This window comes from Neltuma alba, unplaced genomic scaffold (assembly GCF_004799145.2).
Source record: "Neltuma alba isolate B1F8T4 unplaced genomic scaffold, ASM479914v2 tig00011011_pilon, whole genome shotgun sequence".
NCBI classification, from domain to species: domain Eukaryota; kingdom Viridiplantae; phylum Streptophyta; class Magnoliopsida; order Fabales; family Fabaceae; genus Neltuma; species Neltuma alba.
In genome coordinates this window covers 201,073-262,305 of record NW_021635764.1, presented here as the reverse complement: position 1 = coordinate 262,305, position 61,233 = coordinate 201,073, and the positions used below count along the sequence as shown (strand labels likewise).

At 33.0% G+C, this 61,233-nt stretch overlaps 5 protein-coding genes, 1 long non-coding RNA gene and 1 pseudogene across 11 annotated transcripts; 4 read left to right on the top strand and 3 right to left on the bottom strand.

The window, feature by feature from the left end:
- The first annotated feature begins 391 nt into the window (after positions 1–391).
- LOC114760691 (sucrose transport protein-like) lies at positions 392–3,515 on the top strand (annotated as a pseudogene).
- Positions 3,516–10,250: 6,735 nt separating this feature from the next.
- Positions 10,251–11,586, bottom strand: LOC114760674 (uncharacterized). Its single transcript, XM_028949959.1, has one exon. The coding sequence runs from the start codon at positions 10,987–10,989 to the stop codon at positions 10,498–10,500; it is 492 nt and encodes a 163-aa protein (XP_028805792.1). The 5' UTR covers positions 10,990–11,586; the 3' UTR covers positions 10,251–10,497.
- A 4,451-nt stretch (positions 11,587–16,037) lies between these two features.
- On the top strand, positions 16,038–21,354 carry LOC114760673 (5'-3' exonuclease). Of its 3 annotated transcripts, none has more exons than XR_003742071.1 (7): positions 16,038–16,511; positions 16,608–16,778; positions 17,805–18,039; positions 18,543–18,765; positions 18,959–19,114; positions 19,913–20,073; positions 20,949–21,026. XR_003742071.1 is itself a non-coding variant. In XM_028949957.1 (6 exons), exons 1-6 carry the CDS (start codon positions 16,119–16,121, stop codon positions 21,049–21,051), a joined length of 1,281 nt encoding a protein of 426 aa, XP_028805790.1. In that variant the 5' UTR covers positions 16,038–16,118; the 3' UTR covers positions 21,052–21,354. The 3 variants fall into 3 exon arrangements, 1 of the variants encoding a protein (XP_028805790.1); XR_003742072.1 differs by lacking the exon at positions 20,949–21,026 and adding an exon at positions 20,792–20,860; XM_028949957.1 differs by lacking the exon at positions 19,913–20,073 and having other exon boundaries at positions 20,949–21,354.
- A 20,395-nt stretch (positions 21,355–41,749) lies between these two features.
- LOC114760671 (protein SENSITIVE TO PROTON RHIZOTOXICITY 1) lies at positions 41,750–44,532 on the top strand. Of its 2 annotated transcripts, none has more exons than XM_028949955.1 (2): positions 41,750–42,013; positions 42,737–44,532. In XM_028949955.1, exon 2 carries the CDS (start codon positions 42,838–42,840, stop codon positions 44,359–44,361), a length of 1,524 nt encoding a protein of 507 aa, XP_028805788.1. In that variant the 5' UTR covers positions 41,750–42,013; positions 42,737–42,837; the 3' UTR covers positions 44,362–44,532. The 2 variants fall into 2 exon arrangements, with proteins under 2 accessions (XP_028805788.1, XP_028805789.1); XM_028949956.1 differs by having other exon boundaries at positions 41,940–42,013; positions 42,723–44,532.
- Positions 44,533–44,969: 437 nt separating this feature from the next.
- LOC114760662 (FHA domain-containing protein PS1) lies at positions 44,970–50,270 on the bottom strand. Of its 3 annotated transcripts, XM_028949944.1 has the most exons (7): positions 49,711–50,270; positions 49,361–49,599; positions 48,175–48,736; positions 46,637–48,069; positions 46,429–46,552; positions 45,983–46,347; positions 44,970–45,553 (listed from the first exon to the last, which is right to left on the bottom strand). In XM_028949944.1, the coding sequence occupies exons 1-7, from the start codon at positions 49,997–49,999 to the stop codon at positions 45,311–45,313; spliced, it is 3,255 nt and encodes a 1,084-aa protein (XP_028805777.1). In that variant the 5' UTR covers positions 50,000–50,270; the 3' UTR covers positions 44,970–45,310. The 3 variants fall into 3 exon arrangements, with proteins under 3 accessions (XP_028805777.1, XP_028805776.1, XP_028805778.1); XM_028949943.1 differs by having other exon boundaries at positions 46,637–48,736; XM_028949945.1 differs by lacking the exon at positions 49,711–50,270 and having other exon boundaries at positions 46,637–48,736; positions 49,324–49,394.
- Positions 50,271–50,377: 107 nt separating this feature from the next.
- On the top strand, positions 50,378–53,272 carry LOC114760668 (uncharacterized). Its single transcript, XM_028949951.1, has 5 exons — positions 50,378–50,534; positions 50,665–50,707; positions 50,791–50,854; positions 51,072–51,442; positions 51,832–53,272. The coding sequence occupies exons 1-5, from the start codon at positions 50,378–50,380 to the stop codon at positions 53,270–53,272; spliced, it is 2,076 nt and encodes a 691-aa protein (XP_028805784.1).
- A 1,811-nt stretch (positions 53,273–55,083) lies between these two features.
- Positions 55,084–55,480, bottom strand: LOC114760664 (uncharacterized). The gene is made up of 3 exons (XR_003742070.1): positions 55,396–55,480; positions 55,235–55,307; positions 55,084–55,157 (listed from the first exon to the last, which is right to left on the bottom strand). It is a non-coding gene; the product is annotated as an uncharacterized LOC114760664 (long non-coding RNA).
- Positions 55,481–61,233: the final 5,753 nt, after the last annotated feature.

Below are 61,233 nucleotides of genomic sequence, written 5' to 3'. Positions count from 1 at the left end.
GGAGAGTTTTTAACATTAAAAAAAAAAAAGTAAAGTCAAATGTTAGGACAAGGTATATAATTATCATTAATATTTTTTCAAGAGAATCTATATATTAAAAAAACTAAAAAATAATATAAAATATGAAAACTCTAGTTTACTTTAGTAAATAGTGTCAGCAAATGTAATGAATTAATTATATGTTAATTTCTCATGTGAATTTAATTGTCAGTATCTCCTTAGTTTGTGCCTTTCAGATAAGGAAGGAACTTATCGACTTTCCTACCTCGCCCACCGGTCCCCACTTTCTTCAGATTCTGGTTCTCGGTACAGTTGCATGCAGACTCATTCCTTCTTCCTCGTTATAAATTAAGCGGCTCTCTCCCTCTGGCTTCAATAAACCCATAGCCACGCTCAAATCAGTTATTTTGTTTCTTTGAGCTATCATGGCTACTAAGCAAAACAACACCAAACCTCCTTCTGTTCAATTTGAAGCAGCTGCCTCTCCTCCAGAAGCTAGCCCTCTCCGGAAAATAATCGTCGTCGCTTCCATTGCCGCCGGAATTAATTTCGGATGGGCACTTCAGCTTTCCTTGCTAACTCCTTACGTCCAACTCCTCGGGACGCCCCACTTTTGGGCTTCCTTCATTTGGCTCTGTGGTCCGATCTCCGGCTTGCTGGTTCAACCAGTTGTTGGTTACCACAGCGACCGCTGCACCTCCCGATTCGGCCGCCGGCGCCCTTTCATCGCCGTTGGTACACTAGCGGTGGCTGTCGCCGTTTCTTGATCGGTTATTCCGCTGATCTCGGCCATACGATGGGCGATTCTCTCGACAAAAAAACGCGACCGCGATCCATCGGGATCTTCGTCTTCGGATTCTGGATCCTCGATGTGGCCAACAACATGCTCCAAGGCCCGTGCCGAGCACTGTTAGCCGACCTTGCCGCCGGGGACAGCCGAAAGACGCGATCGGCAAACGGTTTCTTCTCGTTCTTCATGGCCGTCGGAAACGTTCTCGGCTACGCCGCCGGAGCCGACGGCAAGCTTTACAAGAGCTTCTCCTTCACCAAAACCGACGCCTGCAACGAATACTGCGCCAACCTAAAGAGCTGCTTCTTCATATCCATCGCTCTTCTCGTCTTTCCACAGCCATCGCTCTGTTTTACGTGAAGGAGAAGCCGTTCCAACCGCAAAAAGGCGGGACCGAGGGTGATGATTCAGTGGAGGAGGGATCAGGAAGCTTACCGTGTTTCGGACAGATGCTGGGGGCATTCCGTGAGCTCAAGAGGCCGATGTGGCTTCTACTCCTGGTGACGTGTCTCAACTGGATTGCTTGGTTCCCCTTCTTGATGTTCGACACAGACTGGATGGCGAAGGAGGTGTACGGGGGAAAGGTTGGGGAAGGAAAGGCGTACGATAAGGGGGTGCACGCCGGATCGTTGGGGCTTATGTTGAACTCGGTGGTGTTGGGTGTGGTGTCGTTGGGCGTGGAGGTGTTGGCGCGTGCGGTTGGGGGCGTGAAAGACTGTGGGGAATTGTGAACATCCTGCTCGCCGCCTGCTTGGCCTCCACCGTGTTGATCACTAAGTTGGCCGAGAACTCACGGCGGTTCGGCCCCGGCTCTGATGATCCTCTCCCGCCTTCTGCCGGAGTTAACGGCGCCGCGTTGTCTCTCTTTGCCTTGCTCGGGATTCCCCTGGCGGTGAGTCGCTCATGAATCTTTTTTTTTTTTTTTTAATAACTACTTTATAAAAAATAAATAAATAAAATCTGATTTGGCAAGTTTGACTGGGGTTGACTGATGCCAAAAGTGATGTGTTTGACATCATTCCCAGGAAAGTAATTTCTGTTCTGCAGTCATAAAAACCACGAAATTCTAATTATACTGTAATCACTAAATCTTTTTTTTTTTTTTGCCCTTTTAATTTTTTGCAGATCACTTACAGTATTCCCTTTGCCCTTGCATCCATTTTCTCCAACTCCTCAGGCGCAGGCCAAGGTATATGATTAAGCAAGCATTTTATAAAGCCAAGACCCACTGAATGTTAAGATTAGACTTTAATTGATTCGTGTATCTCACTTTAATTATTTGAACTGAAATTTATACATGTTTTATTTATTCTTTTATTTACCTAAATTTTCAGGGCTATCTCTAGCCGTTCTCACCTTGCAATTGTCGTGCCACAGGTGATTATTAATTCATAACTTATTCTCTTCAGAAATCTTACTTCCACTTATTAATATATAAGCGCTACTTAACTAATCTGAGTAAATTAAAAAATTTATTAAGTTAATTATTTGTAATAAACAAAGGGTTATTTTTCCTAAATACTTATACAGTCATATATGATATGTCTTAACTAGAATTATACCATTTAATGGAAACATTTAACATATACAACTATTACATGTTAATTTTGAAAATTAAATAAATAAATATGAGACAAAGTATATTAGAATCTTATATTTAATATTAAATTAAATATCAAACTAACTCTTATACTACCTCCGGTCCTAATTATAAGACCCAGTTGACTTATTTGGAGAGATTAAGGAGTAAGTTAATTAGTTATTTGTAATAAATAAGTGTTGTCATTCCTAAATATCCTTGCTAATTAAGTGTATGGGCTAAACTATGATTATTAGAGGTTATCTTGGAAAAGAATGCACAATATAAGAGACAAAAGGATTGGGGTCTTATAATTAGGACCAAACAAAAATCAAACGGGATCTTATAATAAGGACCGAGGTAGTATTAAGTACCGTGTAGTAAATACATTTCCCCCCAGTTTTTAATATTTCATATTGCTAATCCCTCTAACTTCTTTAAATACAGATGTTTGTATCGGTTGTTAACGGACCATGGGATGCACTCTTCGGTGGTGGTAACTTGCCGGCGTTTGTTGCGGGTGCCGTGGCGGCCGCCGCTAGTGGCATATTATCGATGATCTTGCTGCCATCACCACCACCGGACTTCAAGCCATCCGCCGGAGCGGGATTTCATTGAATGAAAATAATGAGCAAATTTTTCTTTTAAAGTGGGGTCTCAGCTTTTTAATATATATATATATATATATATATGCATCACTGTCTGTAAATTTAAGGCTCATGTTCTTTCCAAAACCCTATAAAAACTGCCATTTTTGTGGTGGTTTAGCTAGCAAAATGAAAATGAGCCTTTCTTTAAGAAGGGTCATTTTTTTTTATGTAAATTTTTGGTGATGGTCATGGATATTATGTGTAATTAGGAGGACCCCAAAAGGCCAAACAAAAAAATTTCAATGCAAAAAAAAAAAAGGTTCCATTTTGGGTGCCTTGAAATGTTTTCAAGTTTAGTGATGATAGAGAGAGTGATGAGCCACTGGGCTTAGATGAAGGGTCGTCATAAAATAACGTGTAAGGGTGGGGAGGTAGCTGTGGCTTATATGAACCGAACCGGTCCTCACTTTGGACCTGGTTCTCCCCCACTTTTCCCTCCTGCCTTTTCATTTTTACTGTTGCTACCAATAAAACAGTTCTCCTTTTTTCTCTCGCATGCCCAGATCTCGTGAATTCTATCTTCAATCTTTTTACCCTAGCTGGGTGTGTGTGTTCTTACTGCAATTATAATTCAAATATTATTTTATAATTTTTTTGGTCAAAGCAACATACTAGTTCTCGTTTTTAATATAAGAACTAGTTGAAAATTAGATTTAATTTAATTTTAAATATAAAATCTCAATCTACCTTGTCTCTTGAAATTATAATATTTTTCTAAAAGGACAAAACTTACATCAAGTTACTTAAGGGTGTGTTTGGGTGACACCCCAAACCATGGTTTTGGAAAAAGCAAATTTTTTTTGCTTTTGGAGAAAAAAGGGAGAGTGTGAGAGCCTATATGATATGTATCTTGTTATTTTTTTATAAACATATTTTTTGATAAACATATTTAATCTTATATTTTATAAATATATATACACATTAATTATTTATTAATTATATTATCTTATGTATTATTAATTATGTTGGTAAAAAATATATTATTAACAATTTTATTCCTTCAAATTAAAATATATCATAAAATCTATTTTTCTGTAATTATCATATTAACTTATGTCTTTTTTTTAGTAATTTGTATATATAAAAAGTGCTTCTGATAACAACTATCCAAACACTTCACTTCTCAGAATCACTTTTTTACAGAATCTATTCTCCCCAGAATCTATTCTCCAGAATCACTTTTCCAAACTACGGTTTGGTTTCATCCAAACACACCCTAAGTCAAACACGTCAAGTTAGCCAATCAAATTATGCCAGCTAAATTAATTTTACACACCGTTATTTAACCCCAAAATAACTCTTGAACATTGTTAAAATAAGACTGAAAAAATATCTTTTTTTTTGGTTCAGTGACAAAAAATATATTTTCTTCTAAACGCCATCAAATTTCTTACTGATTCATACACACTTTATTTCTCTTTATTAGAAAATGCAACAAGGGAATGGTGCTTCCTCCTTTTAAAAAAAATAAATTCTATTTCAACTGCATAAGAAGATTCACAGTGAAGATTTATGACTGATTGAATCAATATATGAAATCAAACTAAAATACAGTTCAAAACTGTTTGGAGAAGGTGGGTAAGGGAATCTGACTATGATGGATAAATTCTCCAAGTCAAAGAGCAATTCGTAGCCCATAGGCTAGATTGTGCATCCTCTCCTTCATTGATTACGTTGTTGTCAGTTCGAGTCACTGACAATTCTACTCATGAGCTTGTGTATTAATGGCCGCTGCAACTTCTTACTTTGTCGTCCTTGGCCGTCATATGCTCTCTTTCACGATTGCGGCCTTTCTTCACAGTCGCCCTAAGCTTAACACTATGTTTGGCTCGGTAAAAGGGGGGGAAGGGATTTCAATAGAGCGAAGAGGAGGACAGAAAAAGGGAGGAGAGATATAAAGGGGAGGGGAAGAAAGGGCAGAGAGGAGAGGAATTTTAATAATCTTTTGTTTAGATTGATCGGGGGAAGAAAAAAGAGACATTTTAATGATACCTTATTTGACATAAGAGGGGGAGGGATGAGAGCTATTCAAAAAATAACTAGTTTACTCTTATAAAATCTAAATAAATTTTTTTTATTTTTTTATTTTATCAATATGTATGAGGCAATTTATTAACTTTAAAAAAAACAGTAGGTTGTGCTTTTGCCACAAGCACAACTCATTGAGGAAAAAAAAACAAAAAAATTGAAATCAAATTTCTTTTCATAATGTTATTCATGGATTCTATTGGGTTCAAAAGAAAAATTACATTTTTACTATTTTTTATTCCTGATTTTTTTAATTTTTAACTAATTAAAAGATTAAAAGATGCTTATTATCTAGCTTAAGTTAATATTACTCTATATTGAATTTTTCAAAAATATTATAAGTCTCCATCGTTTCTTTTTTTGTCCCAATGAATTTTATCATTTCATTTTTTTTAAGCAAAATTTTAAGTAGTTTGATTTTTCTAGTTGAATTTTTGAATATAAGAGGAGAATGAAGTTGAGTTGATTAGAGTTATTAAAATTGTAAGATTGAAAGAGAAGTGTAAAATAAAAAGGCCAAAGAGAGGATAAAAGAGAAATTATATTACTTTACTAAACTGATTATGAAATTAAATATTTTATCTCTCATCTCCTCTTCAAAAAATTTCACTTTTGGAGGGGAGACCAAGAAGGGGAAAGGAGGGGCTGAATGTGAGTCCCTCCCCCTTTAAAATTTTTTCCAGCCAAACAAAGAGAGGGGAGTAGCTCCCTTCTCTCTATTAAAAAATGTTTCGGTCAAATGAGGGGAGGGGAGCCACTTCTCTCTCCTCCGGTCTGAAAACTTCATACCAAACACAGTGTAAAGGTCTATCTTTTATTTTAAAAGAAAAAAAATATTTTTTCCATACTTGTTTTAATGGTGTTTAAGAGTTGTTTTGAGGTTAAATGATGATGTGCAAAATTCATACTGCTAGCATAATTTGATTGGCTAACTTGACATACTTGACCTAAGTAACTTGATATAAGTTTTATCTTTCTAAAATATTTTTATTGATTGTAAGCAGATCTCAAGATAGTTTCAATGCACATAATTAAGAAAGATAATTTAAAGAAGTCAATACACATTTATTACAATTAACAAATTAAAATAATTTACTTAATCTCCTGAAATTAGTTATCTAACTCTTATATTAAGAATTGGAAATAGTATTATACAATGACTAGTCTCGTGATAAAGCTCACAACTCCATAGCTTGTACAAATTCTTTGCTTACATTTCTAGTTTCACAAGTTAACCAAGATTATTGTTGTTATTTGCTAATGCTATAATAGATAGTTTTTCTATCCCAAATATAAGAATTGGATAACTCATTTGTTTGTAGGGATTAAAAAAATAAGTTAAATAAGTTATTATTGATAAATCTATATACATTGAAAATTACCCTTTAAGAAAAATCCTATTAGAAATAATTTGATAAAAAAATTATAAATTTAAAAGGTAAAATAGATAGATGAGATCTCTCGTATTTAATTACGACAAATTTTTTTTTTTATATTTAGAATTAGAGGAGTACACTCTAGAACAACATATATTTATTGGTTTTTTTTTTTTGGCTTCACTAGGTATGATTCATGGGAGATACACAAATATTAAGGAATAATATCATCTAGAAAATAAAAGAAGAATTCTTCAAGGTTCTTCAAACACAACTAAGGTAATTTGCTGGCAGGCACGATAACTTCAGAAAGATACCAGCTACTTCGTCAATAATATAACAATCACCTTTTCTTGGAAAAACACAAATGTTTCCATTTATCTATTATTTTATTACTACCTCCGATCCTTAATATAAGATCCTGTTTGATTTTTATTTTGGTCCTAAATATAAGACCCCAATCCACTTTGTCTCTCATATTTGTGTATTTTTTTCAAGATAATCCTTCTAATAATTGTAGTTCTAGCCAATATAGCTGATTAGTAAGGATATTTTAGGAAAGACAACACTTATTTATTACAAATGACTAACTTAACTTCTTTCCTTAATCTCCTCAAATTAGTCAACTGGGTCTTATAATTAGGACCGGAAGTAGTATTAGTTTTTCGATTATACCCTTTATCCCTTTACTAATTTTCCTATGGATTAAGAGATGCAATTTCGTACATGAAGAAAATAGATGATGAAATAAATTAACGACATATTAGATTTTTTTTTTCTAAAAAAGTACAACATACTGGCCATATTTCTTAATATATATTTTTTTTCATAAAAGAACCATATTTCTTAATATATGTGCAAGAATATTTGATGACAGATAAAAAGAAATAGAGAAAAAGTGGGGGTGCATGCATAAACTTTGTTATGGCCAATTATAATGGGGGTGCATGCATGAACATTTTTCAGGTATGGGAATAAATAGTAAGAGTTAGGCATTAATTTATGATTGCCATAAAGTTCAAAGCACATGGTTTCAACTGGATAAATAAATAAACAAGCACACAGCAAGTTGTTGTGAGATTAAGGTAGGTTTGGATTTTGTGCACAAATTGCTAACTAACTGATGAATAGTTTTTCAGGAAATTGGTTACTTGTAGGTTCATGGCCCAAAAAAGGTTAACTTTTTCGATCTTGTTGGCGTGTATTGTTGTTTAATAATTGCAAGGGAAGGTCAAAAGTGAACATATGGAGGTTACAAAATAATTGCTTATATAGGTATGTGTTTATTTATTATTTTTGATCTGCTTCAAATTTTAAGCGTAGTTGACTGGAATTCAACTTGTCACAATATTTGCAACCTATTGGTGATGATTCTACCTTCCACAACCTTTGGTGTTTAACTTCTTAGTTGTTAGCAATTATCACTTCAATATTTCTCTGTTATTATCTCAGTCTTCCACTAGTTTTATTTATTTATTCGCACCTATTAGATGCAATCTAGTTTGAGATATTATCGGATATTTAATGTGAGTAGAAATTTGAATATTGATTCGTTATGTTGTAAGAGACTAACATCTTCTACTAAACTCAACTCCCATCGGTCTATTATATTTAGATTTGGAATAAAAACCTGGTCACTGCCTTTTTTGTGATTTAAAAGAAAAAGAATAAGAAGGTCGAGAAGGGTTTTTAAAAAAAAAAATCTAAAACAAAGGTATCATTTTATTAGAAGCAATCCTATTCGAGACACTGTTAAACACTAAATGTGAATACTTCTTCTAACAAAAATTTAAATCTTAGTTTGTTATGTTGTGAGGTTAATATCTTCTGTTAGACCCAACTCCTGTTGATAAAGTCAAGAAAGGTTAGTATTGTTGTAAAGTTGGATTCGTGGATTGCCATGTTTATGAGAACCCAAGAGGCCACAAATCTGTTTTGAAAAGGTTGGGTCTATTTTTCAGGCCCATAAAGTTTTTGGGTAAATGTGGGCCCAGAATCAATTATGCGCCAACATGTTCATGAAGCTGCAAGGAAGGCTATGTGAAGCTCCAATTAGCTTTTTTTCAAAAAAAAAAAAATCTCTCTCATTTTAAATTTACGAAGAAGTTAAGGGATTTATTTTAATCCTAAATATCTTAATCTATTTTATTTTTAAAATTTATATTTTTCCTAAATTATCCATGATAATTACATATGATGAGAAGATTTGCATCAGGAGAGTTCGAGTACAATAAGTAAATATGATATTTTAGAAAAAAAATAACACGTATTTAATAAATAATTAATTTAACTAATTTTATTAATTTCTGTAAATTAGTTATTTAACTCTTATAGTCTTTTGATCCTTGATATAATATTTATTTAACTAATTTGATTTGATTAAGAAAATTGGGTAAATTAGTTAATTATGAGAAATATGACATGTTTTTCCTAAAACACTATAATCATCTTTCTTAATATCCTTCCTCCCTCACTTACTTGATTATGGTTGAGAAAGTATCCCATTTAGATAATTTAGAAAAAACTGATAAATATAAAAAATTTTATTTAGGACCAAAATTAACTTAATAATTATATATAGGATGTGAGGTTATAACACACAAATCCTCATTTCTTAAACCTACTCCCTCGTTTCAGAATGGAAAGAATTAAAATTATGGAAAGATCAAAAACTAAGTTTTAAATGAAAAGTACAGAGACTAAGTTACATCAAGTCATGCTTGAGGGGTTGAAGCTACAAAGATTGATTAGATTAATTTTCTTTAAGCATTATCACAAAACAATTTGGGCTATGATGAGATTGGGTTTATTGGCTCCGCTCACTAGTCATTTGGGCTCGTCGAAAATGAGCTCACACTAATATTAGTCTCATTCTACACAATCTCATCTATTTGGGATATATGGCAACTCATTTTGGGCTACCATACTATTGGGCCTATGCATCTCGCACTAGGGGACAACTGTTTTTCTTTTGGTTAATATGAAGTTCGAGCATCAGCGTATGCAGAAACCCCCGTTAGAAGACTCACCCACCACAGCCAGGTACGTAATGCGGGTCGGCTCCAGATGTAGTCGGAGCAAAACTCCGGTGAACTAGGTGGGCAACCAAAAAAAGAAATATGAAGTTTGATCTCTTAAATTTGCTTTCAATTTAATTTTAGTATCTCAAATGTTAAACTATAGATTTTAATCCCTTAAATTTCTTTTCATTTAAAACATTAGTTCCTGTAACCTTATAAAACTTGAACCATTTTACCCCTAAAGGAACCAAAACCTATGTTTTGAAATTTGAGAGACTAAAATTAAAATAAAAACAAATTTGAGAGACTAAAAATTATATTAACTTTTTTTTTAGAAAAATATATTTTGTCGGTGAACTCAATGACTTTGTAGACTAAAATTAAATTACATTTCGTGAATCCAAAGTTCCAAACTATCTTTTTGGTCCGCGGGAAGTCAATATTGAAAACTTAAAAGCTAAAAAAGTATATATTCCGTGTTTTAACGTTTCAGTTTCGTCTTTTAATATTAAAAATTTTATTTTTTCAGTCATTTAACCTGACTGTTACAAAAAAAATACCATTTAAAGTTAACGATTTTAGGATTATATTCCTAAAAATATGTCTTTTAAAGTTATAAAAAATCAGATTTTGTATAAAGTTAAAGAATTAAATATGTATTTTAACTTGAAAAAGAAAATCTAAATCTCAATCTACGGTTCATTAGACCCCACTGCACGGATGAAACAGTATTTCATCAATTGGCCTGAAACTGAAGAAAACTGAAAAATCTGAGAACATAGATGTTTCATCAAAAGAACACACAAATTTGGTAACCAAAAAGGGAAAAGAAAACAAAGTATAATTTCTGCATAATTATATTTACTATTTCACATATACACATTAGAATGGCAGACTCATCCTTCAAATCTCAACTCTTCAATTCCTGCATCAAAACCAAAAGCCTCTCTATCCCTCTGATCAAATTATATCAAGCAACATGAGCAAAAAAGAAAAGGAAAGAAAATTTCATTAACACCACAAATCCCATTTCCCAAATAATTACAAAACTAGGCTATGTAACTCGCTTTCTGGGTTTGCCCAGAGAATTATTAACAGAGAACAGTTTCTTCAGAACCTTCACAAGCACCACCATGCCAGGCTTGTTGTTATTGCTACCCTTGTTTCTGCCATTCTTGGAAGGAACTATCAGAGAATCAGAGTCATAACTATTCCTTCTCTTTGATACTGTTCTGAACTCAGCCTGCTCTCTTGAAGAAGAAGATGATGATCCATTGGCTCTTGAAGAAGACAATTCCTCATTGAAATCTTCCCACAACAAATCCATCTTCTGCTTCTCTTCATCTTCTTGTTCTTCTTCGTTTCTCACCGGCCTGCCAATCTCTATACATGAGAAGCTCTTTCTCTGGCTTTCTCTGATGAGACCTCCATAAGGGTTAGGGGAGGTTGCAGGAGATAGATTCCAAAGAGGAGGAGAATCAATGGAGAAAGAATAAGAGTCATTAATGGTGGGGAAGCTGAAATCTTGATCTGTAGCAGCAGCCATATGAAGAAAGAGGGCAATAATTAATAATTAATTAATAACAAGCCTGCGAAATAAGGCAGAGAGAAACTGATAGACTGATCGATGAGGGAAAAATGATGAATGATGGGTTTGTGTTAGGTTTGGTGGGGGACCTATAGTGGTTGTGTTCGTGAAGAAAGGTTTAGTTCAACTGCTGCAGAAAAACCTTAACTTTCTTGCCTCTGCAGAAAAACAAAAGGAAAAATGGTTTTTGAATTTATAACTTCAAAATCCCCATCCTTCTTCTGAACTTAGATTTCCAAGGAAGATCTTGATTTGCCTTTCATGGGCAGGACCAAAATCTTTCATGAATACAAGAAAAAGGCAAAACCGACATACCCAATAATCAAGCTCTCATTTTTCCTTCATTATTCCTCATCACCAACCAATAGTACATCTCAAAAGGACAAGAAAAAGTCCTGCCCATACCCCAGGACAGTGATCAAGCTTCTAAAACCATCTCTCTATGTACTGTTATATATATGTATGAATAAGGAAAACTGTATCTGAGGACAGAGATTTTGCAGAATGTCAATTTAAGTTGAAGATCTTAAAACATATACAGCGGTAATAGTAAGCTAGATATGTAGGACAATGAAATGAGATGCTTATCATCGGCGGATTGAGAGGAAGAAGTGATGTGAAAGATAGTTAATTTTCCATTAGGATGGTTGACTCAGGGACTCATATGAAAGCGATATATAGTTGCACAGCTAAATAGAGCCTCCCCATTTAATTACTCTCTTTTGCCATTCCAAGCTGACACGTTCCTGCTTGATAGTGATCTTTTGGGACACGACTTACACCAAAAATATTAGAGATTTTGGGATTTTCTTTTTCTTGGTGGAGACAAGAAGCAATTAAGAGGGTTCATTCAAGTCAATGTAGAGTTTAGAACAAGTAATCCCATATGTATATTTACGTGTTTGGTTTGGTGCCAACTGGATTTTGCTAAGTAAGTATTAGTGTGTCTCACCCTAATAGAATGAAGACAAATTAGTGAGTGGGGTTTGGCTTATTTTTTACGTTTCAAAAGGAATGGTCAGAATTTGGGGTTGGATTGCTGATCTGGCTTGTGCAAGCTATTGAAGGGAGCAAAAGGCAAAGCTCACACTTTGCTGGATTTGGACAACTTTGTGTAGATCAATCTAGTTTTCACTTTCCACCTACCCAAAATATATATGGGACCTTTTTGTTTTTTGTTTTTTGTTTTTTGTTTTAATAGTAAGACAAGATGGTAAAACAAAAGTGAAATGAGAGTTCTAAGTAGAGGGGGGAGGGAGTGAAAATAACTCAATAAGCTAAAAGAATAGGGAAATGTGTGCTCAAAATGTTCAGCCAGACAATATTTTTGGTAGCAGCTTTGAGGTAGTCAGATTTAAGAACTCAAACTTGCTTGTGTGGTTTTTTATTAATTAATCAGTAATTAAGTAATTTGTTGTGCGTGAATACTTGGTGCTGGGGTTAAAAACGATGTCGTTTTAACGTTGAATCTGGGCTTCTAATGAAACGATGTGTTTTGAGGGCTTTTGTTTGGCAGCCGATCTAAGCCGTTGGGCTGTATGCGGTTACTATCAGGGGTGTCCATTTCCATGTCAAATATTGCACCGTTTTGCCCCGTTTGTTGCTGCAGCGGTTGTTTGTCGGTAACGTACCAGGCATTACCAGGCTGGCTGCTGCTGACGATTATTATTGTTGTTGTTATTATTATTATTATTATTATTATTAGGGAGAATGATAAATAAAAGCAGCGAAAATTACAAAATTTCAAATCATGATTTATTACAACACTTTAACAGGTTTTAACAATTAATTGATTTACAAATAACAACTCATTTTTATGAAAATATCTGATTTGATATTTTGCGATTTTTACACTATTTTTTGTCATTTTTCCTTAATATTGTTAGATCATATTCGAATGTTATCAATCTTAATTAAGTAGCTCTTTCACTGTGATTTTTTTGTTTTCATCCGTTAGATTCAAATTCTCAAGGAAACAAAGTCTTTAAGCCACCCATCTACCGTTAGTGACTAGATATTAATGTCAAGCACAGAGACATAAATGCTACTCCCTCTGTTCCTTATCATAAGAGACGTTTGATGCTCATAACATGTTCCTATATATAAGAGACACTTAAAAGTTGTCTCTATTTTTTTGTGTTGATTTCCTATTTTACCCATATTTATTTTATCTCCAATTCACACTCTCTCTCCCTCCCACTTCTTTTTCTTTTAATAATTTAATTGTTCTCTCTCATACTCTCTCCTTATTAATGAGGGCATTTTTGGGAAAAAATTATACTTTTTACATATTAATTGTTCTTAACTAATTTTAACTACTTTTTTTATCAACGTAATTTGGTTATTTGTCTCTTATAATAAGGAACGGAGGGAGTATTGCAAAGAGATTTGATTTGAGTTGTCCAAATATCTTACTACTTTTCAGTCCTAATTACAAGAGTTAGTTGACTAATTTAAGGAGATTAAAGAAAGAAATTAAGTTAGTTATTTGTCATAAATAAGTGTTATTTTTCTCAAAATATCTTTGCTAATCAAGTGTATTGGCTAAAACTATCATTGTTAGAACTTAGAAGGACTATCTTGGAAAAAATGCATAAATATTAGAGACAAAGTGGATTGGAGTCTTATATTTAGGATTAAAATAAAAGTCAAACAAAATCCTATATTAAGGATCAGAAGTAGTATATATGTAAACTACTTATTTCGAAGTTTTTAATGTTGATTATTTTATGATCAGTCAAAACGACACCGTGTTGTGGATGATGATGAGAGTTAATGTTGAGTGTTTGGTAGTAAGGAATCCCAACGAGTAAGAAAATGGGGTTGAGAGGAAATTCCATACAAATTGAATCATGCTTAGTGAAAGAAAGCAAGATTGCTATTTTTTTTTTATGTGTGATTTAAAAGCACGCTTGATTTAATCTAATATTTCATCTAAACATAGTAGGCAATATTACCCCTAATGAAGTTGATAAGACTTGTATTCCTTAAATTTAAGCGTGCAAATGAGATCATTGAGGGAATGTGAAGCTTTGGTACATTTCTATCTTCACCCAATACATGTTTTGTTATTAAAATTGTAAAATATTCTCAATATATTAAAAATGGGTTTGATAGTTTTGTAGATAACTTTAATGATGAATTCACAATTAAAAAAAAGAAATAAATAACAAGCATAGTATTGAGTTACATCTAAGTCAGAATCATAAGGATATAATTATACTTGTACTGAGTTAAAATATAAGATTAAGTTATAATTGAGTTAAAAATATAAAAGGCAAAGCATTAATTTTCTTTGCCATTAATTATGTATAAATGTCTTTAAAATGATAGTCCTTTGCACATAGTTAAAAATATATGTTGCATGAATAATTGTACTCCTTAAAAATAAGTAGCACCTACTCAAATTTAATCCCCTTTTTAATGCTTTTAGTTTAAAAAAACTTTTCAAAAAAGTATTTTTCACTAATTTTCTCAAATTATATAAGAATCAAATCAAACAATCTATAGTCCTTTATGATTAAAGACAGATGTGGGAATACGGGTTGGCCTTGCAGGGTTGGCAGGCTTAAAAGAACCGACCCTACAAGGCCAAAATTTCAAAAATACCCTTATTTGTTAGGTTCGGCCCTTAAGCTAACGGGTTCAAGGCTAGCCCGCGAGCTTTCGGCTTGTTTAAGGGAAAAAAAACTATTTTTCATATTCTTCACATTTTTATATAAAAAAAAAGAAAATAAACCAATGAAATTATTAATAAAAGACATAAATATGAATAAAATTAAATCACAAATACAAAATATCATCATATATAAATATCCATCAACATCTAAGAATATCTAAAACATTCATTAACAAGATAACAACATTCAAAAGTTTCATCTGTAATGTAAATGTGTAATAAACAAACACTATCATTAATCTTTTAAAAATTTATCATCACTATAATCAATTACTCTTCTTCATAAGTATCCTTTTCTTTCGTAACAAAAATATTAAGCTTTTCTTCTTTATAGAAATTTCACTTTTAAATTTTGCAATCCAACTATTATTTTATTTTAATTTGAGAAACATTGTTGTTAAAACTCATAAATTTCTCATTCAACTTATAGAATCACAAGTTATATAAATATAAAAATAATCTCTTATCAAATATATATAGTTTAAAAATATTAACATATATAATATAAATCAAATCATTATTAAAGTCCAAATTAACCCATTTTTTAAAAATTTAATTAAACAAATTAACTAAAACCAAATAAGTCAAATAATTCTGTAAAATTTAATTTTAAAATAATAATAACAACTAAATATTTGAAATATTATTAATAATATAAAAAATTAATAATATTAGAATTATACAAAAAAATTTTGAAACAAACAAAAAATACTCCCTCCGTTCCTTATTATAAGAGACATTTGATGCTTATGGCATGTTCCTATATATAGAGACACTTACAAGTTGTCTCTACTTTTTTGTGTTGATTTACTATTTTACCCATATTTATTATCTCCAACTCACACTCTCTCTCTCCTCCCACTTCTCTTTCTTTTAATAATTTAATTGTTCTCTCTCATGCTCTCTCCTTATTAATGAAGGCATTTTTGAAAAAAATTATACTTTTTACACATTAATTGTTCTTAACTAATTTTAACTGTTTTTTTGATCAACGTACTTCGATTATTTGTCTCTTATAATAAGGAACGGAGGGAGTATAAAATAGTCTAAATGAATCAGTCCTTGTAAACCCTCAACCCGACAAGACTAAATCTTATAAGGCCTGTTTTTTATTTTAAAAGAAAATTTTTAAACCTCACTTTTATAATTTTCGAGCCTAAACAGGTTTAATCTGTTTTTTCGACTCTACATAAAAGTAATAAAAAAATAAAGCAGCGTTACAAACAGACTCTTACCGGGAGCTTTGACAGAAGGCTACTCTGGGCCATACTAGCGCTCTAGCAGTAGCAGGCCAGGGCTAGCAGATACTTTGTCTCAGACTCGCCCTGCCTCGATCCATATTGCTTGAGGAGCCTGCAGGTACATTAACCGTTAAAGGATTCATTGTCAAACTGCAACACTGCCTCGTATGCCTATTTTCACCATGAAAACACTAGCTCTAGCTTTGTCCCCTGCCCCTTATACTCAGTCTTGTTTCCCTTGCAATTTTTCCTTTTCTCTGCCATCAACAGCTCAGAAATCTGCAGCACAAGCCACCATTAAGAAAACTGAAGCTCGGAAGGTCCATACCGGAGTTGTAGCTGATGAGTCGTCTTCTTTCACTTGGTCTTTTCGTCAAACACGTGGTGAGCAATCACTGCCAGGAAGTGAATGTCACGATAAGAGAGCTAGCAAGAAAAGGGTCTTCTTTTTAGATGTTAATCCTCTATGCTATGAAGGAAACACACCCAGCTTGTACTCCTTTGGTCGATGGGTCTCTCTTTTTCTCTCTCAAGTCAGTCGCAGCGACCCTGTTATCGCTGTAATCTACCTCTGCCTCTCTTGGTTTCTATCCATCTGTCATCTTATCTTTATTTATTTTCTGGGCTTCTATTTATTTATTATTAGAATGAAACAGGTTTTTGATGGAGAAAAGGGTAGTGAGCATCGTAGACAGCTACTGCCGTCATACAAAGCCCATAGGAAAAAATTCTTGCGGCACTCATCATCTGCGCAAAGATTTTCTAGAGGTCATGTTGGGAGGTCCCATCAAGTGATCACTGATGTTCTCAGAAAATGCAATGTGCCAGTGAGTGGTTCTTTTACATCACTGTCATTCTATTTCTTTTGTACAGTCTATTTCTTTTTTGTACATTTTAGACATGCTTCTACATGATTTTTAGAGGTTGTTTGATGAAACTAAATTATAGTTTTAAAAGTGTTTTACGGTATATGAAATAAATATGTGGAGACAAAGTAAATATGTGGAGGAGTTTGCTTGTTTTGCAGAAAAGTGCTTTTTCAAGAGCACTTTTCTATCTTGTCTAATAATATGCCATGGTACTCATTCATTGTCTTATCTGAAGCTTACCCTTAGGTTAGATATTCTTAGCATAGTTCTCATTCAAAGGTTAGACGTAAAATATTTTATTGCTTAAGCACGTTTATTGCAGAACTCTGCTTATTATTCATCATTCCTGTTGGCACGCTCTACATTTTTTATGATATTGGAGGGGACTTTATTCATCATGCGTAGATTTTTGTTCTGCATGTCTGTTGGAACATAATCAGTCTCGAACTAGAAATTCAGTAAATTATGGATGTTTTATTAACTCATAATAGAATTCCTTTTTCTGACTGTTTGGATAATTTTTTTGATTGTGCTTCTGAGTATTTATAATGGTAAAGTTTCTGACGGATAATGGTTTGATGTAGATAAAGGGATCAATGTAGAATTCCATTATCTCCCTTTAGTCCACCTCTCATCTGGAGATAGGGTTGGGTTTGTTTGGCAAGAAAACTTGTTGGAGAAATGATAACAATGCTTAATCATTGGTCTTACTTGAAACACTTGTCAATGCATTTATCGCCAGCCATCAATATACAGTTTCTTCCCTGATTTCGGTTGTCTTAATTCATTAGTTTGTTCCATATGAGGATGATAAGATTTTAGATGTGGATTAGTATTCATTCAGTATGTGAATTAGCTGATACTATTTACTTCTCTAAGATTTTCAAAAGAAGAACATGAAAATTATTGTTGTAAAATATTGATTTGATATCCTTATTAGCTTTACTACATTAGTTACATTAGTGAGTTGATTAAATTGTTCAGGTCATAAAAGTTGATGGCCATGAAGCTGATGATGTTGTTGCCACACTTGTTGGACAAGTTCTCAACAGAGGTTTTCGTGTTGTGATTGCCTCTCCCGATAAGGATTTTAAACAGCTCATATCTGAAGATGTGCAAATTGTTATGCCCTTGCCAGAGTTAGAAAGGTGGTCCTTCTACACCTTGAGGCACTACAGAGCTCAATATAATTGTGACCCTCAATCTGATCTGAGCCTTAGTGAGTATTACTAATTTATCTTGTATGATAATGATGCTACTCACATCTTATTTGAGACATATCAATCAACAATGTAAAACGCTATAAATTCTGTATTTTAAAATTATTTGAACTCTTTATTCTCAGCAACATTATAATGGCCCTGTTTGGCAGAGCGTTAAAAATCACTTAGGAGCATGTTTCACATAACAATACTCATCTCACATATTTTTCTCGTATTCCATAAATCATGATTGAAAAGTTACTTATAAGCTATTCCAAATGGGCCCAATTTAATTGAATTAGATGCCTTTGGGCTTTTAATTAGTGAGAATTTCTACAAGTGCACTAATCTGATTCAACCCTCATGGCTTGAGGGACAAGTGTATAGTTGCAGACATATAACTGAAAATGAGGGAGATTTACATCCAACGTTTTGTTATTAAATACCTGCTAATTTCTTCTACCTTTGTGAACACTATATATTTCTGTTAATTTTTTCAGCTACTGCCTTGATTATGTAGGATGCATTGTAGGTGATGAAGTTGATGGCGTTCCGGGTATCCAACATGTGGTCCCTGATTTTGGTCGGAAGACTGCTTTAAAACTTATTAAAAAGCATGGTACATTGGAGACTTTGTTAAATGCAGCTGCAGTGCGGACTGTGGGAAGGCCATATGCCCAGGAAGCCCTTACAAAATATGCTGATTACCTTCGAAGAAACTATGAAGTTCTGGCCTTGAAAAGGTAACGGTGTTTCTTCTTTCTGCAATTCCCTCCTCATCTTTGCTTAATGTGCTTCACTTTCTTTTTAGCTTCTCATTGAAAATGCCTCTTTGCAAATTTGTCCGTGTTGCCTTTACCCAAGATTTCTTTTTGTGTTTGGCCATGCCTTTACTCAAATCTTGAAGTATTATTTCTTCATCACAATTTTTGACAGGGATGTAGATATCCAACTTCATGAGGATTGGTTAGTTGAGAGAGACGCGCATAATGATACAACTGCCCTCTCTAACTTCTTCAAATATTTGGAACAGATGAGGGAACTCAACAATAATTATAGACCTCACACTTCTAATGGATTGAACCCTGACAGGTAAATGCTCTCTCTAACTCAAAAATTTTGGCTACTGACAAGAACTAGGACCCTTGATGATCCAAATGCCATTCTTCTAAAGCATAGACTATGACAGTGGGGTGCTTACTTTTTGTTTCAAGCAAGCAAAATATTTATTAAACAGTATGTTGCGGGGAAGCAAGTTCTTATTTTCTAGCTATTGCTTGAGGGAGAAAGAAGGAACGATCTAGTGGGAGGAGGTGGGGATGAAAAAACCTGTACATGACCTTCTGTTGGTGAAAATGGTTTGCTGGTACTATATTGACTGTGATAATGGGTGAAGAGGGAATGATTCTTCTCTATGCACTAGAAAGTTGAGAAGTTAGATGGAAAAACAAAATGAGATGGCAAACAGCTAAAATTGGCGTTAGGTGTTACGATATTTGTTCTTCTTCCAAGACAATGTGGATTAGATAAGGTGTGAGAAAAAGGCTTTTTTGTGGTTCGTGCAATGGAAAGTGACAAGGCTTCCATGGAGGGTTTACTCTAGCGGTCTTGAAGAAAATAGATGTGTACAAAAAAAAAACATCTTTATGGCGCTTTCTGCAAAAAATTGTGTTTAGATATTTCCCTCTTGTTTGCCAAGTGACAACCTGAGGGTCATTCATACAAATTTAAACCATCCGAAATTAAGAAAGAAAGAATGATAGATTTGGTTGTTTTTTCTCTGCTTTCCAAATACCCTCCTTTTTAATTTTTAGTTTACTTTCTTACGCTTAATTGCTTTATATGCATGATTCTTTGCTATAAAGTAAGTCCGTATTTATTCTGGTATAGGAAATGAAGACATGTAAAAGTTGACTACTCGAGGAACATACTAATCAAAATTATGCAAGTATTTCTGCTTGCTTCGCATCTTGCCGATTCATCTTTTGTGACTACACAAAGGAAGCTTGCTTTTGCTGGCTGATCCGCATTTATTCAATACTACTATGCAGGTATAGACTCGCTTGCCACTATCATAACTCTCAGCTAAGTACTCTGCATTCTGCAAATGAATTAGCATGCTTAATAATAAAATCAGGCATTTTGGGGAATACCAACTAATGATGATGAAGACAAAGGCTGTCTCTAGCTGTGGGTTGTTTGTAGTTGAAGTTGTGATTAGTAGGCTGTATAAATGTAAGATTCTATGGTCGGATTATTACGTGAACTGGATACTGATGGAGCCTAACACAGCGTAGCCACAAGTAGTTGTTATTACACTTATTGGCATGTCCTCTCTATCAACAAGCTAAGTCTTAGCTAATGTCCTTGTAGACTAGTGGCATAATGCTCCCTTAAAAATGGGAGGTTGTGGGTTACGCTTATACTCTCAGCCATTAGTACCTGTGATTAGTAGGCTGTATAAATGTAAGATCTATGGTCGGATTATTACGTGAACTGGATACTGATGGAGCCTAACACAGCGTAGCCACAAGTAGTTGTTATTACCTTATTGGCATGTCCTCTCTATCAACAAGCTAAGTCTTAGCTAATGTCCTTGTAGACTAGTGGCATAAATGCTCCCTTAAAAATGGGAGTTGTGGGTTACGCTTATAATCTCAGGCCATTAGTACCTGCCCCTCTAATTCCCAAAAAAAAAAAAAAAGTTGTCTCAAGGGCAGGTTCGTCATGCTCTGCTTATGTGAGTATAATAGTTAAACTTTTATGCAGTTGTTAGTGGGTCTTTTCTATCAAGCTCTACAATAAAAGCAGAGGAAAGAAAACTTTCTGGATTCCATTAAAATACTCTGCCATTCATTGTCTGCTTTAGACATGTCACAATGTCTACTGTTAATCACTTTGTTACTGGGAATGATTTGTTGTGCAGTTGTAAGAAGATAAGCATTAAAGCACATAGTACGTACTTGGTGGCACTTCCCAATGGGGCCAAACACCATTCTCTAATTGAAGGCATTGCAAGCTATGTCTGAGTAAGGCTTCAGCGTCTTTGAGATCAAGATTCAGTGACATGATGATTTATGTTCCTTGTACCTTTTTGTAACATGTAAGAGGAAGTTGTTGTAACATAGATTAAATTAAAAAGAATAAAGGGGGGGGGGGACAGAGTAGGTATAATATTTGAGAACAGGGTCAGTGAATTTCCATGGATTTTATTTGTCATTTTGTTTATCCCATGGCGTCTTTGCTTCGAGTATGAATTACAGAAGACAATTTAAGATGCTCGTCCAGTGCTTAACATAAAAGTTGGTAAAGGGATTTGTTTTAATGTTAAATGCCAGACTCAACCTCTTTTATCTTCTAAATTTATAATTTATTATCCAAGTTATCTTTATTTGTCATACTTATTAAGAGGGTTTTTTATCAGGGCAGTTTTCAGTGCAAATGATTAGAAAAATATTTTAAGAGACCAACATGTATTTCTTATAAATAATTAACTTAACTTTTTAATCTCAGCAAATTAGTGATCTAGTTCTTATATTTATGATTAGATGAGTATGTTGATTTGTACCAAAGTTATCAATTATGTTTGAGAAAATGTGTATTTATGTAGACGAAAAAAAAAAAAGGTGAACTTGTTCTTTTGTCTTGTTTTAATCAGTCAATATATATATATAAAACATAAGGCATAAACAGTGTAATATATTCTTATACAGTGTAGATAATACTCCTCTCGTGTCCATGGCTATTGCTATTTTACCGGTTTGTCTCTTCCCAATAATTAATTCTCACTGACCACACCTTGTAGGGATAATCAATGGCAATAAGTTTTGTTTGAAGAATTTCATATACAGAACATCTTAATATAATATCGAAAGCGAGAGATTCAATTAACTGAGATTTGAAAGCTGAAATTTCTCCTGGACTATTAATATGTTTAGCCAAATCATTTATAACACAACCCAGACAACAAGCCTTACTTATTAGTATCTAAGCAATTCTTCTAGTTGTTTTTACTGAACTTCTCTCTTGTATCATCAAAAACACTACAAAATAGGTTATATATTTAGGATCCAAAAACACTACAAAATAGGTTATATATTTAGGATCGGAAAGAGTAACATCAATAACACGTTAATTTTATCTATAAGTCATAAAACATTGTGTGATCTGACAATATTACCATTTGGCATAGGTTGAATCTTCATATTCCAGTTTTATTGGACCAACTGGACATGTACAGTACATGACAGCTAATTGCCAAAGCATAAGCGTCCATTATTACTGTTATTATGAATGTCCTTTCAGTTCATCTCTGATGCAAACCTTCATAAAACTAGTGGTTCCTGTTAGTTTCCATGATCACCTTTTCCTAATCCACATCCTTTTAGTTTCCATGAATCAATATTTTGATTAGTTAATTTATTCATATTTATTTCCACCAAATAGTATTATCTGATTTGATGCTTCACTTTGTAATCTGACAAACAAAAAATCAAGCACTTACTCTTATCTGTAGGTGTCCCTAATTGTCTCTGTCTCATTTCTCACCTTATGTTCCATATCACCCACCCCATACCTCACCAATTGATGACCTGTCAATTTATGGATTTTATCTTTGAATTGTTCTGAGCTGTCTATGGTATTGCATTATCCCGTCTTGTGCATACAAGGGCCAAGTGGGATATTTGATATTGATGTTCATATATTTTGCAGCTTATATTAATCACTTGATTTTTTTTTTAATTATTGACTTTACCTTGTAAAATTCGCAGTTGAACTTCCGCTGGCTGTCCTGAAAAAACCTTGAAAACAACTGTCTCCGGTCGTAATTATAAGACCTAGTTGACTAATTTGAGGATATTAAAAAAAGAAGTTAAGTTAGTTATTTGTAATAAATATGTGTTGTCTTTTCTAAAATATCCTTGCTAATCAAATGTATTGGTTAAAACTACCATTGTTAGAAGGACTATTTTAGAAAAAAATGTATAAATACGGGAGACAAAATGGATTGAGGTTTTATATTTAGGATCAAAATAAAAGTCAAACAATGTCTTATATTAAGGACCGGAGGTAGTACTACTTCTAGTCTTTAATATAAGAGTTAATTGACTAATTTGAATGAATTAAGAAAATTTGTTAAGTTAATTATTTGTAATAAATAGATGTTATCTTCCTTGTAATACTCTTACTAATCATGTGTATTAGCTAAAAAATAAAATATTTAACATGTACAACTACTATAAGGATTATTTTAAAAAAAATGACAAATATTAAAAACAAAGTAGATTGAAATATTATATTTAAGACTAAATTAAAAGTCAAAATAGTTCTTATACTCCTTCGGTCCTAATTATAAGACCCAATTGACTTATTTGAGGAGATTAAGGAAGTAAGTTAAATTGGTTATTTATAATAAATAAGTGTTGTTATTCCTAAAATATCCTTGCTAATTAAGTGTATTGGCTAAAACTATCATTATTAGAAGGATTATCTTAGAAAAAAATGCATAAATATAAGAGAGAAAATGGATTGGGTCTTATAATTAGGACCAAATAAAAAGTCAAATTGGATCTTATAATAAGGACCGGAGGAGTATTAACTATTAGAGTTATCAAATGCTGGGATTAGTTTTCCATATTGATACCTGAGTCAAGCAAACAATATGCAACTCGGGTTTTGAATTGTTGGCATCAGTTATTGTTGTGATCAAACCATGTTGTTGGAATAGCAAAGGGCTGTAGTTTTATTTGTGGAAGGCATCACGAAGATGATAAATTATGTGAGGAGAAGGAAACCTGTGCTGAAGTTGCGCGGTGATTCTTGAGTTGTTGTAGCTTGTGGACACGTATACTCTTACTGATATAACGTAAAATCATTGCATATTTTATACTCAAAGAGTATTTGGATAGAAACAAAATCATAGTTTTAAAAGTGTTTTTACGATATACGAAATATACGAAGTAAATATGTAGAGGAGTTTATCTTAATTTATAAAAAAAATTTTTGAAAAGTGCTTTTAGGTTATCCAAACATTTTTTTAGACTAATGATTTCCTAATTGTGCTGGACGCTGGTACTTGTTCCCATGGCTTTGAGCAGAAAGGAATCTCAGGGATTCCTATCCCTATTAATATTTGGCTCCAACTTGTCAGGGACATATCATCTATATGTGTACACAAGCCGTGCCACAGCGTGCGCGCGTGCACGATTGATAATATTTAAAAAACAAATAGCAGTATATTTTTGTAGTTATTTTTAGTTTGGGATTTTGAAATTTTAGTGGTATATTTTTGAGATTTTTTCTTAAAAAAATTAGTTAAGATTGATTATTTGTCACAAATATATGTATTAATTTTTTTAAACTATTCTCTTTCCGATGAGGCATGTTGGATGGCTGAAGTTATCCTTTAATAAGAATTTTTTATAATTAATGGGGATATCTATTGAAGAAAGATATGAAATAGGATGAATTAATATTTTATATCTAGAATCAAATTCAATCTCTGATTAGCACTTATATTAATAAGCAGAGCTAATATTTAAATTTCATTTAATATTAATTGGTCTTTTATACTCATCCGGTCCTTAATATAGGACCTAATTATTGAGTTGATTTGGATCCTAAATATAAGATCTATTTCTGATATTTATCAAATTTTTCTAAATTACCCATATGGATACTCCTCAACCATAATCAAGTAGAAGAGGGAGGGAAAATGATTATGATGTTTTAAGAAAAACATGTCATATTTCTTATAATTAGCTAACTTACTTAACTTTATTAATCTAATCAAATTAGTTAAATAGGTCTTATAATAAGAATCAGAGGAGTATTTACAGATCAAGTTAGTACTAGTGTTCAAATCAAATTTCATATTTAAAAGTCTAATTAGATTATTTATGAGTTAAATTTGTGAGTACTAAATCTCTTAAAAGTATATTTTTGGTCTTTTCATTTTATATAATATTTTAATTTAGTTTCTTAATTTAAAAAATATATTTTTAGTTCTTTAATTTAAAATTGTTAGTATTAAATGATTTTTTAATAAAAATCATGACTATATTAAAAATTAAATTTAATATGTTAGCATTTAAAAATCTCAATATCATTATTTTTTGTTAATGATTTTAAGGCTAAATAACTAAAAATATAATTTTAAAGAGATCAAATTGAAACCTTGTATAAAGTTAAAGGAACACAAGCACACTTTAATCCTACTAATATTAAATAAAATTCACAAATTTATTAATATATGTATAGATATAATACAATAATTCTAATAAATTGCATTGTTCTTGAGAAATAAGTATTTCTCCCATCAGTCTTAATATAAATGTTAATTAATTTGGGTATACTAAGAAGTTAGATAAATTAATAGATTATACTATCTTCGGTTCTACATATAAGAACTAGTTAACTAAATTTTAACTGTTAAGAAAATTAGTCAATTAGTTTTTTTTTAAATATCCATATTATTTGTGTTGGAAACTAAATACTTCTTAATAATATGTGTAAGAAGAGTTTGAAAAAGAATTCAAAATTTAGGAAATAAAATTAAATGGGGTCTTATATTAGGAGGGAAAAAACCCTCTATTTATTAATTCTTGTTATGAAATTAGCCAACAAAGAAAGTATATTGGAGAAGAGATGTAGATAAGAAAATGAGATAATGATATTGTATTCCTTTACTTACTTCACTTCCATCACAATATAATGGCATGCCCTATTTATAGGCATAGTCTTACATATAAGTTACACTTGTACTTAAATGATAGATAATGAATAATAAACCACATGAATGTGAAGTGGGGATGAGTTATAAGATTAAAGACATAATGAAGAAGTAATGGAGTAGTGGAAGATTAATGCTTAGTGGAAGTAGTGGGAGTTGATAAAGTTGAAGAGGAAGAGAAGATAGACATCTATACTTGATCATATTCATTACACTCCCCCTTGGATATCCATTGCATAAAAATGTGGCTCATTAAAAAACTTCAACTAGAAAAATTTATGTGGGACAAAAGCCTAGCAGAAGAAAAAGACTACACATTCATTGATACACAATTTGATGCCGCCTCATTAAAAATCTTGTTAGGAAAACCCAGCGGGAAAAACCATAAACAAGAAAAAAGAGTACAGCGTGTATTAACTCTCCCTCTTGATAGCATCAATTAATATCCTTGAGTCTGTGACATCTGATATCATGAACAAGCTTTTGAAACATTGTACTAGGAAGTGACTTGGTAAACAAATCTCTTAGATTTTTATTTGAACGGATTTGCTGGATATATCTATTTCACCATCTTTTGAGTATTATGAGATACTCTATCTAGAATTACCAATATGCGGATCAGAAAAGAATCTGTAATCTTTATTTTAGTGTCTTTGTGTTGGTGAAAAATTATATCTTACTAGTAAGTTAACAACAAATGATATATCAAGTTATATATGACCAGTAAGATATATAAGTACACTAATTGTACTAAGATATAGTACTTTTAGACCAAATAGTTCTTCATCACCTTCTCCAAATCTAAAAGGATCTTATTCAGCTTCACAAATATCACAATCACCGAAGTACATAATGGATGTGATTAATCCATCTAAAAACACTTTAAGACCTTTTTTGTATCAATTATTTGATACACAAAAATCTTTATTTCTCAAGTATTCAATTTGCAATCTGAGATAAAACTTTGTTCTTCCTAAATCCTTCATTTCAAATTCTTTCTTGTAAACAATTTATAACTTTTATGAGCTATTCAAGAGTTCTGATGATATTTATGTTATCAACACAAACAAAAATTATAACAAACTTATTTTAAAAAGTTTGTTATAGAAATACATGGGCGAATTAGATTATTTTTATATCATTTCTTCAACCGATATTTAATTAGTCGGTTATACCACATACGCTTTGATTGTTTCTGACAACTTATTTAATTTAATTAAGTATTGTTCTCAAGAACTTGAATTGTATGCTTCTGGCAAGTGAAATCCTTTAGGAAATTTCATATATTTTGATCCAGAACTATAAAATGGATCATACATAACTGAAATTATTTTAATTTTCATAATATTTCATATATTGAAAGATTTTTTTTATATATATTCCTGGCATATTTTTTTATCTTTCAAGGATTATAATGTACATTTTACTATTTAATAATTCTCATCCATGGGTTATAATAATATCTAAGAGGCGTATTCCATAACTACCAGACTATTTAAATGTGTAAAATTATATCCATTATAAAGTAATATGTCTCATCATAATCATTTGCGAAAATCTTTATTTTCACATAAACCTCTATATATTCTATAGAAATTTTATACTTCAAGTGTTCGGACTGCAGGTCCATTTTCACATATCGAAATAATATTTTCATCACGTCCTTTCCCTTTTATTTTTTTCTTGGCCAAATTTATGTCTACTTTATATGATAGATTTATGTGTCATATCCTCTTTTTATCACGTGATATTCTTATGAAAATCATTGTCGACAACTTTACCTTTTCGGTTCCATTTTTCCTTTTGTGATATAACTTGTTGAGATCTCTTTCTTCCTTTTCAGGTACCTGAACCTCTTTCAGAGTTTACAATTAGTTATGTCTTAACACTCTTCTAGAGTATATGCCTCCTCAATACAACTTCTAAGTTATATGCTCCTTTTTATTCAATATATTTATATTGGAACCGATTACCTCTCATGCTTCAGGCATGTCTCATTTTTATTTATACTAATTAGAGCATTTTCAGCTAGAATAAGAGATTTAAAAATTTTCATTCAGGTCAGTAAAATATTTTCTAGTATTTCATGAATGCAATTTTGATGAACTTCTGGTCCATATTGATATATTTGAGGATCTATATTTGATAGTAATAATGCATTCCATGCGTTTTCTTTTCCAACTACTCAATTTCTCCCTCTCATGTTAAGAAACTTTATTGAATAACAGTCAACTAATTATGTAGTATAAGTCTCCTAAATTCATTTGCTTCTTTTACGAATATAATTTTGTTCCATTTAGCGACAATCAAGAAGAAGGAGATTCTTACCCAACATATGTCTCAACTTTTTTTAAAAAAAAATATCCATCTATGTGCAACGTGGTGGATTAACAAGAATAAATATTGCACATTTCAAATTTTAGATAGAAAATATCTAGCCCCTGATCAAAAGCTAATTTTATTGGGAGAATTGTGCTGCCTTGATGTGTATAAGTGCTGCAATATATTAAATTAAACATGCCAATACTAAACTAAAAAACCTTGTTCTTGTAAATATTGATCCAGCTATTTACGGAGGCATTAACAAATGATTTTGCTAGATCAATTTGTTAAGCAGGCTTTTCAATATCAAAAGCTTGATATATAAATTCACTAGTATTTTTAAAATCAAGTTTTTAGGACCACATAGTCCAGAAATATTTATTTAAACAATCTTGCAAACTTTAGATTGTAAACTAATGTCAATCACACATATTACCATTTTATATAGATGCATCTATCAGATATTGAATACTTGTATGATTTATGTGCTTCTAAATGGACCCATATATATGAGTATATTTCCAAAAATCTAGTGACCCATTCTAAAACAAAACATAACTAGTAATATTTTATAATCAGTTTTCTTTGAAAACAAACTGCAGATACGAATTCTTAAAAATGTTGCCTATTCAGAAGAATCTTCTGATTCTTCAATGGATATCATACATAATCTTCAATAATTTATTATATCATATAGTTCAAGATGATCAAACAAGTCATGCCAATAATAAATCTAATTATATTAGTAAACTTCTTGTTTACTCTATTATGTTTCGTTACCAACAATAAACTTTTCAATATAAAATATGATTGACAATATCCATTTATGAAATTGATATGAAAAATATATCTAATATCAACTCATACTTGTATTCCAACAGTCTCTCCCTCAAGATTGAGTCATTCAAATATGATTTCTTTATTCATATATTTTATAAACAGTTGCTAGTATATAATAGGTTAAAGCCAATAACCTATCTTTTGCTTGGAAGCCCAAGTACTTCCTAGTTCATATATAGTTACGGATTTCAATCCAATTGTACTATAACATTTACACTCTTTAGAGAACCAAAGCTGTGATGTAGATCTATGAGTCATATTTTTCACTATCAATACTTTATCTGCTCATAAAGAAAAATCAGTATTAGTTCTTCAGGAACTATATTAATACTATTACATATAATTCTTCAAGAAGTTCTTCCGAAACTACATTAATACTATTATATATAGTTCTCCAGGAACTATGTAATTTAAGAGGAATATGAAAGACAACTATATTTCAATATATCATTAACATAATAATAAATAATTATGAGTATCTCATATTCAACTTGCAATATACATAGAGAAAACACAAAAATGTAGAAGAACATTTAAAATGAACTTTTGAAAATAAGTCACAAATCAAAATTAATGTTCAAAACTTCTCAATATTGATCAAGGAACTATATACATTTAAAACTAATATTGAATCAGATCATATTAATAAGATATAAATAAAATATAACTAATAACTTTTGAGTTTATTTAATTTTATATCACACATTTATCAATATCACAATATTAAATTCTTATAACAATTTGTTTCTCACAAATCACAATAAATTTAAAGACTGATAAAAATTATGTATATGGCTTTCTATGCATATGGTTGTATCCCTTCTATTTCTATAAATATTTTGGATATCTTTCTCAATAACTTATTGCCTTCAAGCATTAGAATTACTTTTGATATTTTTATAATATCATGTGGTCTTTTTGGCTTCACAACCATTTTTTTTAAAACATTTACTTTCAATGAATTGATATTTATCTATATGGCTTCTGGTCATATTATAATATTTGTTCATAATTTTATCATATTGATCATAGGGATATTACTAATTCTTTTGTTATGATTCAATAGTCAAGTCCCAAGATTATTGCTTTTTTAGTTATCAGTTCTATTGATACAATGTGATCATACTTTTTATCACTCTTATGGATATATTCCTTCCTTTCAATGGCACATCATTAATTTTCTCAAATATTAGTCTTCTGGACCATAACAAAATTTTCAGAACTATAAAATTCTTTTGTATCGTTTAATTTTTAAACTATTCAATTTTCAGGATTTTGATATAGATTATCAAATTGTGACAATCTTGCCATGCCATCTATTACAACCACAAGATGGTCTTTCATCAAAGAATCATTAAAACATGATATGGTTTCTGGCCATCTAATCACAAAATCAAGAGTATAATGACTATTAGTCATTCATTTATATGTTTAACATTTTACTTTCAAAGACAACAATTAAATTATATCAGAGATGATAACCATATATAGTAATGTTATAGATGAAAACAAACCCCGTATCAAATCAAGAAGTATGGATAATAGAATTAAAGAAATATAATAAAAGTAAGAAATAAAAATAAAAAATTTCATATCTCAATACGATGAATAAAATATTCGGTTGCTAATGAAGCAATAAGATTAATATGTAAAACCATCATTTTTTTCTAGATAAATTGGAAAAATCTTACCAAACTACTCGGATCCAACTATCTTCACTCAACAAACAAAATATCAATTTGAATCAACAAAAAGTCATGAATTCGGATGGTAGAGTCTTATGCTGATAATGTGTTATGAAATTAGCCAACTAAGAAAGTATATTGGAGAAGAGATGTAGACAAGAAAATGAGAAAATGATATTGTATTCCTTTACTTCACTTCCATCACAATACAATGACATGTCATATTTATAGACACAATCTTACATATAAGTTATACTTGTATTTAAATGATAGATAGTGGATAATAAATCACATGAATGTGAAGTGGGGGTGAGTTACAAGATTAAAGGCATAGTAGAGAAGTAATGGGAGTTGATGAAATTGAAGAGGAAGAGAAGATAGACATCCATACTTGATCATATTCATAACAATTGTTATATTTAAAACAGGAGGTAATAATAAATATAACTTAATCTTCCAAACATACCTTTGCATAATATTATACTCTTTTAGTCCTATTTATAAGGTGCTTTTAGTATATTTTACACAAACCAAAAAAACTTTAAAATGCATTAACTCTCTATTAAAATATAATAATTTTTTAACTCTATCTATATTTAATATATACACGTTTTAAAAGAAATAACTACCAACACAGCTACGCTATAATAAATAAAGGACAAAATAGTATATTCATACTGAAATTTAATAAAATGACTTATAAATAGGACAAAAAAAACCTTTCCTCTCTGGTTATATATTAATTTCTTATTTACGCAACATAGTTTGAAAATAAATAATAATTACGAGACAAATGGAGATTCTATATACTAGCTCACGTTATGAGCGGAGAGAAGGAGCACATGGTACGTAGTTTCTTAAACCTTTCATTTAATTTGATTTTTTTTTTTAAGAAAATGACAAATAAAGGCCTCTCAAGATGTGAAATTACTATTTGAGATCCTTAATTTAGAAAATGGTTTCAGAACACCCGGTTCCATATTACAAATATGAAATATGAAATATTATTGAAATATCTAAAATCAAAACTCAGGTATGCCAAATGACAAGTTGACTATGGACAATGAAAAGTTAACTTGATTTAGGGGTATTTCAGACATTTCATCAAATTTTATATTTTCAATATGGGACCAAATCTCCTGAGGCCATTTTTCAAATTGAGGGTCTCAAATAGTAATTTCACATATTGAGAGTCTTTATTTGCTTTTTTTTTTCTTTCTTTTTACCAAATTCATTTAATTTGATTTGAAGAATTAGCTTTATGAACTTGTTGGCGTGTTAATGCGTTACTAGATCCAGTAAGCTAGAAACATGTTCATCTTTCGAGGACCAGAGCACGGCATTTAAGATCTCCGTGTACCCTTTTTTATTTTTCCAGTTTTATGTATTTTAATTTGGACAATTTAGATGTTGTTATTATTATTATATTATAAAAAACCACCTGCGCTACACGTATACGCTTGCTAAACCTTACGAGCTATGCACGTGTCGTCATGTCGGCACATAACATGGCGCGTCACGGCCCCCAAAAAAAACTCCACACAGTGCGGAGATTATGCTGCTACTTTCTGCTGCTCGAGTTTATCCTGATTTCATTTCTCAAATTTTAAATTATATGCTTTAACCTATCAAATTTTTTTCATTTAAAATATTAATTCTTATAATTTAATAAAAATTTAAGCCATTTTAAACATGCAAATACCAAAACTTATGGTTTGAAACTTGAAATATCAAAATTAAAATAAGGGCAAACTTGATAGAACAAAGATTATATTAACTCAGTTTAAATCAAACCTGTGGGGATTAAATGTAGCGGAAGGGGTCAGTCTATCACAACATAGCAACCCCACGTTCAAGTTCCTGTTGGGGAGGTACTCACTTGTAGCTTCTGACAATGCCTCGAACATAATTGCTTTTATTAGAAGGATACCCATGCTTAACAAATCAAATTAAGACTTTGATTTAACCAATAGGAGTCTAGTTTAGCAGAACGGATAGTCCTTTATAATGTAGTCAACCAATGTGTGAATTCTTTTCGGAAAAGATACTCATATTTAATACCCAACAATATCTGAAACAGTTAAAATTTGATTTAATGTCACCTTTTATTTATTCAAAATCATCACTTTCCTATTATTCATCTCAGTACTTAAAATTAATAATTTTGATTTCTTTTATCAAATTGTTAACAACTTTCATACAAAATAACCAAATTACAATCACATTGGAAAACTGAAAAATAGATAAGGTAAGATTACATCAAGTTTAATAAATTATGGGTAAAATTGCACCATTAAAAAGATTAAAATTTTAAGTGCACTTGGGAAAATCAGATTAGGCTACTGGATACGCTTTTATCTTAAAATTAATTCAATATTTTGCTCTTACCCCTGTTAGACAACCACTCTTTTCGAAAGTATTATCACTCTTTTTACAATTTCAAAGGGTTAAAGATAAAAAATATCTAACTATCAAAAAGTTAATAAATAAAAGTTCTAAAATATTTCCAAAATAAGAATTCTAAAAGACTTCTTATTTTTTTAAAAAAAGGATGGTAAGATAAATATGACTCAAGCGAAAAGGCATCAAAGAGTGGCCAACACAATGGTGGCATGGTTGTTAGATTGGAGTAATTGGTCAATGACTGGCACTTTATCAGAGTTGACTCATTTAATTGAATAAAGCAGAACACAAGTTGTTGGCAAAAGAAAAAAAAAAAATTAGAACAACAAGTTGAGATATTTTTCTTCCTTCCCACTAGTATTTTTAGGGGAGATTTTAATTTTAATTTAATTCATAGACTAATATTTTTAGAAAAAAGATAATAAAATATCTTAAAAATTACTAAATGACAAATCAATACGTGCGAATTTCAAAATCTCAAACCTCTTATACTATTTTGAAATTTTCAACTCTTAAGAAATTACACAAATGCCTTCACAATTTTTTTTCATTTTTTATTTTTTAATATTGTCACCTCAGAGTCCTTAACTGGTTTCCGACTGCCAGAGTTCCAACTTGGGCGACCTTACCTGTGTCCGGCTGCCTGAACCTCAGTGACTACTCTATCTTATGTTGACTACTTTTTTTTAAGCTATTAACTACATTTGTATTTAAAACTCTGATGACTACTCTTGTTTTGCTACTAATTATTTTAATATTGCGATTAACTACTTTTATTTTCACAAATTTGGTGTTAGCTATTGACTACTTTAATTTTGCTATTAACCACTTCTGTTTTAAGAATTTAAAAATTGCATTAAGTATTGTTAGAGATCTAGTAATTATTTTTTGTTTAGTTATTTATTATTGTTGTGCCATCACTAGCTATATAAAAGTAATCATTCGAACTTTAAAACAAAAGTAGTCAAATGAAATTAGAGTAGTCAATAACTATATAAAAGTAGTTACTAGGAGTAAAGACAATGTTATCATTTCACAGTATTTTTAAAATTTCAAAATAGTATAAGGAGTTTGATTTGAGATTTTGAAATTCACCGCCCTAATCTGTTTTTTATATTTTTAAAGATATTTTAATTTTTTTTCTCAGTTTTTGATCCAGTAGTGTTATTTATGATGATAACTTTTTTTAGAAAGGGAAAATTCTAAAAGCTTCTTAAAAAAAGGAGAAAAGGGGAAGTGAAGACGCATCAAAAGAAAGAGTGGCCAACATAATGGCGGCATTATTGTTGACTTGTTATCTTTAACACCTAATTGACTCATTCGGAGAAATTAAAAAAATTAATTAAATTAATTATTTGTTATAAATAGGTATTATTTTTTTAAAATATCCTTACTAATTTAGAATTATTGTTTGATGAAACCTTTAACATGTGCAACTATTATAAGGATTACTTTAGAAAAAAGAATAAATATAAATGACAAAATGGATTGAAATCTTATATTTAAGATCAAATTAAAAGTCAAACAAGTTCTTATAATAAAGAACAGAAATAGTATTAATTTTTTGATCTTATTTAGAGAAAAGTTTTTTGGGTCTTGTTTATAAGTTATATGATTAAATTTTTATACGATCATACTATTTTATCATTTATTTATTATAGTATAGTTTTTTGAAAAAAATATATATATTAAATAAAAATAAATTTAGAAAGTTGTTATATTTAAAAAAAAAGTAAATACAATTTAAGATTTTTTTATTTATATAAAATATGTTAAAAATACCTTATAAATACTACTATATGTTTGAGTTGTGATTGAATATTGACGGATATATATATATATATATATATATGAGAAAAAAGTGAATTTGGCCACTTTGGGGTCCCTTTCATGCGAGCGTTCCCTTCATTTTCTTCGTCTTTCGTCACTGCTTACCACATCCGTTTTTTTCTTTTTTGGGGTTGTTGATGAAATCCGTTTTTTTTTATTCTAACCCCAAATCCCTCATTAATTATAATATTCAACTTTACTTTTCTAGCCATTTATATGTCCCAACAGTATGATTTCAATGCATCTGCTTAGGATAATCAACGTTACAAAATATAATTTCCTTTATACTTTTTCAATTCTTAATATAAAACCTATTTAACTAATTTAATTAGATTAAAAAAATTAAGTAAATTAGTTAATTATAAGAAATATGATATGTTTTTCTAAAATGCTATAATCATTTTTTTGAATATCTTCCTTCCCTTTTCTACTTGATTATGGTTGAGGGAGTATCTATAAGGATAATTTTAGAAAAATTGATAAATATAAGAAATAGGTCTTATATTTAGAATCAAAATCAACTCAACAATTAGATCCTATATTAAGGATCAGAGGAGTATCATATAAGCCCAACCAAATATCTAAATTAAGGCCGAAAAACCAAATGTCTAAATTACTTTTTACATTAGTATTATATATAATTCCCTTCAATGTAATCAAACCAATTGAAATTAAGAGAATATAGTTAAATTATCAAGATAACCTAAAAGGAAATAAGTTTTGATATTTATCCTTTGTTTAAAAGCATGTATTGAAAAAATCTAAAAATTTATAAATGAGAGTATTGTAGACTCTATCTTGTTATGTAAAGTAACTAATATATTAAACGGTAAAATTGCCATAAAAAGCAGCTAATATATAAGATAAAAGATAATATTTTATCTATTTTACCGTCAAATAATCCCTATAATCATTATATATGTTAAGAAGTTATTATCGATGATTAATTCAAACACACATAATTAATAAGAGCATTTTAAAAAAGATAACATTTATTTACTACAAATAATAACTTAATTAACTTCTTTAATTTATTTAAATTAGTTAACTAAGTCTTATATTAAAAATTACTCTTCTGGTCCTATTTATAAATTACTTCTAGCATGTTTTATATAGATTAAGAAAAACTTAAACTTCATTAACTCTAATTTAAAATTCAATAACTTTCCAACTTTATTCCTATTTAATATATATTATACCTCATATAAATAAAATTAACACAATAATAAATGAAGGGTAAAATTATATATATATAAAAATTTATTTCAATTTTCTATAAATAGGATCAAAAAATATTTTTTTTATTGTTTTATAAATAGGATCAGAGGACTAAAGTAGCAGTTACTTGCGCATCATCATGGGGCAAATTTTGTAAACAAGGGTCTGCTCTTGTCTTTTTCGTCAAAAGAGATTAGTCTCAAATAATATTGGTAAAATATACTTCTTGTCAATAAAAGCAAATAATCATTAATTTTGTTTTCACTTTCAGTTTCGGGTCCCCACTTCACTCTTTTAAGTTTTACCACTATAAAACACCCATTCTTTTAAGTTTTACCGCTACAACCCACTTCACTCTTTTAAGTTTTACCACTACAAAACACTCATTCTTGGAAGTTTTACAGCTACAAACCGCGCATTCATTACCACCGCAAAACTGATTTTATTTTATTTTTAAATTTGAGCCATAAATTCATGTTTGCAATTGACAATGATACTACTTTAATTCTTAATATAAGACCTAATTAGTTAATCTAGATATAAATTAGGTGAATTAATAGGAAGAAAAATAATAAATATAAATACTTTAAAATAATTTTTTTAATTTTTTAATATCTCTAAATTAATTAACTAGATTTTATATTAAGAATTGGAACATGAAGGTGGTATTTATTTATTATACACCCTCCAATAGGCACGCACGCTACATAAATATCCAATTTATATGTAACAATGTAAATCAAGAAGTCATTTAAAATTAATTAAAAATATAAATATATAAAACTATTCTATTTTTTTTTAAATATACTCTTGTTTATGAAGAGGGGGAGAAAGAATAAGTAACAAAAATATTTAAAAGAGAATTTACCAAAAGAGAGAGAATAAAATATATATTTTTTAAGGCGTCATAATTAGTGTAAAGACATATAATCAATAACAGGTAAGGAGACATTTAGATGGAATCAAATTATAGTTCAGAAAATAGATTTTGAAAAAATAAATGTTGTGAATGGATTTTGAAAGAATGAATTTTGGAAAAAAATGATTTTGATGAAGTAAGAATGTTTGCATGTTTGTTATCAGAATCTTTTTTTTATACGCAAATTACTAAAAAGAACATAATATGATAATTATATAAAAAATAGATTTTAATTTATATTTTTGTTTGAAATAATAAATTTATAAATAATAAATGATAATATGAAAAATATAATTAATTTATATTATCTTATGTCCTTGGTATAAGAACTAATTGGGTATTCAATTTGATTTTGAATATAAGACATCAATTTACCTTGTCTCACTCGTTTATCCTTTTTTTTAAAGTAGTTATCATGTTAATTTGTAACGTTAAATGTTCCATCAAATAGTAGTCCAAATGTATATCATTAACAAATATTTTAGACAATACAACACCAATTTATTATAAATGAATAATTTAACTAATTTTTTTAATATTGATAAATTAGGTATCTAACTTTTTTATTAAGAATCAAAGTAGTAATTGATATCTGTATATATTTTTATATCCCAAATCATGATTTTATACCTTCAAAAGCAAACAAAATTCACCTTATAAAAAACCATGGTTTCACATATAAAACCATGGTTTCAAATTAAAAGTGATTTTGTAAAAAATTATGGTGTTTGGTTACTTTTATTCAAGCCATGATTTCAAATTCAAAAGTGATTTTGAGAAAACATAGTGTTTGGACAGTTTTTTTTCTCCAAACCATGATTTGAAGAAGTATCCAAACACCTCTTAAGACTAAGGAAGTGAATTAATTTTTTTGACAAATAAAAAGTATAATTTATAAAAAAATCAATTTTATTTTAAAAATTATAATTTATATATAGGATCAGAGAAAGTGAGGTTATGCAAGAAACAAACCAAACTAGATCAAAGCCTGACTCAAAGTTTAGTCTATTTTTTGGAATGAGTTGAGCTTGGCAACAAATGATCCGGTTTGGTCGAGTGGGAACATGAGGCCAAATTGGACTAAATTTGGACCATCGTAATGCTTGGATTAATCGAGGTAGTCTAAAATCTCAATTTTTTTTCTATGAGAAGTAAGATTTTAACCTGATAAACATAATTAAAATAATAAAAATACCTATAATCATGTAAAGCTCATCCAAAAACATTAAAACATAATTATAAATCCATAAGAATCCCTATCAACAATAAAAAGCAATATCCAAATTACAAAATATTTTTAAAAAATTCATTGAGGTCTTAGACTACCTGGACTAGTCTAAGCAGTACGGTGGCCATCCGAAAACATTAAAACTTAATTATAAATTCATAAAAATCTCTAACAACAATAAAAATCAACATCTAAATTACAAAAAATTTTAAAAACCACACTTGAACTAGATCAAACCAAACCAAGTGATCATCACTTGGTCTTGAACCCGGTTAAGGTTGACCAGCCAGTTTGGTCCGATCTAGTATGATTTTATTGTATGACTTATTTGAATTGGACCGACTGAACCAGATCACTGAGTTTTTATACATTTAGGAGAAAGTATTTCGTTAGGATAAGAATTTTACTGGACATCAACAAAACAAATTTGAAAAATTCCTTCGGTTTAATTTCATCGTTTTCTTGTTAATGTCGTCAATAGCTTGCCATGTATAACTTCTGTGGTGTGTTCTTTATCATATCAATACGGAATTAAGGATAAAGAAAGGCAGTTTTGTCCAAAGAAAAAATTCACAATGTTTAAGCCTCAATATACACGTATTTGCTTGAAATTGCCGACACAAAAATGATATAAAAGCTGAAAATTAATTGAGTTAATTAGCATATAAGTCACAAAGTTTTAAATGAAGAAGCTGTTAGTTTTTTTTTTTAAATTTAATCACTTAAAAGAATTTCATTATAGGAAAAAAGAAATAGGCCACTGATCAAAATGAAGTTTATGGTTTGTATGCTGCTTAAATGACTACACCATATAATGCCTACTAATTTCACCATAGTTATTTTTAAGTTTTCAATATCTTTATTAGTATTATCTAATTGTTACCCATTTTAGGTTCTTTAAAATTTATGTTTTTCCTCGAAACTAAATCTTGATTCAGCCCTTTGTTTTAGCTCTTAATATGATTCTTTTCTATTCACAGTATTTTATGTGTATATATGCAACTTTGTTTTATATACTTCCTCTTATCTTTTTTAGTTAAAGGTTGGATATAATTGGCAAAAAAAAAAAAAAAGTTAAGGGTTGGATGTGATCCTAAATATCATGTCTCAATTCATTTTATTTACCATTTTAAAACTAGTTTATCTAACTTATAAACTAATATGTAATTTCTAATATCATACGGAAATATTTCAGAAAGATCAAGCCAAATTTATTATAATTAGTTAATTTATATATCTCTTCTAATATACTCAAATTACTTAATTAATTAGTTTTATATTAAGGACAAAAAGATAATATTTATTATCTAAGTAATGCACATGTTTCCCTACTGATGGGATATAATATAGCAGTATCCTTCTTTTTAAGAAGAATCAAACCCCAAAAGTATTTCAAAGCATTATGAATTTATAAAACCGAGATCAAAAGAGCAAAGTAGAAAAAAAAATGCACACAAAATATATTTAATCAAAACCATGAAAAGAAATAAAAGCAAGTAATCAATTAAAAGATCAAAATAATAATTAAATAGTAATACATATATGCATGTGTCACAAATTTATAGAAAATTGCATTATTTATATTTGATAAACCATATATTTAATCAAAAGTAAAAAATTATTCATAACTCATAATATTATGTGTTTGCATCTTACTATTCATATGGAAATCTTGATTAATTTGTAAATATCTCTAAAATGTTAAAGTGCAAATTCGCTGCAAAAATTTTCACTTGGATGCACTATCATGCTAGAAGTTTCTAAATCATAATAATTTCACCTTGACCATTATCCAAGTTAAATTTGACTGTTAGTTAACCAAATATGCTAAGTTAGTAGATTCATTGGTCATCTACGTAATTTTTGTTAAAGTATAAATTTGTCTAAAAATTTTTCACTTAAAAGTATTAGTATTTGGAATTTTTTTCCCCTAGGGTTTGATGTCTCCACCGGAAGTTTCCTTATTTATGAATTTGACATGAGAAAAAACGAATTGGATGACATGTGAACAAGCCCGCTCAACATATTTCACCAACCAATGGCCAAGTTTAACCTGGACAATAGACAGAGCAACAATGCTATGATTTGAAAATTTTCAGAATAATATTAAACCTAAACAAACTTCTCAGTACTCAATATTTATAAGTAAAAGCTTTCAGGATAGATTTTTACTTTAACCCAAAAAAAGGATGTGGATAACACGTGAACCTACTAATTACAGTATATTTAGTTAACTAATAATTAAACCTAATGTGAATAATAATTGAGCAAAATTGCTATGATTTAAAAATTTCTGGAACGATATTGAATCCACAAAATTTTTTAGATATCCAATAATGTTGAATAAAAACTTTCAAAATAAATTTGTATTTTAGCTCTATAAGTATTCTTTAAATAGAGAGATGTTTTGATCTTGATGAGTCTAATGTGAATTTTTTAAAACCAAATATTTAATCAAAACATGGAAAGAAAATGACCTTAGGTCAATGGACACGGAACCACGTGTAAGTAGGACAAGTTGTGTTAGTGCATGAACATGAAAAGCAACAAATCACCAAAGACGTAGCTTCTCGGAACATAAATGCTTCTTCCCTCCACCAGTTCTTTCTCCCCCATAACATTGCCGCCTTTTGCCACTTATGTAGGCTCCATTTTACTTTCTTTCTTTTCCTCTGTTTTTTTATTTAAAAAAATGGTCCTCGCTCGTTTTTTAACAGGATATTTGGATATTCTCAGAAGTATTTTTTAAAAATATTTTTTTCATAAATCAAGATAAATTTCTTTACATATTTACTTTGTCCTCTTCTAATCCTTAATATGAGACTTAATTGTTGAGTTAATTTTGGTCATAAATATAAGACTATTTCTCATATTTATTAGTTTTTCCTAAATTATTCTTATGGATATTCCCTCATCCATAGTCAAGTAGAAAAAGGATGGAGGATATTAAGAAAGATGATTATAGTGTTTTAGGAAAAACATGTCATATTTCTTATAATTAACTAACGTGCTTAACTTTCTTAATCTAATCAAATTAGTTAGATATGTTTTATATTAAAGACCAGAGGAATATATTGTAAAATTATGGTCTGATTTCTATCTAAATATCCCATATAATATTTTTCCATTATGTTCATATGATAATTTATAATTATTACGAATAAGGATTCCAAATTTTCATTTTTGCATCTCCATCCCCGATTCCCAAACAACCTAAGAATGAAGCCAAAGAGTGTGGGACCCTTCTTCTGATATCCAATCAGAACTCCAACCTCTTGTCTCTTTCTTCTCTCAATCCTTCCATTTTTAATTCATCTCTGCCCAAAAAATTCATTCATTCTAATCAATACCCTCACCTATGGCTCCCATTGATTCATCCCCCAGCCCAGCTCATAAGACAATGATCCCACTTTTCTTTTGATAGAAAGAATCTAGATAAAAGTAGTTTTAATTTTTATTACCTACTTAAAAAAATCTTTTTTTTTACTTAATCCAATCACCATTAATTGACCCCTATTCAATTTCATGATGGGTAGTGAAATCAGATAATTTTTTTAAATAAAATATATTCTCCAAAATTGACCAAGAAAATACACAGTGGTGGGGTTGACCAGTGGGTTTTTAACTTTTACTGTGTTGGACAAAGAAAGAAAGGAACGATCTTGGTCACACAAGCTGCTTATTTAAGCATTCAGTTCAGCTTCTCGGGTTTTTTCCTTTCTCATTCTTCATTTTGTTAATTTGTTTTGTGTTCTTGTGTTAATCTGTTAGAGTGCAGAAATAAATCGCCGCTCATCTATTCAGCTTTGGATTTGTAAGTTTATCTATCTTTAATTAGTTCTCAGGAATCTGGATTTTTATATGCTGATTCTAGGGTTAGTAGTCTAGAAGGCTTGCCTCATCTTCTCCCTCCTCCTCCTCCTTCTTCATGCTTCTGAGCATCTTGTTGAGGTGAACATTGAATCGATTGATTGGTGGGGTTTGTCTAAATTGATTTCCGGCCACATCTAATTTAAATAGATAAAGAAATTTAGGGTAATTACTTATTAAAAGGGGTGAAAATATTATAGACAACAGATTCGATTGATTTTATGCCATTTGAAAGAGAATTGAAACTCTAGATCTCTTGAAATGAGAATGGCTTGTACAGTTTCCTGTTGACTGACTGGTTGGTTTTCGCTTGTTTGGTGATGGGATAATTGCTCAAAGTGAAGAAAGAAATATTGAAAACCCTTGCAGTTCAATCTGAAAGTGAAACTGAAAAGTCTATACTTCTAATCTTGGGAGACCTGGGTGAAGCTATTTCTCTGAAGTGAATATTCAGTTTTCTACCAACTAGTGCTTTGATATGTCAGAGACTTTTGCTTCATGAACTCGATGTCATTAATGATTCTTGATAACTATTGTTTTGATGAAGGTTTTGTTGCATGGATTTCTATTTTATTTTTATAGCTTGTATTTTTTTTTTTTGGGCTTGTGCAGATTATATTTGATGTTCATGGCTATTTCCTAATTTGTTGTAGATTTGATTTGGCAGTAATCGGATACCTGAGGTGCAGATTTTATACTGGATCTGAGGCGAGCCTTTGTGCTAACACCTGGTCAACGTCCTCTTCCCTAATCTCCCCTCAGAATCAAATGCAGGCAAAAGTTTCCTCTAATCCACCCTCTCTTCCAGATTTCACTTTGCAGCATAATTGTCAACAGAGGTGGGAAGATCCCTCTATGTCAGATTACAGTATCCGGATGGAAGCCCTGTTTAAAGAATTCAACCAAGCCTGTGGAGCCCAGTTTTTGCTTCCGCGTGATTCCAGCAATGAGATCAAGATCCCTAATCAAGAAAGTTGTCAGATTGGCGACACATCACGAACCGGTAAACTCCAAGATTGGGATCCTACCATAATGTTGGAAAATCTTTCTTTCCTGGAAGATAAGATTCATCAGCTCCAGGGTTTGGTGCATTTGATTGTTGATCAGAAAGGTCAACAATTTGGACAACCTGATGAACTTATAAGTCAAGAGAAGCAGCTTGTCACTGCAAATCTGACATCAATTATTGTTCAATTGATCTCTACAGCTGGAAGTCTTCTTCCTTCTGTCAGGCTTAATTCAAATGCCAGTTCATCTGCCGGACAGCATGGCCAGATTCCTGGTGTTACTTTTCCTTCTGCATTGGATCTTAGTAGTAGTATCCCACCACAACATAATATCAGAGACAAAAGACCTGAACAGTCCAACCAGGCTGATCCTACAAATATGTGTGAAATGGAGCAAAACCACGTGGAAGAACATGAATCAAAAGATGAAGAGGATGTGGAGGAAGGCGAGAACCTTCCGCCGGGTTCCTTTGAGATTTTACAGCTAGAAAAAGAAGAAATCCTTGCTCCTCATACACATTTCTGTACAATATGTGGAAAGGGATTCAAGAGAGATGCAAATCTTCGGATGCATATGAGAGGCCATGGTGATGAGTATAAAACCCCGGAAGCGCTAGCAAAACCTAACAAAGAATCTGTGTCTGAACCAAAGCTCATAAAGAGATATTCCTGTCCCTACCGTGGCTGCAAGCGTAATAAGGATCACAAAAAGTTTCAACCTCTAAAGACTATTTTATGTGTGAAAAACCATTACAAGAGAAGTCACTGTGACAAGAGTTACATTTGCAGCAGGTGCCACACCAAGAAATTTTCGGTCATGGCAGACCTTAAAACTCATGAAAAGCACTGTGGTAAGGATAAATGGCTATGTTCATGTGGCACAACATTCTCAAGGAAAGACAAGCTTTTTGGGCACATTGCTCTGTTTCAAGGCCATACACCAGCAATACCCTTGGATGAATCAAAAGCACCAGCTGGGCTAGCTGACATGGAAATCAAGGAGAACAATAATAATAATAACGGAGGAAGCATTAACTTGAGCTTTGGATCAAATGCTTCTTGTGAAAATGGAATTCAAAACATTATGGATGTGAAAGGTATTGCTGATGATCCTATCAGTTACCTCTCATCATTGAACTTTGAAACCTGTAACTTCGGTGAATTCAATGATTTTCCTCGACCCCCGTTTGACGACGCCGAAGGCTCATTTCCTTTTCTCATGTCCGAATCCTTCAATTATTCTCCTAAATCTGGGGGAGCAGCAGGTTCTGACAATCTGGTGTGAATCTTGTGATAATTTATGATGATGATGATAATGATGCTCTAGTTTTAGATCGTGAAGGGATTACTTTACTGATTTCATTGAAATTTGTAAAGCATAGTAATCTCATGTACTTGCAATTCCATATATAGACAGATATTTCCTTAAAGTTTATATTCTTTATTCAAACCGAAACTACAATGTATAGTCACTGTGTTAGCCAAAGGAAACCGGCATTTTTCCATGAAAAACAGCCTACGATTGTGTATACAAGCAGCTTTATTCTACTACATGGGGTTGGTTGCACAGATCGCATGATATTATTGTGTTCTAACAATGACTAAATTTTTAGATATGATGCATGATTCAAAATTGGATATTATATTAATCGAAAAATAGTCAAAGTTGACACGTGAAAGTTGATTGTACAAAAATCACTCTGAGGTTCATGGATGCCACAAGTGATCATTTTCGTTGTTTCAGCCAAAAATCTGAGAAAACACCATCCTTCTTCAATCCCATATCCCGACAAAGATTGAGCCCTTCGATAATGCCCAAAACTTCGGCACTGACCGGGGGGAAGCAAATCAAAGTATACAGGCAAACCCTCTCAGCCATTTAACATTGATGTTTGGAATTAAACCGACACAACCAGTGCTTACATATGATTCAACTTTTGTGTCGCGCAAAACTTAATTGACGTAATAATACAAGTTTAATACCATTCTCCCAAGAACATCTTTACATTCCCAATTACGATTTTATATTGCCAGGGCTGTTAAACAAGGTTCTTGTACAATCAAGCAGAATTGAACAGACCAAAACTCAGCCTTGCATCTCCTAGAAGCTTATCCAATATATATTCATGAACAGCAACCAGTCACAGCATTTTAGATTCAATACAACTATAATTTTTCACAAGAAAAATGTATAGAAGAGCCAACAAATGGATTGTACGGCTAAACCGAGCTGTTTAGCGGGCAGAATTGAGTCGGCCATAGCGAGAATTGTGAAGCAGAATAAGCTTCAGACCCTTAGCACCCTCCCCCTTTGATGATTTCCTTGAAGGGGAATGACAATATTTCTCCCTTAAAACGACATCATCCTGGCAAGACCAAGTCTGTCCTCGAGGTGAGCTATCGGCCCACAGGAACCTCTCAGAGAATGGATTCACTAGACTATCACGAAATTCCTCAACTGTCTCACATGGCAACCCCTGCAACATCCGAAAGCCTATCAAGATCTTAAAATTATCTTTCTTCCGGCGTGCACAGTTGATGCAATACAATCATCGACACAAACTTCAAAAATATATATGACACACTACAATACAATATACGCAATCTCGTCGTATGTTTATATTGTTCAATCTAAATGAAACGACAAAAGAAAAATGTGCAAATCACTATATTTCATCAAAACGGGGTCTTTTAGTCTCAGTTCTACTTTATTTTGGTCATTTATCCTGTTATTGGAGTCAACATGGAGTCATCTGTGTTCAATGCATGACCAAGCCGGAAAATTTATTTTTCTTTTTGGGTGAATTGATTTTCATTTCTCTTAAATGGAAAGAGAATTCCTTCTTGGTCGGGGGGGGGGGGGGAGTAAATGCAGTTGCAAAGACTAGGAAAAAAAAGTACTCTACCTCTGCCATGGATTTGATTTTCAAGGTGACATCGTCACTAAGAAGGACAAACTGTCCATCGTTCTGCTTTCTTCTATATGTAAGAACATAGTCAAGGATATGATCCTCCGCTGTCGGTGAAACAATTTCCATTGAGCTCTTGTGGGATGAAAGGTAAAGATTCCAACCCTCTTCATCAAATTGAGCCGGTGGAGTAGCAGGTGGTGTGGGAGCAATCAACATTCCCTCCTCTATTGAGCTTTGGACATGAATCCACCACTTTGTCTTCATCATGCATTCCTCAATCCATTCCAATGCCAAAGAAGCCTCTGATGGTCTTCTAAAGAAACTAAACTGCCGCTTCATGCTGTCCAGTTCTTTTATAACTGAAGATACAGAGTGACTAAGAATCAGATTTGTGCAATACGGTAAAAATGTTATATATAAATATATATTAACGTCGTTACCTATCCTTGGAATGATTAAACGAGTGCCCTTGAGACCTTCCAAAAGCATCAGAGCTTTCCTAGATTCCTTGTTCAGAAGAGATGCAGTGTCCACAACCATGTTCCAACTCCTCTTACTAACATGCTGCGAATAAAAACGCATGTAAATCATATATGCTAAACGAACTCTTGAACTACTCCCAATAAACCAACAATTAATTCAACTTACGTAAGGATTATTGCTCTTATCCAAAATTTGGGCAAAAGTATTGGCACTGATGTTTTCTGCAGCAAAAACAGAGTGAGATGTCTCTGCTCTGCTCTTGCCTCGAGAGCTCGTTAGTAGTGATTGTAAGGGTGACCTTTCTAAGCTGTTTTCGCGCGCCATAGCATCTTGCTCCTGCTCCAACTCAATACAATTACCAAAGGGTCTTCTTTTTGACTTCTGTTCTCTGGCAACTTTTGAAGTCTGGTTCTCTTTTCCTAAAGTGGTGTTGGAGCTAAAATTAGCATTTGAGCTGTGCGATTTTCGTGACTTGGACTGTGTAAGTTCATCTAGTTTACCCTTCTTCCCCAGTAACAGCAATTGAAGGGTATTTGGGCTAAAATTTTCCTTATCTAGAGTATGGTATTCTTCCTCCTCCTCATCCAATTCAGCTAAAATATTCTTTGGAACTGTTTTATCTGTGATATCCTTCTGATTGCTCATATCCATCGCATTTTTCTCCAACTTAATATAACTGCCAAATGGCTTTCTTTCTGACTTCTGCTCTTGGACAACTTCTAGAGTCTGGTTTTCATTTTCTGAAATGGGGATCTCTCCCAGATAGATCTTAGGGCTCAAGTGATTCTCAGAAATGTGTGACCTTTGTCGTGACTTGTAGTGTTTAATTTCTTCCAGCTTACCCTTCTTCTGAAACCGCAATTGAAGAGTATTTGGGCTGAAATTTTCCTTATCTGGAGTAAACATTTCTTCTTCTTCCCCATCTAAAATAGACAAAGTATCCTTGGCTTTCGCTTTCTCTTTAATACCCTTCTGATAGCTCGTTTCAACTTCATTGTCAACAACATTAGCTGTGTTCTTCATTCGACTCTTGCTGGTTCGAATCTGAGGGGCACTCGTTGCTTTACCTCTTCTTGACCAAATATTACTACACATGAAATTTTTTTCGATAGATTCTACACCTTTTTCAAGAATTTTCTTCTCAGAGCATCCTGCCATAACATCAAGAGATCGCTGGGTCTGATTCTCTTTCTTGTTTGAAATCTCCATGACAGAGTCCTCAGACAATGATGCAATTGAGGATTCTGCTGGAAGTGAAATGAGAGGGATGTTATTGTTGCACTCGTCTCCAACATCTTGAACGATTCCATCCATTGACTGCCCTTTCTCATTACGGGGGATACAATTCTGGTGTGGCTTGAAGTTTGACTTATGATCTAGGAAACAATTAATTTGTTCCTCACTACCAGATACTGAGTCCAAAGCAACCTCAATTAGTTGAAATTTGGTTTCTTGAGTAGCTTCTTCAACCGGCAAGAAAGTATTCTCAGTTAAGAGGTTTTCTGCTCCTGTTGTTAGAACGTGTGTCCCTCCATCATTATCTCTCAGTGTGCATCCAGACCCAGTTTCTTTAGGCATTTCAACTGCTACAGCTGCACCTGTTATATCAGAAGACGCAGGATCTAGATTTGTTAGCTTTTTGGACCTATGCTTGTCGAAGGGAACCTTCTGCTCAATAGGCGGTAATTGTGAAGTAAATGTACCGAATGGAGCATTTTGCCGAACATCTTGATATTGCAGCATTTTGGTCCCTTGGACAGCTTCAACAACTGGCAAACATAAGCTCTCTCTCAAATAATCGCCCAATGTGCTTAAAATGTTGGTCTCTTTGGGAACCTCTGCTCCAGAATAGGCCTGATTTTCCCCTACAACATGGAATAAAGATTCCACGTTTACAGAAAAATCAAGCATTCTCTGTGGTCCCTCAGAAGTATTATTCAGATTACTACGTTCATATACTGATTCTACACGAGGAGGCAATAGAGCATGGAATTTTGTGTCACACACTTCGTTTTCACTCAGAGAGTTTGTAGCCAAATATGATGTTTCAGTTCCAAGGAGGCCACTAGTAGTTTTATCTTCTAGGTGGTCATCATTTGGGCAATTCTCTTCTTCATCACGGTGCAAAGAAATGCAGTCTTCTGAAGGAATTGTTTTCTTCGCACTGTATTCTAAATTCTCACCAGTGAACAAACAATTGATAGACTCCAGTATTGAATCCATTGATTGAACTTCTTCGTTATCTACCGGACTAAAGCTTTCATTCTGCAGGCGCCAAAGAGAGACAAGTAGAGTGAGGACTCAGGATGATAAACTTAGTTTACAAACAACCATCGATACAAGCACAATTCTCCTGTTTAAGCTAGAGTCCTGAAAACTCTGAACAAATTATCCTTGCCAGATTCACAATACACCTTGAGCTTCCTCAAAGAAAGGCACAATTTAATGACAATGCCATCATAGCTGGCTCTCTTGGAGAGCTTCCACAAGCTCCTTAATTGACTTTTGGATTAGGCATTACTAGGAGTCTATCATCCTATGGTGGGTCACAATGAAATATATGCAACTCACTTGAAAAGATTTTTCTTTTTGTTTATGTAATTTTATCTTCTAATGTATATTTAAGATTTCAAAGACAAAGCATTAGTCATCATATTAACACAATTCAACTTTACACAAATTCCATAACAGGGGCTAAGTGGAACACTTTTACAGATATGATACTCAAATACGGATTTTTAGACTCAAAACATCAAATTAAAACTTCAGGTAAGATCAGCGGACTGATTTAACTAAAGTTAAATGTAAATACGATTGAAAAAGAAGAAATAAAGAGTTTTCAAGACTCTAACCTCTTCACCGATAGAACTCTAAAGCCTGAATTCGTACCTGCGTCATCTCTTGTTCTTCTTCTTCGGGCAACGCATCGTCCTCCTGTCCTTTTTCTGCTTCCACAGCCATGTCCAATTCCGACACGAAGGGATTTTCCAAATCATAGGCACGGCTTATGGGAATCCAATGCAGCCGATAAAGCCTACTGGAAGCCCCAATTCTCATTGTGTCGCCCTCCTTCAATTGCACACTCATACCAGGTTCAATCTTCCTCCCCGATACCCACGTCCCATGCACTTACCACGACCAAGAAGCAATCAGGATTCAAGAACCCTAATAAGAAAAAAAAAAATCTCGAACACAAAAAAAGCTACAGAATCGAACATGTCAATGCTAGTAAGGTTTACCGGAAGACAAATCGACCACAATGAGCTTCTGCGAACAAGGGTTGGACCGAATCTGGAGGTGAAATCTGCTGATACTGGGATGAGTGAGCATGATGTTGCAATCAGGATGCCGCCCAACGATTAAGATGTGGTCCTGGTTGTTGTGATCTTGAACGGAAGAAGCTAGCGGTTGTGGTTCAGGTGATTTGTTGACGATAAAGATGTTCTTGAGAATAGCCCCATTCTTGAGCACTGTGAACACTGGGATTTTCATTTCTGCAACCGCCGGTAGAGACTGCGTCTCGGCCATTACGCAGGAGGGTGAAGAAGGTAGTGATCAAACCTTCACTCTTCAGAGAGAATCTGAGTTTGTGGGAGGTGGGGGAGAGTGAAGTGGGGTCTATAGAGAGAAAGAAGAGGGAATTAAAGGGTTTGAGGATTTGGCATATTAGAGTTAGAGGATTTGTGAGTTTGATTTTTGAATATTCGTCAATTGAAAAAAGGTGACCGTTGCATTGTAGGGGCAACGGCTAATATGCCTCAGTTTCCTCTCATGTGCTTGGCGTTACATTCCCAAATCATAATGACTATGCACAATAACAGCAGTTTCTTTTTTTTTTTTTAAATAAAGGGGAAATCACAAATAAAGACCCTCGAATTAGCAAAATCACTCTATGGTCACCTGAATATGCCAAATTACCATGAGGGACTTGGTCTCAAATTGCAAATAGCAAATGTTGGTGAAAAGACGAAATTGCCCCTCAGTCAATCAGATTCATTAATGAAGGCTGAGACAAACAATGTGATCGTGGAGAGCTTGGAGGAGAAGATTAGTGGTGCACATGGTTGAGAATCAAGTAAGTAATGCTTGTAATGTTTCTAAGTATACTCTTCTTCTTCTCTACCCTGTAAGACCGAGGAATGTGATGTTGTTCTTGAATGTGGTGAGTGGCATTGTGGGTTGTTGGGTGATAGGTATGGAGGGAGTGAGCGGTGGAGTTGATCATGGAATAATACTGTTTAAGGAGGGTTCGGTTGGGTTGAGATTCAAAATATTAGTCTTTGTAGTCAGATTGTTGACCTGTGATTTTCATGACGCAGGTTGCCACTGATCTCTGTTAGGAATATCACGAATGGGAGAGTGGGGGAGGGGAAATGGAAGGAGGTAATAATTATTAGTTTGAGTATGAAGTTAACGGTGGTGCAGTGGGGGGAGAGGAGTAAAGATCTTGTCATTTAGAATGTCCAACTTGTAAAACCCTAATGTCAAGTGGGGAAGAGAAGAGTTAGTTGGTCTTGATTTGTAAATTCAAATTTGATTGAATAAAAGTATAGTGAAGCTAATATATTTTTTTTATATGTAAATTGTTGTTCCAGGTTAGGATGACAAAATGAACTGTTACAATGGGTCAAGCTGTTGGAAGGAATTGTTTTGTTTTTTCCATGTTGGTGGGTATTTTGAAAGAAACAGTGAAGGTGAAGTTAAATACGGTAGAGGGAGTGTGAGAGCAAGCAGCATAAAAGAAGGGATAACACTGGAGGAATTAAGAGGAACAATATCACAGTTGGTACACAATGATGCTAAAGGGTGCGAAATTAAGTACACGGTTAAGTTTGCTGAGGGCACACTGGTTGATCTTTATGATGAAGGTGATATTTGCAATATGTTTAGATATAACGATAGCAGTGCTCATTTGTATGTAGCAGCGAAAGGGAACCAGAAGGAAGGTGGAGCAGTGAATGATGGAGAAATGTAAGTGGTTAAAGTTTTGCAGTTGATAGTTATTGTTCGGTAATGGATTATTGTTAATACCCAAAGAAATGTTGTTATCATGTGCACTGCGCAGCAGTAGAAAGTTGTTATTTGGTAATGAATTGTTGTTAATTTAGATATAAATCTTGTAATTAAGGTAATGAAGTTGCGGTTGGAAGTTGTAATTTGGTAATGAGTTGTTACTAATTTCCATTCAAATGTTGTTATATTGCTTAGTTTGTTACAGTAGTAAGTTGTTATTTTATAATGAATTGTTGATATTTCCCATACAAATCTTGTTATTATGCTAACTTTGTTACAGTAGAATGTTGTTATTTGCTAATGTGTTGTTGCTAATTTCTATTCGAACGTTGTTATTATGGGTGTAGGGGTGAGAATTTGTTTGGGCTGTCGGGAGAAATGACTGAAGGTGTGGTGAACCTTGGTGATAACTATGAACCACTCATTGTTGACTATGGTGCTGAATGCCTAACGTATGAAGGAGGGGGTTTAAGTCAGACAAACTTCAGTGACGGTTCAGGGAGTGAAGGGACATTGAGGGGTAATTTGAATTGCATGAAATGGGTTGGAGTTTTTGCAGGAGTGGGGCAATATATTCCACATGCCCAAGCTTTTAGGGAGGCTGTGTACAGGTTTAGTATTGCACAGAAGTTTGCAACGACATATGTGAGAAACAGTAGGGAGAAGATGAATGTGAGGTGTAAAGTGGAAGGGTGTCCATGGAAGATTTGTGCAAATGCTGTTGGGAGGGATACTCTTTTATTACGCGTGACCACATTCGTTAATGAACACATTCATTCAGCGCAAGAAAACCTAGATGTCACTTTTGCTGGCAATGCTGCGTTGACGTCATCAATAATACTTGAGGAGATAAGGAACCACACCGAAAAGCGTCCTACTGAAATAAGGAAGACACTGGAAAGGGAATATGGTGTGAGGCTAACATATGCTCAAGCTTACAGAGCAAAGGAAAAGGCCATGGAACACATACATGGGAAACCAGAAGAATCCTATATGTTCATACCATGGATATGCCAAAGATTAAAGGAAACTGATGATAAAACAGTTGCTGAATGGGCTTCCATTGGTAATACATTTGAGCGGATTTTCATTGCATATGGTTCGTGTATTGAGGGTTTTTTGAGTGGTGCAAGGGCTATATTATATGTTGATGGAACTCATTTAAGTGGTCCATATAAGGGGACACTACTCTCAGCGTCGGGATATGATGCAGATAATGACTTGTTGCCTTTTGCAATAGCAGTGGTGAAATCAGAGAACCTTGATGACTGGACTTGGTTTCTGTTCAAAATTAAAGAAATTGTTGGTTCGGTGCAGGTGACAATTGTGTCAGACCGACACAATGCCATAATAGGAGCTGTCCAAGCAATATTTGGAGGTGAAAGACATGCGTATTGTTATAGGCATGTGAAGGAAAACTTCAGCGCTGAACAAGTGAAAGTAAACAGAGGTAAAAGGACAAGCCAATGGTCAAAAGAAGATGCATTAAAGGTTCTTGATAGAGTAGCTTATGCAAGGGTTGATAGTGACTTTGATAATGCAATGGCAGAGCTGAGAACTATGTCTCCTGAGTTACATGATTGGGTTATCAATCAAGGTGATGTGAATAGGTGGGCAATGAGCAAGTTTCCATTTAAAAGATGGGACAATATAACAACCAATATAGCTGAGTCTTTCAATTCTTGGATGGTGAAGGAGAGAAAGCATAATGTGGCGCAAATGATCCATGAGCATCGGGAGAAAGTAGCAAGGAAGATGCATGCATCATATATGTGTGTATTTCAGTAGGTATATGAGCTGTGACAATTATGGAGGCGGAAGACTGTGTGTACATACATCTCGTGGAGATCAAAGAGTAGACCTTGGTCTACACCAATGTAGTTGTCTTGGTTGGCAAATGTCAGGAATTCCATGCTGCCATGCTTGTGCAGCCATTAAGACTGTGGGGGGAAATGTATATGAATATGTTGAAGATTGTTACAAAATTTCAGCACAGGAGAAAATATATGGCAGGAGCATGGTTCCAGTGGTAACAATCGATATGCCTAACCCAAATGACTATATGTTTGAGAATCTTGTTGAACAAACCCTGCTTTTACCACCAAATACAAGTAGGCCTCCTGGAAGACCAAGGACTAAACGGCAGGAATCACAATTCCAGAACAAAAAAGTCTACCATTGCACCAGATGCCACCAACCTGGACACACAAGGAGGAGTTGCAAAAATCCCAACCCATTTTGAAGTTCATTTCTACAAGCGACAACTAATTTTTTGGTGTATATACGCTCCACTCTTCTTAATTTTTTTGGGAGAAGGGTGTTGCTAGTTGCATAGCTACACAGCTATTTTTGCAAGTAATATGTTTGCTGACAAGGAAAAAAGAAGTCAACGACGTTGTGAATGTCTTTTTGTTATTGACTATTGCAAAATCTGGTTGTTGTAAACGGACCTCTTACTTTTTGCTAAATGACATTGTATTGCTGTAAATTCCCTTGCTTGTATTGTAAATGCAGACTGCTTACTTGTTATATCAGCAAATAGAGGTTGCTGTCAAACCACATGTGCTTTGTGGTTATTTGACTTAGTATTGCTGTAAACTCCCTTGGTTGTATTGTAAATGCAGACTGCTTACTTGTTATATCAGCAAATAGAGGTTGCTGTCAAACCACCTGTGCTTTGTGGTTATTTGGCATACTGATATTGCCAATTGGTTAACAAAACTTGTTATTTCGCAAAGTGAAGTTGTCACTGGGTAAACAAAAGTGGAAAGGCTGTCATTTAAACAGGAAAAAAATGAACTTCGCCGATTCCACTTCCGAAGTTGTTATTTCGCAAAGTGAAGTTGTCACTGGGTAAACAAAAGTGGAAAGGCTGTCATTTAAACAGGAAAAAAATGAACTTCGCCGATTCCACTTCCGAAGTTGTTATTTCGCAAAGTGAAGTTGTCACTGGGTAAACAAAAGTGGAAAGCCTGTCATTTAAACAGGAAAAAAATGAACTTCGCCGATTCCACTTCCGAAGTTGTTATTTCGCAAAGTGAAGTTGTCACTGGGTAAACAAAAGTGGAAAGCCTGTCATTTAAACAGGAAAAAAATGAACTTCGCCGCTTCCACTTCCGAAGTTGTTATTTCGCAAAGTGAAGTTGTCACTCGTCAAACAATAGTAGAAATACTGTAACTTCATTCGAAAAAATTGAAGTTCATGTATCGCTTAACCGGAGTTGTTATTTAGCATACTGAAGTTGTCAGATGTTAAACAAAAGTGGAAATAGTGTCATTTCATAAAAAAAAGGTACTTCATATATTGCTTAATGGACTTGTTAATTGGCATATTGATGTTGTCATACGTTAAAGAAAAGTGGAAATAGCATCACTTGAACACAATTTCAATGATGTCAATAAAAATGTCATTTCACCATTACTAATTGTCATAACTGGGTAGCAGTTAGGCCAGACAACAAGTTCACTACACATAATGATAACGCAGTAACATTATCTACAGTCAATGTCCTTCATGGCCCAAATTCTTTTTCTATAGGGACTTTCTCCTCCTTTTGGACGTTCGCCCCTTCTGTGGATGTGGAATAAGATTCAGCGTATCCTCACGGCATTCATTGTTATCATGGTTCACCAGCCACCACATCAGATCACGCCGAAAAGCTGCCACATCTCCCTGCAAAACAGATTCAACAGCAAGTTAATCTTACTTTGCCCCTTTACCAGTCACAACAATTAAGCAAACCACATCACCTGGGTGTATTCTAGTGGAAGATTGGGTTCCCATCTGCTGAGCCATATTAGGACATGCACCCCACAGTCCCTCCTAGGAACAACACCACCATCACAGTTTAACAATTCGAGAATAAATATAGGAAATCAGCAAATTACATGTGCAGTGTATGTATACTCACAAATTACTCTGTTGAGGTACATCAGGCCGCACAATTTCCAAATTTGGCATTTTCTCAGTCAAATCTGGCCTAACCATGCCAATAATGTCGTGGAACCTTTCTCTCTACACATATATCAGATATTCATCAACATCACTATAATTTCAGACAATAATAATACAATGTAATATGCCCAGGTGATTCTTACACATCCTGCTATGGCCATTTCCTGAGGGTCATAGGTGACTGCTTGCTTCTTCTTAGTTGTGGTCTTCTTAGACTGAACAGTTCCTCGCATGGAATCCAGGACATAGAACTTCATGGTGTTGGGTTCAAGGGCAAAGCAAAACCAGTGCTCACCAACAAGTGCAGGACCCATAACCAAGTCACAGTCACCTATGTTGTACCCGACAAATTGAGGAATTATTTGTCGTGCATGGTAGTTAGGGTCCCACCGAGCTGGGTCACGGATCATTAACTCCTAATAAAGAACACAAATTGATTTTGTCAGTTTGCAATTAGTTTCTTTAGACAGTTATTTGCCTTAACAGTGTTGTTACTTTATATACTACACTTGTCATTTGCCTTTGAGGACTTGTAATTTTCATATACAAACTTATCATTTCACAAACTAATGAAGAAACCTCACCATGAAGTCCGCATAAAAAATATGCCTCCTTACACGCCCTTCCACAGCCTGTTGCTCATCCACCACGGCCTTACAAACTAATGACATGACCCTGTTACTAACTCTGTTATTTCCCCCAAGAGAATGCAGCAAGCGTCGGGTAATATCTTCATCATACATTTTAATCAAAGGACTGACAATGGTTGAAGTGAGTTAGCATATGGGTTATGTTAACAAGTGATAATAAAACCCCATCACAAAAGCTGAGTATCACAATACTTACTAGTCGCCTTCATCACCTTTCACACTTCGGCTGACAATGGTGAAGAAAATGTCTTTATCCTCTGCAGGCCTCTTCAACCTTGTTTGTGCCTTCAACTCCAACCAAGGAGACTTAATTTTGTTGAAGCGAACCCTGCTAGATCTCCTTACTTGTTGTGCCTGCACACCTTCAGCTGCTGTCAAAGGTTCCACCCTGATGGGGGTTTGCCTCTCAACAGGGTCAACATATTTGACAATTGCTAGGGGGGATATAGTGACGGCTCTGTCACCCTCCGCATCATCACCTTCAACATTAGATGACAGGTTTATGGGGGTAGTAGGCGTGGGTATGTCACCCTCCATTTCATCATTGTCCTTCTGTGCACTCTGTCCCTCATCCTTGTCCTGACTATCTTCATCATTCTCTCCATCATCCTTTTCCTTGCCTTCCTCCTCACTTGTCCCATCATCACTCCCCCTGTCACCTTTCTCCTTGTCCTCCTCCTCCTCCTCTCTTGTCTCATCATCACTCCCCTCGTCATCTTTCTCCTTCTCCTCACTACTCTCACCATCACTCCCTCCATCATTCTTCTGCACAGCTTCACTAGTCTCACCAGCATGCTGTCTCTCCTCTTCATCGTCATCTTCAGACCCACTAACAATTGATGCGAGTGTCTCAGCAGGAGCCTTTCCTTTTCTCTTCCCATCTGCCTCTCTTGGAATGTGCACCTTCAACAGCTCCTCATCTACCATATTCATCAGCCTCTGATGGCTTTCTTCTATCCTCTTCATTAATCGTGCACGCAACTGCTTCAGCTCCTGCATGACAATGGCGTTTATCAATTTACTAGCAACATAATTATACCACATCATGATCTCACTATTGCAGATGACAAGCTCACTTTACCCAATGACAAGTTAAATATTATAAATAACAACTTCAGTATATGAAATTACAAGCTTACTACACTATAACAAATTACAACCTCTCCCTATTGCGAATAACAAGTTCATCAGTAGTATAAATAACAACTTTGGTATGTCAGATAACAACTTTACTATATCAAATGACTAGTTCAGTTTAGCCAATCACAACTAATAAATTATAATTAGCAACTTCGATACATCAAATAACAACTACATTGTAACAAATGACAGGTTCACTTGACCCCATCACAACTCAGGCATAATCAATAACAACTTTATCAAATAACAACCCAAACCTGAACTTTACCGAATGACAAGTTCACATTACCCAATCACAACTTTGGTACCGTTTTTAACAGGTTAAGTTTATCAAGTAACAATGTCAACTATAACAAATGACAACTTCACTAAACCTAATCACAACATAAGTTTTATATATACCAAGTCAATTTATCAAATGACAACGTAACTATCACAAACAAGAAGTTCACCAAGAATATCACTCTACCAAAGATATACATACCGGGTCCAGAGAATCAACATTTATCCTCTCGTCTTTGCCAAACACAACATCACTCCCTTTCTCACCATACAACAGCCCCCTAACGCTCTTCCTCTCAGTATTTGCCAATTCTTTGATCTTCTCATCTGTCCAGTATTGGATAGCACTGGTGGAGCCTCGCTGTGAACCTTGAATGAGGTTAAAATGCTCACCGAAAAAAAGCTGCAACACCACATATCATCACCAATTACATTGTTCATATTGCCAATAAAGTATTGCACAGTGAGAAACAAAATAGTCATACCAGAAGCAAGTATACGCAGCCACCAACAGTACTGCTCCCCTGCCCATCATTACCCTATCTATACAGCTTCACAAAGTCAGCCATTTCTTTCCATAGGTCCTCCATAACATGTGTTGCCCAATCATACTTTCCAAAGTCATCCATCGTGGAACGCATGACTCTCACCAGCCGCTCACTCACTTCTGAGCTAGATGACGGACATAGAAAGGTACCCAGCGTGTATAGGACAAACAAGAATTCAAATCTGTGATCTTCCTCCCCAGAAATAATGTCATCTAGTATTTTGCTGAATGGCACTCTCCGATACTGATTCTTCAAGTTCTTGTACATTTCATCATCCTCCGAAACTTCAATTTTAATCTTCTCCCCACCATGGCGTATTCCTAGGAGCTTGTCAACATGTTTTGCTCCTATTTCCTCAGTTTTCCCCCGTATTGTAAATTGATGTGTTGGTGGGTCATATGATCTTAGCATAGTCACAAGGAGATTGCGGGGAAGTCTCTTCAATCCAACCTTCAACAAGCTTCCAAATCCTATCCTCTCCACCCTATCCCTTAACTCATCATTATTATTCACAAAGTGCAGTAATTTCTTAAAACCTTTCAAGGACACTCGGGTTAAAAATGATGGTACATATTTCTTTTTCTTCTCCTCTTCAATCTTTTCTGGCCTTCTTTTCTTCGCCTCCTCTGTGTACCTCTTCCTCTCCTCATCAGACAAAGCTCTCCATGCCTTTGACACAGCGTCTCTTTTTTGTTTGCCTCTGATATCACTATCACCTAATGTTGCCAAATACTCCCTTCTGAATAGCAACCAGCCATTGTGTGTCGACTTTGATCCGGAGGCTCCCTCAGATGCCATGTCCTTTTTCCTGCAAAATATTCAACATACAATAGTTCACTAACACAACTTATTAACTGACTAACAACAATTCTGTCAATACTCGTTCTGTCAATCAAACGCCTATGATAAACTTTTTATTCTCTCTACAAAAGTTGTCAATTCTTTAAGCTCAACTTGTTATTCCCACATACTTATCATAATTGTTATTTCTGATCATACACTAGTAGTTTAACTTGTCATTTGAAATGATAAACTTGTCTTATTGTCATACTCAGCTTTGTTATTCAAACAAGTCATTTCCTATTATCAAATTCTTACTTCCGCATACAAATCTTGTTATTCACTGTTATAACCTTGTTATTTCCCATTACCAACTTGTCAGTTTCGCATTGACATCTTCTGATTCCCAATTAATCAACTTGTCATTTCCTATTCTTAAATTATCATTTTCGTTACAGAACTTATCAAATCCCACCATCCACCTTCTCATTTATAACAAAACACACTTAGTACCTCTTCAATTAAATTTACCCTTGACTATATCCTATGTCGTTATTTTCCCTACTATTATTGTCATCTACGAAACTGATATTGTCATTCCCTCCCCACATAAATACCATTCCCACAGGTTATTTAACAGAAAAAACCTATATTTTTCTGTTAAATAACATTCTTCATCACTCAATCAAAATTTGGGTACTTCTACTTTCCTACCCTAAACTCTTTTACTCTCACCAATCATTCGCACATTCTTGCAGCAACCAATCCAAACAAAATTAGCCAACAAACTTACTACAATCAGTTGCCCAACGTAGCTGCTAACTCTGATCACCTAAAGCGATTGCTGCCGCACTATTCAACGATGCCTTCGACTTCTCTGAACCCTTCCACAATGCCAATAAACCACTGCTTGTTCACCTCTGTCACAGCAAATATGCTCTTCACCGTCTCAACACTCCTCTCCACACTACTCTTACGGCAAAATGGCAGTACGCAGGTGCGCGAAAATGGAGACAATAGGGAGAATGTAGAGAACAGTGGGAAGTTGTCGATAGTAGGGGAACTACGTGCCGCGGGTTCAGCAGGTTCAAATCACTGAGGGGCAATTTCGTCTTTTCACCAACATTTGCTATTTGCAATTTGAGACCGGGTCCCTCATGGTAATTTGGCATATTCAGGTGACCATAGAGTGATTTTGCTAATTCGAGGGTCTTTATTTGTGATTTCCCCTAAAATAAACATATAACATAACAACTAAGAAATTTGAGGTAAAATTATGAACAGAATAATTGATTTTTTTTATTTAAGACGAAAAAATAGATCTTGGGCAAAAATTTATATTTTCAGTTGTATAACATTTTTTTGGTGAATTTTTTTTTACAATCTCATTTTATTATAAGCATGTGAATTTTTATGGGAGTGTTGAGATGCATAAATGGATTTTTTTAATGCCAAAAAAAGAGATATGTAATGTAATATACCACCTCGTGTTCTTGATATAAAAGCGAATTTGATATTCAATTTGATTCTAAATATAAGATTTTGGTTCACTTCGTCTTTTATATTTATTTATTTGTTTTTAAGATAATCATTGTAGTAATTACAGGCACATGTTAAACATTTGTTCAAATAGATATTCTAGCCAATATATATTATTAACAAGAGTATTTTAAAAAAACATTTATTTGTTACAAATAACTAACTTAACTAATTTGTTTAATTTATTTAAATTAGTTAATTAACTTTTATATTAAGTATAGGAGATAGTACCATATATATCTACTCTGCTTTGTTGTTGTTATGTAATACTACTAGTTATTATTTTTTAATATTATTGTTTTCTTCAAGAGCACAAATATTTTTTAAAATTACAAAATTTTTATTTTATTTGTGCAACCATAACTTTGTTATGAACTTTTAACCCCTATTCCTTTTTTTTTTTGGGGAAAAAACCTTTAATTATGATCTACATCATCAAACCTAATCTAACTGTCTTAAGTGAAAAATTAGAAATTTATTTTTTAAATAATAAATCAAAGTCTTTATTTTTGCAATTGATCTTTCATTTAGGTCAAAATATGGTGTGTGCAATCAAACTTCCGTCATGTGCAATTGACCTTCTATGAGTACAACTAAAATTCCTATACATGCAATTGATCTTCTATTTCATTCAAAATATGGTGTGTACAATCGAACTTTCATCACATGCAATTAATGTTCCATATGTGCAATTAAAATCCCCAAATGTGTAATTGATCTTCCACTTCATTCAAAACATGGTATGTGCAATCAAACTTCCGTCACATACAATTGACTTTCCATGTGTGCAGTCAAAATTTGTATATGTGCAATTGATCTTCTATTTTGTTCAAAACATAGTGAATGCAATCAAAC

Bases quoted from the DNA above. Each gene is read 5' to 3' on its own strand.
- LOC114760674 (XM_028949959.1), bottom strand. From the start codon at position 10,989: ATGGCTGCTGCTACAGATCAAGATTTCAGCTTCCCCACCATTAATGAC.
- LOC114760673 (XM_028949957.1), top strand. From the start codon at position 16,119: ATGCCTATTTTCACCATGAAAACACTAGCTCTAGCTTTGTCCCCTGCC. The intron at 16,512-16,607 runs GTAATCTACCTC...AGAATGAAACAG, and splicing joins GCAGCGACCCTGTTATCGCT to GTTTTTGATGGAGAAAAGGG. The intron at 16,779-17,804 runs GTGAGTGGTTCT...TAAATTGTTCAG, and splicing joins TCAGAAAATGCAATGTGCCA to GTCATAAAAGTTGATGGCCA.
- LOC114760671 (XM_028949955.1), top strand. From the start codon at position 42,838: ATGCAGGCAAAAGTTTCCTCTAATCCACCCTCTCTTCCAGATTTCACT.
- LOC114760662 (XM_028949943.1), bottom strand. From the start codon at position 49,999: ATGGCCGAGACGCAGTCTCTACCGGCGGTTGCAGAAATGAAAATCCCA. The intron at 49,600-49,710 runs GTAAACCTTACT...GGTCGTGGTAAG, and splicing joins TGTGGTCGATTTGTCTTCCG to TGCATGGGACGTGGGTATCG. The intron at 45,554-45,982 runs GTAGAGTACTTT...CGGATGTTGCAG, and splicing joins AAATCAAATCCATGGCAGAG to GGGTTGCCATGTGAGACAGT.
- LOC114760668 (XM_028949951.1), top strand. From the start codon at position 50,378: ATGCCAAATTACCATGAGGGACTTGGTCTCAAATTGCAAATAGCAAAT. The intron at 50,535-50,664 runs GTTGAGAATCAA...GTTGGGTGATAG, and splicing joins GAAGATTAGTGGTGCACATG to GTATGGAGGGAGTGAGCGGT. The intron at 51,443-51,831 runs GTAAGTGGTTAA...TTATGGGTGTAG, and splicing joins GCAGTGAATGATGGAGAAAT to GGGTGAGAATTTGTTTGGGC.